The following is a 72,089-nucleotide window of genomic DNA, read 5'->3' as shown; positions in this document are numbered from 1 at the left end:
ACTTGTGTTCTCGCTTTGGCCTATAAGCTTGAGTACTATGGCCAGGTTATCCTAGTCTTACCTTGGGTTCTCGGAACCGTTTTGCCAAGACCCAACTCATAGTACTCTCCCCCTTCCAGTTACGGCCGTAACTTGTCACACTACCTAGCCTTAAGGTGTAGAGTAAAAACAAAAGTAGGGAATTCTTAAGGAATTTCCCAAAAATAAAAGGCAATCTAATTTAAGAAAAGTTTTCTTTGAAGATTGAGGCATAGCCTCAGAGTTGTGTGTGTGTGTGTGTGCATAAAAATACAATCAACAATAAATAATTAATTATCTACGAAAACTGTAAACAAATAATTCGAACACATAAGGCAAACAGATAAGCACGCAATGGGCTCCTAAGCATGTTACTATGGCACCACTAGCGACATATTTTTAACTCTTCGGCTTTGATACCAATCTGTCACACCCCAACCTACGGTGGAAATGTCGAGGCGTAAACTGATTGCTCATATCTCTCAAAGTACTATAATGCAATATTGGAAATCTCAATATCTATTAAATTTAATTCAAATAAAAAAAAGTATCCAATACAATATTCAAAATGACAAATATTTCACCAAACAAACATAAACCATAAAACAAATGTCTTGTTAATTTTCCCTATCTTTATTCTTAAGTGATCTTCCAAAACTTGAACTTACTTCACATCACACGATAACCTGCATTTGTGTTACAAATAAAGTAGATTTGTCAACACAAGGTTGAGTGAGCAACACACCAGTTTTAATGTACATATAATATAAAAATAAGTATTGCAACAAGTCAAATGAGATAAGCAATTTAACCAATGAGCAAAGATAAATGAGATGTCGAAAAGCACGAAGCTATCATGACTGTCGTATGATCATACTATTATGAGATTATGCTGGACCTCTCTGAATGTGGTTCACTTAAAGCAAATAAGCACATAACAAGTAAGGTACAAATCGTTAAGCACAACTGACAATAGTTGCAGTTTGTGTACTAAGTAGTAGGGAAATAAATATTAAACGCATATGTCCCCAAAATAGTATAAAATGAGTTTTAAAAGGTGGAATGTGGTACTCACCTCAATAGACATTTAATTCAGTTTCATGAGAAGAATCAAATTTAACATAATTCAATTGTTGTTCATTAACTTGAGAATAAGTTACAGGCCTCTTAGACTTTCGTCTTAAATAGGCAGCTTGAACGTCATTTGAGTTTACGTTCTTACAAAACGGTTCGGTTGGAACAAACTTGGGCTTAACATAACTTACATTCTCATTGACATGAATCACTTTTCGTGGATTCACATCAAAGAGCATAATGTGAGTTTCATCATCAAACAACGTTGGTCATCTCAAAATCTCATTGACTAATGGAACAGGTTTTAAATGATCCTTAACAAAAGGATGAAGATTCTGAGACTTCTTCTGTCCACGGTTTCTTACCACATGACCTTGTTGTCCACACAGAAAGCAACTTCTCATGTCCACACGTTCATGTTGAGATTTGGTAAAAACTGATGCCACAGAAGGTTGATGACTCACAGTTCTAGTAAAATTCTTGGCCAAATCATGAGACTACACAGATTTCTTTTTCATATAGAAATCGAGATTAGAACAGTTGGAAAAACTTTGAAATGTATCAGTTCCAGTTGATTTCACAAAATGAACCTTTTTAGCAATTTTTAACAGTTGCTTAGCTTTAATCAATGGGTCTGATGTGTTTGATGTTTTGGCACAAGCATACTGGCGTTCAAGATCTTGTATCTTGGAAGTTTCATTGTGAAAGACACTCTTGATCGTTCTCAAAATGGAAAAGAAGCTCTATGTTCTTGATGGATCGGTTCCATTAGAACCTGAAAACAATAGAGTTGCTGCCAGAAAGGTTCTTGAGGAGCATAATGACGAGTCAGCTGAATTCGCTTGTATTATGCTAGCCACCATGTCTTACGAGCTTGTTAAAGGCTTGGAAGATTTTGGTGCCTATGAGATGCTTGAGCAACTCAAGGGCATGTTCTAGAAACAAGCCCTTCAAGAACGCTATGACACCATGAAACAGCTCATCAGCTGTAGAATGGAACATGGATCCTCTGTTAGTGCACATGTCAAGAGGAAAGGGTACATCGAACAGTTGAAGAAACTTGATTATCCCTTGTCGGATGAAATGGCAGCGGACTTCATCTTGAACTCTCTCCCCAACTCTTACGGTTAGTTCGTAATGAATTTCAATATGAATGCATGGGCAAAGACAATGCCAGAGCTTCATGGTATGCTCAAAACGGCCGAGATGAATATTCCAACTAAAACTAATCAAGTTATGATGGTTCAGTCTGCTAGTGTCAAGAAGCCTAAACCCAAGAACCGGGGTTATAATGGTAAGGATAAGAAGAAGGTTACTGTTTCTGCCAAGCATGCCACCAAAACTAACAAGAGTGTTGCATGTCACACCCCAAACTGCGGCCTAGGTGTATGACACATATGTTTGTACCACAATTGTAATTAAATCAGAGTTACGTTTTAATAGCGGAAGTCTTGAAAAACTTGTTGATTTAAATATAAATATTTACATATACAAAAGACGAGATTTAAAAGTTTCTCGTTTGATGTTTAAAGATTACTTGTTTTACTTTACAAAACCATCATTAATATTATATTAAGTTTAAACAAAAAATATTCGAGCCATCGGATATCTTGCACTTCGTCATTCCAAGCGGTAACCTTGATCACCTGCAAAATGTAAGAAAATACGTCAGCAACGAATGCTGGTGAATATGCTGACGCTAAAAATATTTTCTTTACTTAATCACCCCTCGAGACTACGTAGGTCTCATCCCAACGTGGCTTAGGAATAATAAAGTTAAAACAAAACAATTCATAAACTCAAGTCTCTACACTCGGTTCCCCCAGCAAACACCGGAACGTTTGACTAGTTGAGTGCCTATAGGTATACACAAGGTCATACTCCCCGCAGGCGAGCGTAATTGTGACCAGGTGTAATGTGCCCATCACATATGTAAGGATCCAGACAAACGTACACGATAGCCTGAGGCCAGTGTTTATACTCTTGTTTATAAATGTTTTAGAGACACTTAGTCTCATGTAAAGTTTTTCATATAACACGTTGACTCGTTTGAAAAAAAGTTTGTAAAAGTTGGGGCGTATTCACCTTTTCGATTTGGATCGGCTTCAAACACCGTCCGAGGGTCTTTCCCGTTGCTATCTCGCACCTATTGTACGAGTATAACCATTTGTTAGTCGGATATACAATCCGGCTTAAGACCTTTAGTCTTATTTTATAATTTTACCTCGATGAACCTTTAGTTCAAAATTTCTTTTACTTTAAAACATTTAGTTAAAAAGTAATATTATAAACCTTTAGTTTATTTATAAAACCTTACGTTTCTTCTTCTCTAAGAAACGTATTCTTTTCTTTTCTTTATTATTTAAGAATAATTATTATTACTTAAATAATATTTTCATAACAAAGAATATACATATACTTATACACATATATCATATTTATAAGTATTCATAACTTCTTCTTTTATTCTTTGTTATATTTTCTTTTGTTTTATCGAGGTATCGAGTATAACCTCGACTTAAGATTTAAGCCTTAATAATATTTTATTATTATTTTATTCGGGCATTATGCCTACCTTTGCTCGGCTTATAAACCCTAAATACTCGAGCAGCACCTCAACATCGTTTCACCTTCTTGTTCAACTTCCTTTTGTCACTCTTTTCCTCGGCACTCCAATCGATAAACACCAACACTTCACCACTTGTCGGCACACTTTACGAGGGTAGTCGTCATGATGTAGAGAGATAACAAACGCCTTCTTGGTTGATACATCGGTAGAAAGTGGTACGAACAATGAGGAAATGGGCACGGAAATTGAGGTAACGATCGAGGTTTGGCACGAACTTCGAGGTATGATATACAAGTCTAGAGAGATGTTTTAGAGAGAGAGAGAGAGGAGAGCTGATTGTGATGTGAATGGTTCACCCCCTTGGCCGCTATTTATAGGCAAAATCTGGAGGTCCATCGCGATACGCGATGGCCCTCTGGCTGAGCTCATCGCGTATCGCGATGTAGGCTCGGCCAGTCACCATGTAACCTTGCCACGTGGAGACACGTGGCAGGCGTTGAGCCACATGGCGACACGTAGCGGACGTGCTACCACGTGGTGACCCGTGGTAGAGGTTGTGCCACGTGTTGAAACGTGCCTCAGTTTCAGACGCGATGGGTCTATATTCTGATCCATCGCATATCACGATGGATCAGAAAAACAGATTTTTCATTTTAAACCATAAGACCCTAAGGTTTGGATTTTAACATTTTTGGTCCCTAGACTTTGGAATCTTGACATTTTGAACTCGAAATTTTCATGATGTTACATTGCAAAAGTACCACCACCGCCTCCAGAGGAGCGCCAATGCTACAAATGCAACAAGATGGGCCACTAGATGCGTAACTACCCTGAGCATCTAGCCGAGCTAGCAAAGAAGAGGGCCAATGGTGAAGGCTGCTATAAAGGTATTTCCATATACGTTATTGAACTTTTCACTATTTCTAGCAACACATGGGTATTTGATACCGGATGTGGTTACCACATCGTTAATATCTTGCAGGAGCCTGAAAACTAGAAAAACCTGAAACAAGGCAGCATGGAACTCGTCGTTGGTGATGGGAAGAGAGCCCCGGTTCTTGCAACTGGCACATATCGTTTTGCTTGTCCGTCTAGCCTTGTAGTTACTTTGAATAACTATTTGTTTGCACCTGGTTTGACCGGAAACATTATTTAAATTTCTTTACTTTTTGAACAAGGATTTAAGTATGCTTATAATGGTATTGCTATTTCTGTCTACTTGAATGACGTTTTTTTATTTTGAGGCTAAATCTCAAAATGGTATTTATGAGACTGATGTTCAAATTAACAATAAAGTATTTAATCTTTCTAAATGTATTAGATCTGGCATCAATGATACGTTTCTATGGCATTGCCAACTTGGTTACATAAGCAAGGCACGAGTTAAAAGACTCCAATCCGAAGGGATTCTTAGACCCACATGACCAGACTCTTTTGATGCCTGTGAGTCTTGTTTAGCTGGAAAACTCGCCAAGGACTCCTTCACTCATAGAAGTGAATGAGCAAGGGATCTGTTAGGACTTATACATACTGATATATGCGGCCCTTTCAGAACGATGTCTAGAAATCATGAAAGATATTTCGTTTCTTTTATCGACAATTACAGTCGATATGCTTATGTGTATCTTATGAAACACAAACATGAAACTTTTGAAAAGTTCAAAGAGTTTCAAAATGAAGTGGAAAACCAACTCGAAAAAACTATTAAAATGCTTCGATCAGATCAAGGTGGAGAGTATCTTAGCTTAGAGTTCATCAATCATCTAAAAGAGCATGGAATTGTTTCACAGCTCACTCCACTCGGCACACCCCAACATAATGGAATGAGCGAGAGGAGAAATCAAACCTTGCTAAACATGGTCCAATCGATGATGTGTAGAACTAACTTCCCTTGCTCCTTTTGGAGCTTTGCCCTAATGGCCGCCACCCACATTGTTAATTTGGCTCCAACTAAAAAGGTAAACAAACCCCTATATGAGATATGGAGAGGGCGTAAACCCAATTTGTCTTTTCTTAGAGTATGAGGATGGGATGCATATGTCACCAATGATTCTGATGATAAACTCGATCTCCGCGGAGTAAAATTTGTTTTTGTCGGGCACATTAACCAAAACAGATATTATTTCTTTCACCCTGATACAAATTTGATTTCCATCAAAAGGAAGGGCCACTTCCTCGAGAAAGAAATTCTCGATCGAGGAACTGAAAATAATATCGTCGATCTTGAAGAAATTCAAGAACCACAAACAACCACTGAGGAAGTTGGAGAGTCTGATCAACAAGATATTGTTGCTGATACATCATACATAAACACGAGCGTTCACATAAGTAGTAGGACTCGTACACCAAATTCTAAATACATATGGCATCAAGATGGCCCCGAAGTCCTATTAGTTGCCGAGTCAAATGACGAACCTACTAACTACAAATATGCTGTCTTAGATCCGAAATCTGAGAAATGGTAAGAAGCCATGAATGCCGAGATGCAATCTATGCATGACAATCAAGTTTGGAACTTGGTTGAGCTACCCCTCAAAGGTCGGGCATTAGGGAGCAAGTGGATTTTCAAAAGAAATACCAACTTGCATGGAAATATACAAACCTATAAAGCACGACTAGTCGCGAAAGGTTTTACCCAAACTCAAGGTATTGACAATGATGAAACCTTCTCGTGTCACACCCCGACCAAAGGCGGAACATGCCGGGACGTAACGTATTGATTGGACAGTAGCTCGAAAGACACTAATTAAAGTGACAATAGTTATTCAATTCATTAATATCAAAACAAGTACACAAATTCAATAAACAAAACAACAATTACATCATGTTTTGTATTTTGAATAATATCCTAAGGTAAAACTAAATTCTTCGATCTTGAACAATGTAAATTACTTGTACCTGTAGCATGTATAAAAATAGAGTTTGTCAACACGAATGTTGGTGATAATACACAAGTTTTAGTTGAGATACATATATAGATAAAAACCACAATTCATATGTAAATGATGAGTATTACTATTTCTTTGAAAATGTAAACAACTAAATAGATGTGGACCCGTTCTTAGTGACACGAAATCAATGTACTTGGGTAAATGTATGATCATACTAGATAAGGATAGATGAGGATGAGATACCAACCACAAAATATAAAGTAAACAATTAAGCACATAGAGCATTATCATAGAGCATGCAATAGTCTCACATAATCATATATTGAATTGTGTTTTGAATAGATGTGGAAATAAAAATGTGTAATGTAAATAGGGTATACATGACACCCCCAAAACTTAAAAGATGAAAAAAAAGAGATATGTAAACTCACCTTAACGTGTGGATTATTGAAGAAGAGATGGCGATAAGAAGTTAAGAAGAACCCTCGGGATACGTCGACGGAAGTTCCTAATTGTTAACAATGATATAAGTTATTTATAACGAAATAATTATAAGGCTTACGATGAATATGGTTTAAGTAAAATTTTAATTTAAAATATTATTAGTTAATTTAACTATCAACGATTTTGAGAATGCTATAAGTAACTAGAGAGTATAAGTTAATGAAACATGACACAACGGTTATTAACCGGCTAAAAAATGGATTTGTAGTCGCTTAGGGTTTCAATCTATTACTATTATTATTATTATTATTATTAGGTGTTGATAAAATAAATTTTAATTGTTGATAAATAATTAATGATTATTGCATATAATGATTTATCTTGATGGAAAACGTCAAATGGAAATTTTATTGAACATCAAGTAGTTCGATTCGTTAAGCGATTAGTGAAAACATTTCTCCCTTTTTCTTTATTTACAAAAGTATATATATATACATATATATATATATAAAAGGATAATAATATATAAGTAAAAATTAACAAACCGAATCTAGAAGGGTTTGAAGGTTCGGTTTATCAAAAAAAAATTGATTGTCTAATGTTGTATTTACACAATAATAACTAGATTTGATTAAAAAGAATTTTAATAAAAATAAACATAAAACCAGGCCTGGGGGACTCGAACCCGCGCCCCAGGCCAGTTCAGCGTGCTAAGCGGACTTGCACCTGCCACTAGGGCAGGTGTCTAACCTGTGAAAGAGATGAAAACTAAAATTTATAAACATACTTGCACCTGTTCTTCCCCAAATCACAATGAAACCCTAGAATCTAAAATTGGGTTACATGGTTATTTTTGTTTACAATTGATTTGGGGATAATATTTGTTGTTTGAACACGAACTAAGAGCACCAAATAATTACCGAAATAGAGGATGGAAAAGCAGGGAACGTCGAGCTAGGGTTTCGGCTTTAGCTTGACTCCAATTCTTGATCTTACAGCAAAGAATGAAGAAATTAATGTAGGGTTTAGGGTCGGCTGGTTACAGGGATGATGAGGACGAGTTCGATTGCATTAAAGATCGTATATTTATAGTGATTCGTAGTCAAGGGAGCCGCGGTTTGTTCAAACTTTAAAAACGAGTCAATAGCTTTCGAATTTGTTATAATTTACCATGTATAGAATTCCTGTACAACGCGTTTTTGGTTAGCAAGGATTTGGACAGATTAATTTTACCGAAGATTGAGAAACAAGCAATGGGGGTCTTGGATGCCGACGGGAAAGGAGGGTGAGAGGGAAAGGGTTTGGAAAAAGAATATTTGCAATATGGTCCTTGATTTTATGGTTTTGGATGCAAAAGTTAATCAAAGTTGGCTAAGGGTTGGTTTTGTACAATCTTATAATTAAAAACAAACAAATAAATAATAATAAAAAATTTTAAACGAGTCGGTTTCGAGTCCGAAAATTGACGAATGTTACATCTCGCCTGTTGCTATGACTAAGTCAATAAGGATATTACTTGCCATAGCCGCGAACTATGACTACGAGATATGGCAGATGGATGTCAAAACCGTTGTTCTTAATGGACACCTTTTCAGAATATGTCTATATGGTCCAACCTGAAGGTTTTGTCGATCCTAAATATTCTAATAGGGTGGGCAAACTTAATAAGCCCATTTATGGACTCAAAGAAGCATCTCGCAGCTGGAATCTACATTTTGATGAGAAAATCAAAGAGTTTGGTTTTATACTAGATGAAGATGAGCCTTGTGTTTACAGAAAGGCTAGTGGGAGCACTATATCATTCCTCATATTGTATGTGGATGATATACTGATCATTGGAAACAACATTCCTATGCTTAAGGAAGTTAAGCACTGGTTGGGATCTTGTTTCGCAATGAAAGATCTTGGTGAAGCTGCTTATATTCTGGGAATCAAGATATACTGAGATATGTCTAAACGGCTTCTAGGGCTAAGTCAAAAGTACATACATAGACAAAGTTATGGCATGCTTCTCAAAAAAACAACTTTACATACTCGAGGTTGTAGAGGATGAAAAACTACCAACAGAAATGGGTGAAGACAAGGTTCATTAAATCACTTTTTGAGGGCAAAAAAAGGGGGATCAAGGGAGGAGTATTGTTACGTGTATTTTGCTATTATCCTATTTACTATGTGTCTTTTGTAATTCCCGTATTTATGTTATCTTATGTTCCCCAACCATCATGGCCAATATATGGTATGTTATGTGAATTGAATAAAATAAGAGTTTGGGTTATAATTTCCTTCTATCATCTTAAGTTTCTTCTAATTCTGGTTCTTACCCTATCAAATTGGAACATGAAACGTGACTGAATTGGTCCTAGTTACTCTTCGGGATGGAGGTGAAGAAAGGATTTTCGAAAGAATTAAACAAGGAGTCGTATGAGGTGAAAATATCATGTACGGTTCTGTAGAGTGGCATTAAAGGTGACTTATCTGTCAACTTTTCCATAGTCACAAAAAAAAACAAACAAACTCCGCCTTACATAAAATTGCCAGTACGATTCACCTATGGATTTGAAAGCACATCATATACACCCAGTAATGTCCATAATTCATAAGAACATTTTGTAGTCTTAGTAAAAAGGGAGGGTTAAGGATTTACCCGGTGTGAGATATCACATTGTTCAAGGAACGATAGAAGTTTTCGTAGTAAAGGATTGTCAACAAGGAGGTTCTAGTGTGTTGTAGATTCTATTTCAGATGTTAATAATATATCGAATGATCCAAAAGAGCATAACATCTTACCCATGGATACCATGTTTAGAATGCCACATATTATAGTAAATGTTGAAGAAATTTTGTAAATAATTCACTTATATTTAGATAAACTATTGTTACTTTGAAACCATGACCGGAAATAATACTAAACATTTACAGTATATCTTAAATTTTGACCCGAAAACCAACCCGAATCCCTCATGGGGTTTTCGGGTTGGATTAATCAGGTTTCGAGTATCCTAGAAAACAAAACAAAAAACAACAAAATTTTAAATATAAAATGATAAAATTAAAACAACATATTATTCTTTGCTCCTAAGCAAATAATCAAATAATAAACCAACATTACTTGATAAAACAATCCAAAAGAAGAGTAAAACTAACTCAAACCATAACCGTCTTTAATCATGCGTGATTAGGTTTTTCATTACGATTGTTGTTATTAGTAAACGGAAAACATAAATTAACAATAAAAAATCGATCTTTAATAGTTGTAATGACACCAGTCGATTAGGACCTATTATGATTGTAACAACTCGGGTTTCCGAATTTATATTTCTACCCGACTCGGTTCAATGTTCGGGTTATGTTTATAAATGTATTGCGTTTATCAAGTTAAATTTATTAATTTATTAATATTTAATTATTTAGAATTATATCTATTAAGTTTTGGCACATTTTACCCAAAAATAAAGTTATAACTTCTTTTGTATCCACCGTCAAACTCCATGGTCCTAACTGTAAATATTGTAATAACCCATATTGGATAATCTGGATATCCATATCCAAACCCGATACCACATTCAATTTCTTGTACCCGAATTCTTAATCTGTTAACTTGGACCATAATATTTGTTTGTTTGTTGGAATTGATCTTATGTATCTCGTAGTTATAGTAATTTCGGCCTAATAAACATATAAATTATGTTAATTATATCGTATGCGATCTAATATACCTTATAAACCAAACCGACACTTTGATGATCTTGTAGAACACGAAATAGCTCGTAATAATTCAATTAAGTTAGCAAATCAATTCATTAAACCCTAACCAACAATCGCCCTATAGATAATTGTATTAATTTCGTTGTCTTGTTACTCGTTCATACCCTCCATCTCCAGCCACTGTTCTGTCCAATTAACCTATCGTCAGTCATCAAACGAGGTAATTGTTTAGTGTTTATGGATCGCGGTGACGTAATGATCAAAATCCCTAAGGTTAATCTGATTAATAATAACATATTCAATTGGGATTCAATCCAGTTGAATCTGTTAGGGTTCATATCAACCTGGTGTTATCTGCGTCTTTTTATAATTATTTGTTCCTAAGACATGTTGCACTTCGCTGATAGTCCAGCTGGTTAAGTCTCTTGGTTTATAGGGGGGCAGGTCGCGGGTTCCACCCCTGCCACCTCGAAATTTTAGTTATTTTTGTTATTATTTCTTTTAAATCCTTTAATAATAATAATTAAATAAAAGTTATTTAGTTAAAAACCGATGATTGAACTTGTGTTTTTCTTATCTTTCGTCCGTGCATGTACGTATATGTAAACATATATGTATGTATACGTATATATAATATCACGTAAACTAATATTAACAGTTTATTATATATGTATATATACGCAACAAGTAAAACTTTATATATAAATGTGTTTATATGATTTGACAAACTAATAATATTTTTAAAAGATGTATTTTAATTATATAATATTTTTATATAATAAAATATTATAATATTTTTAAAAGGATTTTACGAACTAATAATATAATATTAACTTAATAATTATAATTATCGAGTTTTCTTATTCGATCTAGTTCATTAACTTAGCGTATATCTTCCTTTATAGGCTTTATCGTCAATGCATGATTTCCGCGAATCGTCATTCTTAATATTCTATTTCACCTTTGTTCGTCTATTGAGGTGTGTTGAAACCTACCAAGGATCTAGCTGCGTCGATACATCAATTAAACAATACGAACACACGAGATCTAAACGTTAAATACATAGTTTATTGATAAATATGGAGGAATACATTATGGTGAATAATAATAAGTTATGGAGGGAATTAACTTAGATCTAGATCTCTCTATGTGTACACTCCTTAATTATGAGCATGACAAGCATATATATAGGCCATATTCTCTAGTTCGTTAAGTTAGTCTAACTCGTTATATCTTCATAACAAGTTAGACACCATTCGTTATGATTCCATAACGAATGGTAATAACTTAACGAACTAGCCCTCATTTGGTATACTTCCATAACGAATGGGATCATACCTTAATGAACTAGTCTAGTTAACTAACGAATGGACCTCATTCGCTATACAATCCATAGAGAATGGGCCATTTTACATTAAATAAACAACCTAGACTATCTATAACTTATTCGATCGCTACAGACACCAAAGCCGTGCACTAACAGACACCCCCTTTTTCGTAGCTATCGAATACTTTAATCTTGAATACTTTAACTGCAAATCACCAGTCACAAAACCGTTCACTAACAGACACCCCCTTGACTGATGATTTTCGGGCTTGTGCAAACAGACAATCTTTAAATCTTTTCAGCAAACCAACAACCTGTAGCCTCTCACATCAGATCACCCCCTCAGAGTGAGCAACTCTTGGAGATCATCCTGATCATCCATTGGCCTATGTTATGGTTCAATCTTTCAACAATCAGCAACAAGTCATTAGCTCTCCGTAAGCACCGGTAAAGAAAACATATCTTTACATGTAACCTCGTCACACATCTTCATGAACAACTCGATCATTCAAAATCTTTCACTTCAGTTTTCCCTCTCTTGATAACGTGTATCCCAAATATACTCTTTGAAGCTCTTTCACATCCCATTCGCAAAGATGCACTAATGTTTGGGCATAAGATTCAGAGTTCCAACCTCCATTAATCAATCCAGAACGATCAAATTCTTCAATCTAATGACAAAACTCGTATATTCTTTAATAAGATCAACCCGTTCGAGAATCGTCACCTTCAACAGAAGTAATCCGCCATTTACTCGTAGCCAACATAGACAGGATCAAAGTCCCTCAGAAAGAAGTAAATGAACTAACACTCGTATCCCACATAGTCAGGTTTCAATCTTGAACAAATCAATCAACAATCGAATAACAATTACAGTTTTGAACTCAGTCAAACGTAGCTTTGCAGTCATGAATTACCACCCGAATTGCAGTAATTTTTCAAGAAACCATGCAAATGTAGGAAGACGCAAGCTAAATAGACCCTATGAAAGTTTTATCTCCCACTTTTCTTGACAAATTCAGCAAGGTCTTGAATAATCTTCAAAGTTCACAAAACAAACTCCTCCTTAAATTACTCGCGGGCTCCTTTCGGCCAATTGACAGGCGTAAAAATTCAGCCGGAAAATATATTACCAAAATTTGAAATAAGAGTACCCAATACATTAGGACCATCCCAGAAAAATTTCGATTAAGAAATTTTTTCCCGATTTTCTTGTCAAACAATCACCGAAAATTATCGAAAAATAAATATTTCGCCAAAATTTTCAAGAATGAATGTTGTAACCAAGGATCTGATACCGCTGTTGGGTTCTAGTGGTGATCAGTCAACGGTTCAACAATTAAACCCGGTTTTAATAATTGTTTCATAATTATTAATCATATTGATAAATAAACAAAATGTAGCGGAATAAAAATCGAGTAATCATCACTTTAAGGAACCCTACAGGATCCGGCTACATAAAATACGAGTACGAGACAAATAACCGAAGTAAATAATAATATTCATGACATAATTTAAGTTTACCCCGGTTAATAAATTAACTGTTTGAGACAACGAGGGCTAACGGACGACGCTAGGTGACCGAACCAGATTAACGACCAACGGTGGCGGTGCACGAATGGACCAACAGTAATGATGGCACATGCGGCGGCTGGCTATTGCGGGCTGCAGCTGGCTGCGCTGGCCGGCGATGGCTGGGCGGCGGAAGCGAGGAGGAGCCGAGAGGGAGACATAGAGCAAAGGGTGGCTAGGGTTTCTTGTTTCTTGCTTGCATAATCCCTAATGACATATTAACTGGTTAATATAACCAGTTAATCATGTTGGGCCATCGAGCCTATCTCAAGCCCAATCCTTTTAAAGGTCCATATCTCCTTCGTAAGTCAATACCGGTTAACTAGCATAAGCGGCTTATGTTCATTACCCACAGTGTAACTCTCACGGGTCACAACCCAGTCGGTCACGTTGACTTAAGCGAACCGATCCATATTTCCAACAAAAGCTACCCTAGAAACCAGCCTAAGAATAACATTCTCACTCTAGCAATCGCTGAAATAATGGTGATATCGACAAAGGATACCGGCACTAACATTGTGAAGAAAGTTCAAAGACGAACAAATTTCTTTAAAAGGTACATAGAGAAGTGTTGAGCTGTTTGAGATAACACGAAAATCGGGCTAATAAAGAAAACAACATCAACAGACATCTCCAAAGAATAAAGAAAGAGCCAGGGAGGATGAATTGAAAATATAGCGGGGAACTAATATAAGTCCATTACACTCGTCATAAATAACAAGCACAATGAACTGGGGAGACTTGAAGAGGTTACTTTATAAATGAGTTTTTCGAATGATAAGAGAAATATGCCCAGTAGCAAACACGAGTCAAAATTAAGTATGGCTAAATTAAGGGAGTCCAAAAGAGAGTATTTAAAAGACCTCCTAAAGTAACTAAATGAAATCAAAGGTTCTAGGGGGGTTAAGGACTTACCTAATCGATCTAAACAAGTTGGTAGCATTAGGCCAAAGGAAAAGGTTAAAACAACACATGTGCCTGGCCATGTTGTTGGAATGGATGGGGCCTAAATTAAAGAGAACAATGGTTCCAAAAGAAAACTCCTAGGTCGAGAACCAACATCCAATTGAAGTTTAAGGTTGATCACTCAAGAGGTCACGACAGAAGTAGAATAGAGACTTATTGAGAGTCCATTGTACTCGTCATAAATAAAAAACACAATGGACTGGGTGATGTGGTCTAAATTATATATAAATATTATAACTATTCCTACACTTTTGAGTAGTTATTGAGTTGGTTTTTATTAAATAATACTTCTAAGTGGCTTATAATTTGAATTTTGTTGGTTTCATGAGATAATGAACTAAATTGATGTGTTTTTACTAAACTTGAGACCAATGAGTGAATACTCGAATATATTTTAGAATTGTTAATACTAGTAGTAACTTATTGTTATTAATATTATTACTACTATTAGTAATATAGTGGTAAGTCATGAAATAAATTCAAACGGTGATATTATTAGCTAATTCTTACATGTTAACGTTTGGTTTATTTGGCCAGGGACTTCAAAAAAGAGAATCAACATGAGCCATGGTTATGAAAGTATCATCAAATTGGTTAAAGTCGTTTAATACCCTTAAAATTTGGGCTGGTCAATCTTTGGGCTAGACAAGAATTATGGACCCAGTGAAGCCTCTAGTTTAGAGAATGTTAACTTGTAGCAAAAGTTAACAAGAAAGATATAAGAATTTTTTGGGTGGAGACTTGGAGGAGCAGAATCGAGAAAATAAGAAGGCCACATCGATTTAGAGGTAAAATAATATTCTGTTGAGACTTTTGGTAGCAACAAATAAAAGAGGGAATATTAATTTCTTGGTGGTAGAGATAGAGAGAGTACACAGTAGTCGCAGATCAAAAGAAGAATATATGAACACATATTCTTGAAAGAGTTTTGGCCACTAGGAGGACTTTGACAACAGGAAAAATAATATTTTCTTTTTGATTTGTTCAATGTTCGCCTTTTATTTTAAAACTCAATAATTATTTATTTTTAGTTATTGTTATCATGTGTTTGGCTACTGTACATTTTGACTTGTCTATTATTTTGATTAGCATGAGTAGCTAAACATGTTAGAACTACCTCGGTTTGGTTGATTAACGATGTGTTGACAATTGTTTTGGGTTGATTATATAATTGATTTTTTATTGTCAAGTTCATATTATTATGATTTTATTCTATGATTGCTATTGAGTTGTTCAATATATATTTAATTAAACCATGTGTGATTTTATCTTTACATGAATTAGTTTCGTGTTTGGTTTATGATTGCATGTTAGACTAATTACTTGGTGTTTTTGGTTGTTTGGGGTAGACGTCACCGTAGGGTTTGATTGACTAGAGTTGTTTATCTCAATAGTTCATCTCCTTTTAGTTGGACCAAGACATTAGGAGTTGGTTTATCTTTTTGGTCTAGTCGATTTAGTTAGCCGTTGCGAGACCACGTGAGGTTTCCTAGCCGTTGATTAGGTTATTCTGTAAGCCAATTTATTTAATCTTTAATATTGAATTACCCCTTATTCCCTAGGTTTGTTAGGATTACGAGCCTTAGCGGAATTTGTGATTTTGATACGGACCAAATAATAAATCATTAGGGTACTTAGAAAATCAACCGTGCTTTTATCATTCTTTCTAGGCATTTTTAGGGGTCTTTAGTAAAACTGACCGTGAGGACTTATTTTCCCTTATAATTGTCTAGTTAGATAATCTTTAGGACCCGGTTTTATATGTTTGTTGTCACCCAAGTGTCGTTGATAGTCGTTAAGATACCTCACTTAGGTGGTTCCCCTTCATCATATTTGAGAGCTCCGTTAGTGCCGTTAAGTCTCGTTAAGTTTTCTTATTAGTTTGGTTAAGTTAAGTAAGTTAGTTAAATAAAATAAAAAAAATAATATAATCAATTAGAAATCTTTCAGGGTAGGACTTGGATTAGGGTTATAGTCTGACACGTTCTCACGTGTCTTCGAGTTCGATATCCGGACTTTCCTTTTCTTTGCTATACGCGACCGGTACACTTGCCGTTTGTGTGAACTAGGATAGGCCGTTTGGTTTTTTAAAGCTTAGTTGCGATTTGTGTTTTATTTATATACATATATTTTCGCACATCACTGGGGGACTGGAAGAGCCTACATAAGATACAGGCTCATAGAACAAGCCCAAATAAGAATGGAATGAAGGGTCCAATGTGAAGCCCACAAAACCCAATAGAGATGGAGTAAAGAAGAAAAAGAATCAGTGTGGGATCACATCATGGCTGATGGAGGGCACTGTTATCTGGTCTAGGTGAACGGCCCAAGGAACTTGTCTCCCAGGCTCAATGAAAGACTATGGATATACGGGGGAAAAGGGGTTCAGCGGAAAATGCATGGGACCGGAGGAAAATAGCTCTCCCCTCATAATCTCAATGTTATACCCTATGTAATCCACATCCTCTCTTCTCCTATAAGAAGAGGGATCAATACTTGTAATAACTCAGATTGAGATTCATAATAATATTCATACATTCACTCAATAAACTTGATCAACCATTCTCCAAGTAATCAAGAACTCAAGAATTCATCTAGGGTTCTAGCATTAAGCAAACGAACATGAACACATGTATTGTTTGTTTATTTATGCTAGTTTACATTTGTTCACTTAAATTTGTTTTGTTTGAACATTTATGTTCGTTTGTTTATGTATTCAATAAGTCCATTGCAATTTAGTCTTGTTTTGTGATCCTAAAATGCCAAAAATTGCAATTTAGTCTAGTTTTGTAAATTTTGTAGGCCCAATAATGTTCGTTCATTTATGTTCAATTATATTTATATGAATCGTTTACAATATCAATGAACGAACATAAACGAACATGAGACACTCATTTTCTTAATGAAAGAACATGAACTAGAAAATCTATTCATTTCATTGTTTCTGTTCGATCGTTTGTCCAGTTAACATTAAACGGACAAACACCCCGTTCGTGTTTGTTTGGCTCGTTTACCAGCCTACCCTAATTGTTTGTATCGCAATCTTAACATTCAGCATTGAAGTTGTTACGGAGTAGACAACGCTTTGGTTTGTGTTTTCCACCTAACTTATCTTTAATTTATTATTAATAATGAAATCACTAGGGGTGAGCATGAATCGGATCTTACTGTTACCCGTCGAACCTTCAAGACCTGTCAAGCCTGAAATGATCATACCCGCTTATCTCAACACATGAAAACTCATTTCATGATGTTTGGGTTTATGTGTCTTAACCCATATAACTAACACATGTTTCTAAACAACCTTTTTTCCGTCCACTGTCTTCTATCAAATTCATTATTATTTTTGCATTTGTACATGTTCCACATGCAACAACAAAAACAAACTATATAACAAAATTCAATACTATAATTTACACATAAAACACTTGGCCAACGTTCAAAAGGCTCTCATGAGGAACATTAAATATAACACTATGCTCCCTGCAAATCTTCCTCAGAAAAGCATAAACATAATCTATACTAAACTTCTTATAAAATGGTGAATCCCGTCGCGCTCTAACAACCGTATTCCCCATAATATGCACCACACCAGCATCCCTACAGTTTGTCAAAAACTCCATCTCATCAACCTCTGTATGACTACTCACCTGCCCCGACGACATCCCCGAGTTGACCACGTTGACCGGCGATTTGACCGGCATTATCGAATCACAAGACGACACTGTAAGATCAACAACCGAAGAGAACGTATTATTGTTAATACTGTAGTTATTATTATCGCGTAGCAAGTAGTCTCTAGAACCCCGAGTTTGTTGACCGTATAAACTATAATCATCCGAGTCTGACCCGCCTTCCATCATCGACTCGAGTCTCACAAACGTGAACAAATTATCGAATAGTTTCTTTTCAAATTCATCGTCTTTTTTATGCAAATCTTTGTAGCCGTACCTCGCCACGCATCTAAACATGTGGAAATTCTTCGGCCCGATTCGTTTTACAAGAAACCGTTCGTCCTCGGGAACCGTGTAAACCGGGAGGTACTTAACGCATACGAAAACCACGACCGAGTGGATGGCAGGTAGGTTGGTGATGAAATGGGAGAAGATATGCGGGACCCCGCTAGCGAGCTCGGTGTAAACGAGCCCGATACCCGGGACCCGCACAAGCCCGAGACTTGGGCCGAGACCGAGAATCCACGCCATTGAGATTTTACTATGCATTTCAAACTCGTATCTTTTCACGGTTCCGTAATGCCAGATGTACATGATGAAAAGGAAGACGGCGGCTATGACAAGTGGGACCCACCCACCTTGGTCAACCTTAAATAGGACCGCGGAGAAGTACGTGCATTCGATGATTAATGATAAGGCAGCGAAGATGAAGACGAGAATCCATTGACATCGCCATACTAGTAACATGATTAGAATCATGAGAAACGTTGTTACTAACATGACTATGACGACTGCGGTCCCTGTAAACACATAAAACAAGATGTTACTTGATGTTAAAATGGGTCGGTTAGATACTCGGACGGTAGGCCAAAGTCAAAAATGGGTTGGATCAACCTGAAACGCTTTCGTCAAATTTATAACATTTTTTTTATAAATAATTTGTTTGTATATATAATTTAGAGTTAATTACACAAATGGTCCATGTGGTTTGGCACTAACTTCTGTTAACATCTTAGTTAAATTTTACTAAATGACCTTTTTACCCTTTGATATTTTTAACAGGGACCATTTATGTAAATGAGTATTCATATAAATACAGGGGCTATTTATTTAGGATAGTAAAAGTTAAAACATGGGTTATTTCCGACCCGAATCATTTTCAGTAAAAACTTGTCCAATCTTCTAACTTGTTTTATTTAAAAATCCAGATTAGTAATAAAGTTATGTTAATCATACTTACCATAAGCATTGCCAATTTGACTTTTATTTTTGAATCCAGCAGTGACAATGATGCAGAGAACCATAAGGATCCAATTAATATCTGGAACATATATCTGCCCAAGAAATTTACTTGATGTATGAATGACCTTCACTCTTGGGAAGCAGCCGAGCGCGTTTGCCTGCTTAATGATCGAAAATGTGGCAGAAATAGTAGCTTGACTCGCAACAATAGCCGCTAGTGTTGCAATAACAAACATTGGCCAGTATACACCATCTAAAGCAATATATAACTTATGTTAGAATAAAATGATAAGTCATAAAACTATTTGTATTAATCACATTATTTGTAAACTTATTTTAGTGAGTCAATTGGCTCGTTTATAGGCCGAATTAACCATTTATCTACTTGTGAGCAGACCTCAATATGTCTTAAGTTAAACTAGCAGAGATTGAGTTTTGGCGATTTCAGGTTCGGCTCGGTCAGACTTGTTTACAAATATAAAGTGGTTAATTAATTTGTTTGGAATATAATAATAATAAAAAATAAAAATAGTAAATAACTTAGTAAAAACATGAAAACAAAAATGCTTGTAAACGAACCGAACAAACTATCGAACACGAACATGGTTTTCTTGTTCATGTCTGTTCGTTAAGAAAATAAACGTGTTCGTGTTCGTTTATCTGACCATTAACAATGCAAACGAACGGTCCAAAATCATGCATAACTAAACATAAATGAACAAACTTAAATAAGCTAATTAATTGTAAATGTGAATTCACTTGACGTTCAGTACTTCAGTTCGTTTACAGGATTTAAAATATAAAAATATATATATAAATACTTTTATAAAAATGAATTAAGTTGATAATTAATTAATAAAATTCTAAAAAAAGTTATAAAAGAAAAGAGATAAAGGCAACTACAGAAACAGAAAAGAGTAAAAGAAAGAAATAATAGAAAAGCAAAGAATTATGAAAATTACACATTTTGTCCTTGAGGTGTAAGGGCAAAATAGTCATATTGTAAAAAGTTATTACAGCTTTTAACTGTTAACACCAATTAGTTAAAAGAACTTAACATGTTAAAAATTTTCAAATAAAGGAAGTGTTTACTGTTTAGTAATTAGCATAGCTTAATGGCACAACCTGCAAGCAAATATATACCTGGGATAGAACGGTAAAATGCATCAGACACATGTTCCTTGTTATACATAAGATATGCTGCTTGTCCCGAATAGGCTAAAAGAAGACACGGAAACACAACAACCGTGAACGCCAGTTGGATTGCTGACACGGGAAAATGTGCCAGGTCAGCAAAAAGTGCCTCCGTCCCTGTTATACTGAGCATGATCCCGCCAAGTGATATCCAACCGTTTTTCCCTCTTCTTTTAAAGTAGCGGAATATGTAAACGGGTGAAAAAGCGCGTAATACGCCACTATCGTATTTAAAGATATTAATTATTCCAATTCCCCCAATGAATAAAAACCATAGCAAAACAATTGGTGCAAAGAGCCATCCAACTTTGTCAACACCATAATGTTGTAGGCTAAACAAACCTAGTAGTATGACAACCGCAACAATAATAACAACATCTGCAACAAACAAAAAAGAATAAAAGTAAAACAAAAAGTTTGGCCTTTATATAAAATGTTTACTTGCTTAGGTTCAATGTTTGTTAGGCGTGACAAGAAAACCAAAAAGACTGAACTGAAACCAAATTCATCGACGTAATCGAACCGAAATAACCGAACAATACAACAAAGGTAAGGTTCGGTTTAGTATTTTCTGAAAACCGAGTTTTATGGTTTGGTTTTGCTTTTGTATTTCCTGATAACTGAATTTTACAGTTTGGTTTCGCTTTTGTACTTGCCGAAAACCGAAATAAACAGAACTGAATTACCAAAAAAAAACGTTTATTTTTTTAATACTTTTTATTGAATTTATCAATTATAGATTTAACTAATGAATTTAACTAATTTATAAGAAATTAATAAATCATGTAGCCCAAATATTTAATAATTAAATAATCGTTAACTAACAAAAACTTTTAGGCCCAAATTCATTAATTTTGCCCAACTTTTTCCGGCCCAAAAACTCATGCTTTAATGGCAAACTGAGAAAACCGAAACCGAACCCATCATCAAAACCAAAAACCAGACACCGAAGTCCGAAAAATCATCGAATTTTCAGTTTTTGGTTCAGTTTGAGTCCAAAACCGGCCCATGCAGTGCACACCCTTAGTGTTTGTGACATACCGTTGCTCATCCCTGGGTGGTCTATCTTGATGCCACCAGAAGCTGATAAAACTGAACAAGAAAAAAACTAACTAATCAGATAGTTTATAACGCATACGAAACTTAGATAATTAGTTTCATACTGCTTTCAACAAAATTGACTCTAAAAGGGTAAAATAATTTTATCTAATTAGTGTATATCACATAATCACTTTCAAAAAACACATCCAAACAACCCCTTAGACGAGTAATTAAATTTGTTTTACTCGAGTTTACCTGAAATAGCGGGAGTTAGAATTCCATCTCCAATGGCATTGCAAGTGCCAACTAGGACAAGTAAAAGAAGTGCGTTCTTTTTAAACACGTGTCCTTCCAACCATCTCTTTGTTTTTGCAGCAAACGACTTTTCATGAATTGTGCGGCGACTGTAAGTTGTCAATTCCTCGTCGGTTTTATGTTGATTAGGAATTGTCTTAACTTTTGCGTGTCGACACAACAATGAGTAAAGAGCAAAAGTCCCACCTGCATATAGAACTAACATTAAGGAATCCAGTTATAACTATTAACATCTGTCTAATCATATATAGATTAACGGATATGTACCTTGACCGTTGTCATTTGCACGACAAACAATGAAAACATACTTGATGAGTGGTATAAGCGTAAGGGAGTAAATAATTAAAGAAAGTGCACCAACGACATCTTCTGTGTCATCGATTCCTTTAGGAAAAGTGTTGTAAAATACATACAATGGAGACGTTCCCAAATCTCCATAGACGACTCCAAGACTTTGGAATGCAAGCTGAAGAAGCAATATTGCTGAGAATTTCTGCAAGAATGTTTTTAATTAGTACAGAGGTAAGATTATAAAAGAATTTTTTTTTGGCAAATTGGATTTTAATAATCCAAACTATAAACTACTGATCCATACTAGTAATTCGACCAATGACATTCTGATACATACCCATACCCATGTTTTCCTCATGCATCATGCAACTCACCCACGTCTCATGCATGTTTCATATATTGTTTCCAAATTATTGTATTAGCTTAGTTTCCAACTTTTAGGTAATGGGTCATGTTAGTGGATTAGTGGGTCTAGTTAGTTTCATTGGTTTTTAGCCTATAAAAAGGCCTTTAATGTATGAACGTGAGAGAGAAGAAAAATGAATTAAAGTTAGTTTTGTTGATCACTTCTTGTCTCTAAATCTTGGAGTCTAACCCGCTCAAAGGGTCTCTATCAATTGGGAGATTAGCCATCTCGAATCGGCTTCTATCACATTCCAACTGAGAATTGACTATGTATGTCTCTCTGATGACATGTCAAATATATGCGACATCATCAGGGCAGACGAAAGACGAAGTTACTTCACTGTGAGAGTGGGATTGCAGGACCACAAAAGTGGAAGTTAGGAGTTAATGGTCAAATTATCAGTATGAATTATTATCGGTCAATAGTAATAGTTGTAAAAAAATCCGGTTCGCGTTTGTTTTTTCTCACTTAACAGTATCATCAAATCAGGCAAAGGGTAATCATTCAAATGCCTTGAATTAACTTATCAAAAAATAAGGCATGTCAAACCTTATTTCTTGAACAATTTAGTAAACCATAAAAAAGTCAACAATCATAGAAATTCCACACCAAATAAGATGATCATTTCAGCCAAAGGCTAATCTTAAAAAGTCATGAACTAACTTGATCATAAAGAAGCATGTGCAAGTGCAACCTTATTTGTTGATCAATTTAGTCAACCACAAATCATAATCAGTCAACCATCATTCAAAAGCTTCAAATGACACTGACAATAATCAAATTTCAAATCCACCAACTTAAAAGTTAAAACCCCTCAAACCAACTACTTTTTTTCATATAATTTCAATCAAGAACCAATAAAAACTAGCCAAAAGCAGCTAATAATAACATACCTTTTCTCTATACATATTTTTAAGCCTACCAGCTTCTTCATCCATTGGCTGATCAATCTTCTGCTCCAAAGCCCACATCCCACCTTTTGACTCATCTTCTCCATTTGTACTTTCCACTTCCATAACTCAACTTCAAACCAAACTCAAAAACCCATCAAAATTCACTTCATTCCAATCATCAATCAATCAAACCAAACAAAACCCACCAACAAAAACACAATCTTTAACACTTTCTCAACTGGGTTCAATCAAAATAAGAAAGAATTCATTTTCTCATGGGTTTTGGAATATGGGTTGATAGATAGATATCAGCCACAGGACCTAATTGGACACAAACCATGCATAAGTCCAATAAAAAAACAGGCATGTATGATGGGTATGTGACAAAGAGGTTTTCAAGAAACTTGTTTGTAAGTGAAATATGTGGGGAGTGTTTTTTGTTTTGATGTTATTGGAGATAACACTTAAGTGAATAAAAGGAAAATATGTAACAGAAACCTCAAAGTCTTCCGCATGATTAAGAGAGAGAATTTGGTTCAAGTTGCTTTCATGAGTCATAGAGGTTTAAAAAATAAGGATTGTGACGATTTTTAATTAAAGAAATTTATTTATGAAAGGATATGGTGAAGAGTTTATTTGTCATGTTTATGTTTATTTATTTATTTAAGATTAGGCATGAAGTGATGTAACTAAAGTATTAGTAGTTTTGATTTGAGTTGAGCGCATGTATGAATTCACATGGAGGAGTTATTTTTGGAATCAAATCGGTTTTGATTCTGGTTTAAAACTGATCTGACCTGATCAAATTTGGTCTTTCTTTAGAAACTGGTTTTTTTTAACCGACATGGTTTTGACCAAACCAGTTTTAACTTTGTTTGACTCGATCTGATATGTTTTTCAAATTGATGGGTTTGGCCAAAACCTGTTTTTTACGCATTCCTGGAGAGGGAATTAAAAAGAAAATGAAAATTTGCAAAGGAGTTTAGAATTTGAAGGAAGAACGTCAAAGACAATTACAACTCAGAATATATCAATATAACAATCAAGAAATTCGTTTTGAACTAAAATGGAGCTAAAACTACACTTGAGTTATCTTAAGATTTGAATACAAGATGGACTAAATATTAGCCTGACTGTCTTAATGATTCGTCAATTTAGTTCATTCGGTTTAGTTCAGACCGTCTAATTATACGCTTATAGGATAATATAGGATAAGTAAGCATACAAGGAACCTAGTAATTGACAATTTTAGGCATGGGGACTATTGTATTATTGAAAACGAGATAATTAAACCTTTGACAAAGATGAATTATTTATAAACAAAATAGTTGAAACAAATTGATATATGACATTAAATTTAATGTTTAATACCATGCGTATAGAAATTTAAAACTAATGTAGAAAATGTTTATTATAGCTTGATGTGTACTATATACTATATAAAATTATTCATAATGATAAAGAAAAGACAAAATAATATTGTCTTCCTTATTCAATTTCGTACATATTTGAACATTAAAACTAGGCAAGATTCCTAAACGTCCATTAAGTTGAAGATTTTGTCCGAAATCGTCATTAATTCTTTAAATACGGCTCCTGTTTTAAACTTTATCAAACTCATTTATTTCAAAGCAATAGCTACTTGCAAGTTGTCACGAATGATTTCTATCGTCCGAAGACGTTATATTCCGGCAGAAGACATTGTGTTTTTTTTGTACGTTTTTTAACGAGAAAACACGAGAAATATTTTAGTTTTTTATTTTATTTTATTTTTTTTTCATTTTTTAATTAAATTTTAAGTTATGAGTTTTTTTATTACTTTTATTGGACTTTTTATAGGAGTTTTTTAGGCCGCAAATTCTTTTCACACTTCTTTCATTTGTCTCCCGTTTTATTTTAACCTTGCCCTTGCCTAAAACCATTAAACCAACATGCCAAGGCATGCAAGTGTAATATGAAGTTACTCAATGAATATCATATAAATTTACAAGGATAGAGTAGGAGCTAAAAGAATGGAGGGGGAATAGAATGGACGAGGGAATGAAATGGACATGAGAATGAAATGGATCATTATCATTTATCTGTTTTGTTATGCTAACATATGATAATTGCACGAATTATTACTTTATTTTGTTTGGTAGAAAAAAAAACCCCATAGGAATAAAACACAAATGACAAAGATACATACATCAAAATAAACAAAATTAACAAAAATAAATGGCAATTGTGACGATGGTGGTACTACCGGTTAAAAAAAACCCGGTTTTTTTTTTCAACAAAAAAACCGATTTGGTTAAAAACCGAAACCGGTTTAAAAAAACTGATTTGTACACCTCTAGGTGGTAGCAATGGTGGTCAAGTGGCGGTAACTATGGTGGAGATGACGATGGTGGTGGTGGTGGCACGATGTTGATGGTGTCGACGGTGCCGACGATAAGACGACAGTTAGGTGGTAGTGGTGTCTGGAGATGACGATGGTGGTGGTTGCGGTAGTGGGTGGTCAAGCAGTGAAGATGCTAGCGGCGGCGGTGGCAGTTGTTGTGGTGTCGGGTGTTCATGTGGTGGTGGTCGCATCAGCAATGGTCAGGTGGTGGCGGTGTTAGTTTTCAGGTGGTGTGGTCTAGAAAGTAGCGTGAATGAGCGATGAAATGGAAAAAAAGAAGAGTTAGAAAGAATGGTTTTGAAGGAATGAGATTTTTTGTGTAATGGTTGATGCCTTTCTTTTGACCAACCAAACACTAATTCTTTTGTTCTGTCACATTAATTCATTCAATTTTCTCTCACATTCTTGCATACCAAATGTTATCTAAGGGCTTTTTAGCTTTTTACAAAAAGCTAAAAAAGTCAATAAGTTAAAAAATATATTTGGCAATCACAAAAGTTCTTTTCTATTTAGGTTTTTTTAAAAATGTTAAAAAACTGTTTTATAAAAGTCACAAATCCGGATTTTTTAAAATGACTTTTTGAAAAAGTCATAAGTCAATAACTTATTTTCAAACTAAATCCCAAACATGCCTTAACATCACAACTTCAAATGATCGTTCGCAGAGCAACAATTACTCAATGAATAGCATAGAATATTTATAAAACTAGATAACAAAACCCGTTGCGTTGCGACATCACGACTCGAATTTGGTCGGTCTTGTTTAGGTTTGTATCGATAACGAAAATAAACCCAAAAAATAAACACCCAAAATAGTATTCGCACATGTGTATAGTCATGGTTATAAAAAAACATATTTAAAACGATGTGTAGTTGGTTGGTAACACATGCGCGGTGCGGCTGGGAATCAACGTGCATTCGACCAGTATCGGGTTACATCACCAAAACTAAACCAAAAAATAATTTTGTCAACCCCCAAACTACAACAAATTAACACAGTTAAAAAAAAGAGACAACTCTATAGAATAATAACCAAGTTTCAAGTTTGTTCCAATTAAGTCACCCATATTTTTTTTGTCACAATTAGGTCACTTAACTTTCTATTTTGTCTCAATTAGGTCACTCAACTTTCAGTGTATCTCAATTAGGTCACTCAACTTTCAATTTTAGCTCAATTAAGTCACTTAACTTTCAATAAATGTTCTAATAATATCTTATTTACATTCATATTATGTGTTCATAAATAACTAAAACGTCATTAAAACCAACATTTTTTATATATTTTATTAGTAAATACATCACTTACGACAATATAGTAGCTGTGCCTATCGTTTTAGAACACAAATTGAAAGTTAAGTGACCTAATTGACACAAACTGAAATTTAGGTGACCTAATTGAGACAAAATAAAATATGAGTGTGTAACATCCTACTTTTGATAATAATAAATATAAAAATTTCGTTTACTTAATAGTGTGTTATTATTTAGTTGAGTAAAAAAATAAAGAGTGTTGGCTTGGACAATAAAAGATGGATTAAGGAATGGTGATGGGCCTTAAGTCCATGGACTTAGGGGTACGTAAAAACTCTTAAACATCCCTAAAACCCTAAAACCCTCATTCCTTTCATCCAACCTCCTCCACATACCCAAAAACAAACAAACACACTCCCTACATTTCGGACCAGATTCGAAGTGAAGAAAGGGGTAGACTTCGGCATGAAGTGTTGAATCCGAGCCTAAGCAAAACCGAACCAAAAAGTTATGTTTTAGGTTTAAGGTTAAGCTTATGAGGTCGGTTTGCCGTAGGAATATGATACTAAGGCAAATCGGGCCTTATTATGTAAGAAAAATGTAACTTGAATGTAAACAAGATGTTTGGAATGAAACGAGACAAATGGGTGATGTTTGGATCGTGTTAGAGTGATCAAATGAAGTTATTATGGCCCGAAACTCGTTTTCTCAGTAAAACGGGCTTGACGTGATGTGAGGAAGTGATTAGAATGGAAATACACGAATCGAATCGAATTGGAAGAAGAATCGAATCGAATCGAATTGGAAATGAATCGAATCGAATTGAAATTCGATTGATTTGAAAACTCGATTCGATTGGTTTGAAACTCGATTCGATTGGTTTGAAACTCAACTCGACCCCAACCAGGGGCTCTGCCCCTTTGACCCTTCTGGGGGCTGCCACCCCTAGACCCCGCTGCCAGGGTCGCTGCTCCCAGAACCTAGATAGCTAGGGGTTTCCCTAACCTAGAAGTATGATATAGTTAGAAGTAGTTAATTGTTACGTATAGTTATTACACAGTTAGTCGTGCACAACTAAGGAAAGGTATTACCGTTAACTCGGAAAAGAGTAGGACACATGTGAGTGTCTAGCCCAATTTCCTTGTTATTTTTTGGCGCTGTGTGCATACTCGATGTGATTAGTTGATACACTTACCTTAAGTGGTAAGTGTATGATATGTGAATGTTTGATGAATGATATAGAAAATGTTAAGAGTATGTATGAAAGTATATAAATATAAAAGTAATGAAATGAATGTATAATAGTATGTTGTATGGAAAGAAGATCACTAGACCCTAATAATATTCGAGGATGAAGGGCACCGGACCCTAATAATATCTGAGGATGACGGGAACCAGACCCTAATAATATCCGAGGTATGTAAGGTGAAATGCTCTTTATAACGTAAGGATAGTTATGCATGTACTACGCACGCTAAAGCAAGAAAGTATGAAAGAATGAATGTATGTATGCATGGAAAAATGATAAACAAGTTAAGTACGTAATATGTACCTTCAGGTATGTATATATATATATATATGTGAATGTAAAGTATGTTGTCTAATTAACTTGAACTCACTAGCGTAGCTTACTTTTAGTAGGCACGCGGGTGAATAGGTTAAGGCAGCTAGCTTAAATGAAGACATATGGCATTGCACTGAAGAGGCTGGCATATTGAGGAAAATGTTATGATGTTTTAATATGACTTTTATATTATGTTTAAAGACAAGAGTTTGATTGTTATGAAAAGATTTGAATGATTATGTATTATATGGTTGAAGTTTAATGTTTCTGCGAGTATATTTAAAACTATGTTTATGAGTAAATCCAACGATAATGTAGGGCATTAAGACTGGGGCCTTACAGAGTGACTTAATTGGAACAAACTTAAAATTTGGTTACTATTTTATAGTGTTTTCCCTTATAAAAACACAAAATAAAATAAAATGTTATGGTGGCAAACCGATGCGAATTTGGTCAGTATTGGGTTACATTGCCAGAACCGAATAAAAAACAAAACTTGCCATTGTGGGCGCAAACTGACGTGAATTCGGTCAGTATCAATAATACTAGCACTAAATCGTAGTCATAAATTGGTAAGCTAAAAAAAAGATTTATAAACATCGCACAAACTATACATATTAATAGTATGGTGGTAGAGGTGCAAAAATTGGTTTTAACCTAAACTAGTTCGGGTTGAAGTCAACCGGTTCATAGTAAACTAGGTCAAACCGGTTCATTAGTGGAACCAATTTAGGTTGAAACAAGTTTACAAAGGCTAAAAACTGAAAATGCTGGAATTGATTAGGGTTAGTTCGGGACCTATTTTATGTGAAAAGAATATTTTTACTCAAAATTCTACGAAGTACGTCATCGAACAACATAATATTCATATGTTTTAATTTGCAATTTTGGAAGTACACCATTAAAAACTACATAATTTTATAAATTATTATAGAAAATACAATTTTATATTTATTCTTTGCCTCCGGTGATCGGCGTTTTCGTCTTCTTTAGTCTTAGTGCAATAGTGTTTGATGTTCGGCGTCGCCCAAGCGTATCAAAAAATCGTACAAGAGTTCTTCATTGGAAATTGGAGTCCCTCGTCTGGCCATCTCCACATTGTGTATTTCTTCCTCCATTTGTATTTCGTTTCAAGAGTTGCAAAATTTTGGATATATCTCGTCGCGTCCAAGTGACCCTTCAAGAAAATGCATATTGTCACCACTGCGGAGTCAACCTTGTTCTTCTAATTGATAAAACCATCCCACTAGTAGAAAAAAAACGGACTTTGAAGCAAATGCACATTTTGGATATCTCTGGCTTTTGGGATCCCGATTTTGACCTTTTCTAGGATCCTGAGTACTAACGGTTTGTTTCGATCTTGGTTTTGACTTATTCTAGCAGGTGATCATTGGTAACTTAATTAACCTTAAAGACTCGCCAAGTAACTAAAGAAAATGTGTAGATTGGGTCCATAACAGCTAGGAGTAATGACCAAGTTAAAGACATATAAAATAGGCAGGATCCTCGAAAGCAGTTGCCATTATTTATATTCTTTTGATTAATTATCCTTGTAGGTAACTCATTTGTATAATAATGCAACGGCTATAAGAACAAGTCTTGCAGTAAAAACGAAGTATTAGTAAATTGCACGTGAAGAATGATCTATAATGACTATATAAGTGCTGCCTAAGTTGAATACCTAGTAAAGAAGCATAATTTCCGTGATACCAATTGTTTTATGTTATTATATTATGAATTTGATGCATGGCATAGTAACACATATGCTCACATACCCTTGCTCACACTTTCTGTAACTTAGACGCCATGGAAACTAGTTCTTGAGCTTTATTCAACGTTTTATCTTAATAATATTTTTAAGGCAGGCGGATATTTATCTCCTCCCGAGGTATTGTGCCGGAGATCCTGACATGGATCAAAAGTTTTCCTTGTATATCTCATGTCACATGTTACTTTATTTAACTCGTTATCACTCAATTTGGAAAACACTCTATGTCACATTCTAAGTTTGATTACGATATTGCTTTGGTAATTTTTGTTCAAAACAACTTCTTCAATTTTCAACCTCACTTATTATCATGTTATATTATTTTATCATCGGATTCATCTTGGTATGCATGCTTTATATATTGTTCAACATGTATTGTTTATGTTGTGTAAAAGGAAATTGTTTAATTAATATTACTATTATATAAATCATATATTTTTTACCACAAAACTACATAGCTATTAAACCTTAGTTTTCTTAACTCTACATCTCTACCTCTGTGACACTAATAAAAAATAAAAAATCGGCAAACTGGTTTTGGATATGAACGATTCAACTTGTTTAATATTTTTTTAGTTACAATCCTATAGAAAAAGTTTTATACAATCTCAATTTACATTTGTTAATATTTTTTTTCTTTGACGCTGAATCAATGGTCGATATCCAAGATAATGAAATAATTAAATATCTAAAGATAATTTTTGATTCACAAAATTGGTTTCAAGCTTATCGAATGGTATGAGATTGTTTTAAAGAAGATCCACAATTAGATTAACAGTTGTTCATCATTGGAATAAGACAACATGGTTCTAGGACATACAACACATGTTGTCTACAAGAAAATTTTCGAAAGTTTATAAGGAAGAAGATTAATGATATGTAAATATAATGTTTTCACATTAAATCATATACAATTTTGTATGTGATATGTTTTATAAATTTTCGTATTGCGGAATCAATGGATGTTCAAACTTTATATATTGAAGGTGTATTCTTTTGTAACTTATTATTTTTCTAATTTTCTTTGTTTTAGAATTTATCATCTTGTATATGTATTTCTATTCCAATGTTCGTAAAAGAAACAAGACTTTTCAGATGCTGCATAGTTTTTGAGGCTTATAGCATACGCTTCATTACCTAAAGATTTCCTAACAGATGATGAAGGTTTTTTATTAGTATGTTTTTATTTTGTTTAATGCTTTATATGTTGTTTTGTTTTAATAAAAACAAAAGTTTTAGAGCGGTAATTTTAATTTCAATCATGCAATTACCCATTTATTAATATTCATTATCTAATGCCTTATAATTTATAAAATTATAATACTAATTATGTAATTTATATATGTATATTTGACGTTTTCTATATTATTCAACCGTGTGTTACACTTGACACTAACCTAGTATTTAATATTTTCCTAGTCATCAACTACAAACGGGACAAGAGCATGATCCTTCACACCAAAATTATTATTATTATTATTATTATTATTATTATTTTTTTTTTTGAACATACAAGCTTTCCTCCTACTATTTACATTATACCGCCAATGCCAGGAATCGAACCCTGGACCTCTCACCAAAAGGCCAAAGCCTTTACCACCCCACCAAAGTGGTGATGGCTTCACACCAAAATTATTATAAGTCATTTTTAATATTTCTCTCTTTCTTAAAGTACTTTTAAACAATGTAAAAGTTGAAATCAACCTAGCCGGTATTGTTGTGGGTCAAAATCTTTATTAGGATCTTGAAAGATATTTTGCCGCCTAGGATCCTTAAAAGGTTCGATATCGTGAAACCCTATTTACTTTTAGTAACTGTTATGCTTGTAGGTTACGCTTGTAGATTAATAGCAAAATGGCTAGTAGACTTAGTCATGCTTAGAAGTCGGAGAACCGACCATATGCATTTGAATAATAGTTGAGTGAGTCTACCACGATCATATGATGTAACATCCCAAAATTTCCATAAATAATATTAAATGTTAATTACGCCAGAAGAATTAGTTTGAGTTAGTAGAAAAATAATAATAAATAATAATAAAGATATAAGGATGGTAGGCCGATATAGATGGAATTAGATCATGGACATAGAATAAAAATGGGCCTAAGGTCCATAGGCTTAGGGAGTATAGATACCCCTTAAACCCTAAATGCTTTCCATCTCTATCATTCTACACCTTAGCCTACACCATAAAAAACACACACTTAGGCCAAACACTCTCTACACTATTCTATTCAACGATCCAAGACCAACCGAAGGTAAGAAATCATTTATCTCAGCTGACCCAACAATTTAGAACCTGACACCACAGCCCCGGAATGTCGAATGAGCCGTTTGAATCTAGATCTAGCTTTATTTCGGGTGTTTAATCAACCAAAAACGAGCTTAAGGGCCACCTTAGCTTGGATCTGGACACCCCGAAGCTACCTGGGTTATAAACGATCAAAATCTGGCCAACCATGGTGGTTAACGGCGGCTAATGGTGCCTGAATCGAGGAAAAACCCTAAAAACGCGAAGAAGGTCTGCACTGAACATATGCGCCGTATATGTTATACGGGCGCATATGTTTTGGCGCATACGTATGCACATATATGTTACGTAGCGCATAAGTTATACGAACATATAACTTATACGACGTATAAGTTATACGGGTGTATAAATTATACGTGGTGTAACTTATACGCTAGATGTTGATTAAGAGTGGCATATACGGGCGCATAACTTATGCGGGCATAAGTTATGCGCCCGGGGGGGGGGGGGACTTATACGCCCCTGAAACTTATATGGGCCTAAGTGATTTTCCAAATAAATGAAAGATATACGACGTATACGTATGTCAACGATATACATGGACTTATATGATGGTTAAGATAAGAATAAGTAAATAATTAATAATGAAAGGTAACGTTTAAAATGAAGATTCGATTTGATTAAATAACTGAACTTCAGTTTTTCTGATAAGGTCTTTGGTAAAGGCTTATTATGGAAAATAAAATTTTTCCAAACTGACATGGCAGCTTAACCCCAGCCAGGGGCTCTGCCCCTTGGACCCTTCTAGGGGCTGCCGCCCCTAGAACCTTGCTGCCTGGGGCGTTGCCCCCGGACCCCCCCCAGTAGCTAGGGGTTACAGTACCCTAGAAATATGATATTTATAGGGCTAGTTAATTGATACATGTTATTGTTATACAGTTATCCGCGCCCTAGTTAAGGAAATGAGTTACCATTAACTCTAAAAGGAATCAGACCAATGTGAGTTTCTAGCCCCATTTCTTTGTTAAGTTTCTGGTCTGTGTGCATACTCGATGTGATTAATTAATACACTTACCTTAAGTGGTAAGTGTGTGATGTGTGATTGTTTTATAAATGATATATGTGTTTTGGATAAAAATCAGCTAAGGATAATGTATCTAAATCCGTAAAGGTGAGGTATAGTGCTATGCTAATTTTAACGATTATATGAATGAAAATGAAGTGAACACCGAGATTTGTTGCGAGGAAAAACCCTTTGATCTTGTTCAGATCAAAAGAAAAAAACCCCGGGTGATGACAACTCGTCGATCACCAATTTATTAATAACAAAAAAGTGTTACGATGGTTGTGGAGATTAGATCGATGTTACAATAATTGCTAACGTGTAGAGAGAATTGTGATTTCTGCACTAAGTGTGTGAGAGTACAAGTGACGATATCTAATCGATCATATATCGATGTATATAAAGAAAATACATGTAACTAACATTCCTAACTATCTGCCACTATTCCACTACCATTACAACGTTCATTGACCACTTGCTGATAGCTTCCAGTAGCGATATTTAAGGTGGACCAAGTCATATAGCCGTTAATTCTGTTGAACAATAACCTACACATGTGAAAAAATTGTTAATTATATTAACCTCTGAGGATCCTTGATCTTCGACATGGTTCTGGAACTCTTCGGGAGGATAACTTATCCAGTCACATCTTCTAGGATAACATATCCTCAGCAGAGAAAATATCAGCCCTAACAATTGCCTCCAAAATGGCGGGTGATAGTGGAACACAGCTGTCATTTTGAATTTCAAACTTCTGCAAAAACTGGATGATGGAACGGTTTGTCAGAATTAATTACCATTTGGCCCTTGAGTTAATAATAACCGCCTATATATGCCGCCCTATATCTTTATAATCACACATCCAATCGACGTATCAGGTATCCATCTTTTTCTTCTTTCATTTTCTTTGATAATAATGTCTATCACTTCATCTTCTTTGCCTCCTTCTTAACCTTCCGAGCAATATTTCGATGACTCTGAGTTATCGGAGATGGAGCCACAATGCCTCATAGCCAACCCTTATATCGAGATTTGCAAACTCACGGATCCCGAGGTTGACGAGTTCCGTTCGTTGTTTCCACCAAAAACCATATTTCAATCGTACGAATCCAGCGTCCGCTGTGATGTATACTCCAAAATCTGGGTTTGTTTTCCGGCTTGTCCGTTCCTGATCGGCTATAGTTATCCGTTTCCCCCCTTTACTCAAAGCTTCTTCGGTTCCACCGGCATATCCTATATACAGGCTATGCTTATGGTTTGGAGGGTTCTTAGCACCATAGAAATGATTATCGAAGATGAGAAAATCGACTTCGGCCTTCAAGAACTGTCCCATATTTACACACTTACTACCCACGGTCCTGCCCAATTCATTTTAAAATCCAAGCCTCGACAACCCCACCCTATCTCGAAAGTCACTATAAACGATTCCTTCTGGAGGAATAAGTTTTTCTTTGTAAAACGTGACTCCATACCTGGAGGGAATGACCTTCCTTCAAAGTGGGTTAGAAAGGGTAGGATCTTGGATCCTTAAAAATAGAAGGATCCTTGATGCTTCAAATTTAACTTCGAGTCTTTTCTTTGTTTGCAGTTGAGAACTTTGCTTCTTTGGCGAAATTACTTGGAATAGAGGAAAGAACAAAACGGTTCCTAGCACTGGATACCGAAGTTAGAACATTTCAAGCCCGATTCATCGAAGCTTTCTGCGAGATCTCCTCGGATTCGAATATGTCAAGTAAGTTTATTGAAAATTTTTAAATAAATAACACTGTATAGAGTACTTATCTGTTAACCGGGTTTATGCAGGTGCTAAGAAGTCCCAAAAGTCCGCTAGCAAGTTCTCTCTAGAAGACATCGACAGCATGCTCACACCTCAAGATGTTAAGAAAGAAATCCTCAATACGGCCACCAGTTCCGAACCCAAGACTGCAACGACTAGAGCTAAGTCTGCGGCTTCCAAAAGAAAGAGGTCCTCTGATCCCGAAACCCAGTATGACACAGTCCTCTCTGTAAGTATCTTGTATCCTGAAATCTTGAATTTAAGGATCCAATATCCTGCTGATCCTGATTATATGGTTGATCAGAGGCTATGACTGCCTTTAAAGAGCATTATGAAAAGATTGTAGGCCAGATGTGTGACAAGCTATCTGTGTTAGAGAATGCGATGGTCAACAAGGACAAGGCTTTAGCCCAGCTCAAGAAGCAGCTCGAGGATCAGATATCCACAGCAGAAACCCAGCGCCAAGAGGAAGTCAAGAAAGCGACGGAAGATGCCAAGATGTGGGCTGCCAGGTCAGTGCTTCAAGCGAGGATTAAGATGGCGACGGAGGCCGGTGATCCCGCTTTTGATAAGGAAACCTGGAACGTGCAGAAGTGGAATGCTAGCTTGGCGGCTCTTGGTGGTGATGAGGATACTGAGATGGCTGAGGAGGATGTTGCTGGAACGAGCGTGGTTAAAGATGTGATTGAAGGTGGTGAAGGAGCAGGTGCTGCTGAGGGTGAAGATGCAGCATAAGTGGGCAACGAAGGATATAAAAGACAAGGCCCGAGCCCACTTTTTTTTTGTGTTTCGTGTTGATGTTTTTAAGGATAACTTGGTTTGTAATAAACAATAGTAAGTAGGTCTAAGGATCACTGATCCTCAAGACAATTTCCAAGGGTACCGAAGGTGGATGGATTCTCTGTTTGTGGGGATGAAGCCTTTGGTGCCTCTGATGTTTATTTTCCTGCACTTAAGAACAATTAGTAACACCTGTTTAACCCGGGTGGATGGTCCATCTTTTTGTATGGTGAAATCCGGGTTAAAGATTTTGGTAAGTCCAGATGACTTATGCTTAATAATATGGAACTTTCAACTATCAGCTTGTTATTTATTTTAAAAGTTTGTTTGATATAACTTTAGCTTTATTGAAAGTTTTGAGAAATAATCTTGAGTAAAAGATTTTAGGATAAAAGATACTTATGAAAAATATTTAGGATAGAATATTCTTAAAAAAACAAACTATAGGATAAAGTAACCTTAAAAATTAACAAAAGTTTTTATAATAGAATATCCTTAAAGGGATAACCTTTTAAATTAAAACGTTTAAAATTATTGCAACTAAGACAATATAAATTCATTAATAGAGACCATACCAGAAGGTCTAGTTAGACCTAAGTTACCATAAGTATTGAACCTTCAATGATCCTTGAAGAAATAACCTTAGGATTTTGGATCCATAGAACTATGTCTTCGTGATGAACTTAGAAAGTGTGTTGCAAACAACTTATATTGTTAACTGGGACTAAACCCAAATAATAAACTGGGGACAAGCCCATGCAACTGGGGACAAGCCCGTGAAACTGGGGACAAGCCTAAATACGGATGTTAACTGGGGACTCGCCCAAACCGGGATTTAGCCCAAACGTAAGATAACGTGAAAACGTTATAAACCGGTGGTATGGTACGTCTACCATAAATCGTAGGATCCTCCATATAGCCGAAGACAACGAAATTGTCAGCCACTAAGCGTATACTGGTCCCACTGCCCCGGACTATACGTTGGATAGCGTGCGCTCCAGGCGAGGGTGTAGAAAATCTATTTACAAGAAAGGTGAAAACCTTTAAACCTTAGGGGATATGACCATCGGGGATCATCTCCAATTGTGGGCTAGGCCAAGGGAAATAGTATAGTACCTTGAATGTAAAGGAGAGGTGGCCAACCTGTTGGTTATTACACATCTTATTAATATCATGCATTGATACTTAAAACTTGGAAGAAACAAATCGTTAAGAATATATTATCCATAAATTGAAAATTAGGAAACTGAAAAGGATAAATGATAGGATAGATTTTACCAAATTTGGGGATCCTTGATCCTTTTAGGATAATATATCCTCACAGGATATTAGATCCTGATCAGAAAAAGTACTTCTTGAGGTGGATAGCATTCCATGCTCTTGGTAACCTGTTGCCTTCCTTCGTGAGTAAATGATATGCCCCCTTTTCTGCTTCTGTCTCGATCTGATAAGGACCTTCCTATTTGGGTGCTAACTTCCCATCAGCCGGATTGGTTGTATTTTGGAAGGCTTTCCTCAAAACTAAATCTCCTTCTTGAAATCTTCTGATCCTTATATTTTTGTTGTATGCCCCAGCTACCCTTTGTTGATAAGCTGCCATTCTGATCTTGGCCAGGTCTCTGAGTTCTTCAACAATATCCAAGTTTTCAAGAAGGATTTCTTCATTGGCTTCAGGATCACGGATGCTCGTTCTTGCTATAGGTACCACCATCTCTGTGGGAATTACTGTTAGGCCATGAATTTTATACTGAGGATCCTTTATCCGTGACTATCTTATGGATAGTTTATCCTTGAAATATGTATTAGGATATAAAGGATCAACGATCCTCGGTTTTACTTGTTTACTAATGATTGCGTTTAGTATGGTGATGTGTTAGACAGGTGTGGCAACTTTAAGACGTACTTGCATCAATTATCCTCACAGAGTATTCTCTAGCTGGAGCATGGATCCAAGATCCTAATTCAACATAGCTGTTAATGGACGAATTCATATGAAGGTTGATATTTAAATATCAACAACGGCTTTGAGACTTGTTCTTCCACTTATCTCGCTACTGGACTTATGGAGCACGTGGTCAAAGATCATGGAGCAGCTAGTGGAAGACTTCCGGATTAGTAGGGAATATAGTATTTGTATTTTCTTATATAACCAAGCTATGATCGAGTAGGAGAACACATGTATTAACACACACTAGAGTAGAATCATACATTCTCTCTACTCACTAGTTACCTTATACTCTCGATCATTTACTCCACAACACTTGTAAACACCTTTTATTATCCACTTATCTCGCTACTGGACTTATGGAGCACGTGGTCAAAGATCATGGAGCAGCTAGTGGAAGACTTCCGGATTAGTAGGGAATATAGTTATTTGTATTTTCTTATATAACCAAGCTATGATCGAGTAGGAGAACACATGTATTAACACACACTAGAGTAGAATCATACATTCTCTCTACTCACTAGTTACCTTATACTCTCGATCATTTACTCCACAACACTTGTAAACACCTTTTATTATTAATATACTTGACTGTGATAGTTTTCACCGTCTGGGGGTTTTTTATGCCGGGGATTACGATAATCACATAATAACCGACCAAAGGTTACCTTGTTGATCCTTGACCGAAGAGATTCGACCAACGATTACCTTGTTAATCCTTGACCGAAGCGATTTGTTCAAAGATTACCTTGTTAAGTTTTGACCGTAGTAAGATTATCGTGATTAAGGGTTTTTTCCCTCGTGATCAACCTTTGCGTTCACCAATATTACGATTACACACTTGTTATCATTGCGTTAGCACTATACCTCACTTAACAGATTTGGATACATTATCCTTAGCAGAAAATTGTTCAAAAAAATTAGTGCTATAATCGATATTATTCCTATCATATTCAACCCTTTTCATACCCATATTACTATCAATGGCCTCTCAATCAACCTCTGCTTCATCAACCATGCCGTCATCAGTCCCTATCTCATCAAGGACTTTTCCACCGATGCCTCCGCCAATCATGGCAGCACAACGAACTGCTGCTGCTGGAAGAAAGACGCAACTACCAGTTTTCCAGAGCTCAAAAACCGCTGCTGCTGCCCCGATGGTTAATACTAACAATGATGTTTCATCTATGTTTTCGCAGGTTAAAGCATATATGGAGCAGCAGAACAAGACCAACCAAAGGATCCTTCGTGAGATAGAAGATCTCAAGAAGAATAAGAGGTCAGCAGAGGATCACACTCCTCTGATGCCCAGGATGCTGGATTTCACTAGTCCAGGATCCATGGCTCAGCTTTCACAAGGATCATCCATCCTTCAACCAGGGTCCATGGGTCAACAGGCTCAAGGATCCTCATTGTTTCAGTCAGGATCATCCATCCTTCAACAAGAGTCCGTGGGTCAACAGGCTCAAGGATTCTCATTGTTTCAACCAGGATCATCCAACCTTCAACTAGGGTCCATGGGTCAACAGGCTCAAGGATCCTCACTGTTTCAACCAGGATCATCCATCCTTCAACCAGGGTCCATGGGTCAACAGGCTCAAGGATCCTCACTGTTTCAGCCAGGATCATCCATCCTTCAACAAGGATCCATGGGTCAGCATGCTCAAGGATCCTCATTATTTCAGTCAGGATCATCCATCCTTCAACAAGAGTCCATGGGTCAACAGGCTCAAGGATCCTCGCTATTCCAGCAGGGATCTTCCGTCATTACACCAGGATCCTCTGGGTTATATATTCAAGGGTCCTATAATTCTCAACCTCAAGGATCCTTCTTTCAGAATCAAGGATCCTCAGGAATCCAACATCTACGATCTTCTGAAGTCCATGATGGGGACATAATCCCCATGCAGACCATAGCTTCTGGAGGACCCACTCCGATTGCTGACTCCTCTTATCCCAGATACTCGTCCAGAATACCAAGCTTCACCCAACATAGAGGTAATTGGTATGATCCTATATCCTTAGACACTAACCATGGTTCCATGCAGGATGCAGGTATCAACCAGGCGATGGCCGAGTGTTCCCGGGGTTGCAAAAACTCAAGGACATGATATCCAGTGTTCCCAGGGTGATACGTCCGAATCCTGAGATACCAGAGGGAAGTCACAAGTTATCCAGATTCGCTCCACCTATCTGTGATGCTGAAATCCCGAAGTGGTTCCAGACTCCGAATATGAAGACCTATTACGGGACCACTGATCCTGAAGAACATGTGGCGCAATATAGGGAAAGGATGGAAATCAATCCAATTCCGGAGAGACTCAAAGAAGCTTGCATATGCAAAGGATTTGGGTCCACACTGACGGTAGCTGCGCTAAAATGGCTGCTAAGTCTCCCTCCCTTTTCAATTACTTCTTTCTCTCACTTGGTTAACTTATTTAACAATCAATTTTCCTGTAGTCGGAAATTTGAAAGGTTAACCAGTGATTTATATCGTGTTATCGAGCCAAGTGATGAATCCCTTAGGAACTTCGTTACCAGGTTCGGTAAGGAAGCTCTGAAAATCCCAAATCTTGACATGACTACTGCTGTTGAAGCATTCAAGATGGGAATTCAGAAGAGCTCCCCCTTTTATGATGATTTGGTGATGACTCCGTGCAGGACATTAGACGAAGTCAGGAGCAGGGCATTGAGATACATCCGATTGGAAGAAGATAGAAGGATCCAGGATCTTCTTGGGGGACAAACAAAACAAGAAACCCCCGAAAAGAATAAAGGATCATGGAATAGGAACAACAATTCGAAGCCGTACGCCAAGTTCAACAATCAGAACGTACGGGCAGTTGAATAAGAAGATGACGATGAAGACTATCCCTGCATCTCCGATTATTGTTTCTCTGTGGATACTCATGGACTGATCTGTGCCATGAAGGATCTGGGAGAAAAGGGAAGGTGGCCCCGAAAGAATGAGAAGACTGTCGGCTACAAGGATAAGTCTAAGTGGTGCGCCTTCCACGAAGATTTTGGCCACGCAACAGACGAGTGCATCGGCTTAACGAGGGAAATTGGTTACCTCCTGAGCAAGGGTCACTTAAAGAACTCTTGGGAAGAAAAAAATCCAAGATTCAGGATCCTGAGGACCTTCCACAGAAAGCAACACCACCACCGCCAGATGAACATGTGATCAACTTTGTCTCCAGAGATTACGAATTATTTCAAGACTCTTGTGCTATAAAAGAAAGTCCCGTAGTAGAATTCGAACTAGACGATGAGAGAAGACTGCTCATTCCCACTACTCGAGTGACTGATCAAAGAATCTTTTTCAATTCAAGGATCCAGGATCCTCAGTTGGACAATTTGGATGTGCAAACAGTCAATTTCATCTCCGGAGGTTCAGACACATGTGGAACTTCCTTCTCTTCAGCAAAAAGACTGGCCAAAGAGATCAAGATGGATAATGGAGACCGACCAATAGTATCGACCACCTTAACAACAGAGAAGAGAATCTTCTTCGATGAGGAAGACAAGATGAACATTCAGGATCTTCACCACGACGGTTTGATTATTACTTTATTTATCTCTAACCACTATGTACGCAGGATCCTAGTGGACGGTGGCAGCTCGGTCATCATTATCCAACATGATGTTCTCAAGAAGATGAACATCCCGGATTCAGAGATCATTCCTAGAACATCAGTGCTAGTCTGTTTCAGTGGTGAAACCAAAAAGACATTAGGGGACATCAACCTACCAATCTATATCGAAGGGTTAAATTCATATAAAAAATTTTGTGTTATAGATAACCTTTCCTGTTGCAATGTTATTTTAGGTAGGCCCTGGCTCCATGGAATAAAGGCAGTAGCCTCAACTTATCACCAATGCATCAAGCTACCTACTCCTTGGGGAGTTGTGAAGATAGTGGGTGACCAAGCGGAGGCCAAGAACTTTTATTCATCGTCAATGAAGCCAACAGCCAAGCCAACCATGGCATAGCAATTACAGCAACATCCTAGGGACGTGCTGGAAGCCCGGGAGAAAGACCTTAAAGAAGTATCATTGGACCCCGAGGATCCAGAAATAAAGGTGTTCTTATGATACAGTATCCCTAATAAGATTGAGGAGGATATAATATCCTTCTTAGGACAAAGAAGATCTATGTTTGCCTTCAAGCACTCGGACATGACAGGTATTTCAAAAGAGGTAATCACTCATAAACTCGGCCTTGATTTATCTGTTAAACCCGTCCATCAGAAGCGAAGGAAATTCGCTCCTGAGAGGAACAAGATCATACAAGAAGAAGCTGAAAAACTTCTTAAGGCCGGTATGATCAGAGAGGTTCAGTATCCTCGATGGCTAGCTAATGTGGTCATTGTTTCAAAAAAGAATGGAAAGTGGAGGGTGTGTGTCTATTTTACTGATTTAAACAAGGCATGCCCCAAGGATCCTTTCACATTACCACATATAGATTCCATGGTGGATGCTACGGCAGGACATGAAATTCTTACCTTTATGGATGCTTCCTTTGGATTTCAACAAATTCAAATGGAACCATCTGATCAAGAGGATACAACATTCATGATTCCTACCGGCATATACTATTATACTGCTATGCCGTTTGGACTAAGAAATGCAGGGGCAACATACCAAAGACTTGTCAACATGATGTTCAAGGATCAGTTGGGTAAGACTATGGAGGTCTACATAGATGATATGGTAGTGAAGTCAAAGAAAGCCGAGGATCACCTTAGAGACCTCGAGGAAGCATTCAATATCCTCGACCAATATAACATGAAATTAAATCCGTCAAAATGCCAATTTGGTGTTAAGGCTGGAAAACTTCTGGGATATATGGTGACTAAAAGAGGAATTGAAGCAAGCCCCGAGCAGATTGAAGCTATCCTCAATTTGAAGTCTCCTGCAAACACAAAGGATGTACAAAGGCTCACGGGAAGAATAGTTGCTCTCAATAGGTTCATCTCGAGGTCCTCCGAGAAGTGCAAGGACTTCTATGACATCCTTAGGAAGAATAAGAAGTTTGAATGGACGGAAAAGCATGAGGCCGCGCTTACAGCCTTGAAGGATTACTTATCCTCAGCTCCAGCTCTGATGAAGCCTATGGATGGAGAATCCTTATATCTGTACTTAGATGTCTCAGGAAATGCAGTAAGTGCCGTTTTGGTAAAGGATCATGAAGGTGAACAACATCCAGTTTACTATGTAAGTAAAAGTCTTCTAGATGCGGAAGCCATGTATTCTCATTTAGAAAAATTAATTCTTGCACTCATTATGGCTTCTACTAAGTTAAGACATTATTTTGAAACCCATCCTATTATTTTGAGAACTAATTATCATGTGAAGAATGTTCTTAGAAAACCAGAATTATCAGGTAGAATGGCCAAATGGGCTGTGAAATTAAGTGCATTTGATATCCAATACGAGCCAAGAACATCGATCAAGTCACAAGCACTCGCAGACTTTGTGGCTGATTTCACTAGTGATCTACAAAATGAAGCCGACTTGGAGGTCCAACAACTAAAGAAGACTAAGGATCCTTGGATACTCTTCACCGATGGCGCTTCTAATGTAAGAGGAACAGGATTATGGATCCTACTGAAATCTCCACGGGGGGACATATTACCCCAGTCTATAGCCTATGAGTTTCAAACAACGAACAATGAAGCAGAATATGAGGCTTTGATCGCAGGTTTGCAATTAGCTAAGTGCATGAGGATCAGGTATCTTCAAGTATATATAGATTCATTATTGATTGCTAACCACTTTAATGGCTCATATGCTGTTAAAGGAGAAAAACTAATCAAATACCTAGATGTTGTGAAGGAATTAGCAAAATCCTTCGAGTTATTTAGCATTGTACAGGTACCAAGAGAAGAAAATGATGGGGCAGACGCTTTGGCAAATTTAGCCTCATTCTTGAAAATTCCAAAAGATACGAAGATCCCGATCATTCATATTCTCTCACCAGCAATAGGAGAACAAGAAGTTGGAGAAATAACAAACGACAAAGAGATTGTACTCTGGGATCCATTATCCTCAAATAACCGAGAATCATGGATCCTTCCAATCAAGAGGCACATCCAAACAGGAGAGATCCCAACGATAGAGAATTCCAAATCCTTCAAACTCAAGGTATCACAATATATTTTATTAGATGATATGCTATACAGGAAATCTCTTACAGGTCCATACTTGAGGTGCATCGAGGATCCTGAAATTCAAGAGGTGCTCAAGATTTTCATGAAGGTTGTGGTAATCACACCGGAGGTAGAGCCCTATTTTCCAGGATTTTGATAACAGGATACTTCTGGACAACAATGAAAAGAGATGCAACGGAATATTCAAAGAAATGTGATGCTTGTCAAATACATGCAAACATCCTCCACCAGCCAGCAGAGCCTATGTATCCTATTTCCTCTTCGTGGCCCTTCATGAAATGGGGTATGGATATTGTAGGCAAACTACCTAAGGCACCAGGAGGAAGAGTATTCATGCTTGCAATGACAGACTACTTTTCAAAATGGATAGAAGCAGAAGCTTTTGTTCAAGTACGCGAAAAAGAGGTGATATCCTTCATTAAAAGAAATATTATTACTAGATTTGGTATTCCATCGTAAATTATTTGTGACAATGGTTCTCAGTTTATCGGGAAAAGAACCACTAACTTTTGTGATAGTTGGGGTATTAAGATGATAACTTCTACTCCAGTACATCCTCAAGCTAACGGTCAGGCGGAGTCTAGCAACAAAATTATCATCAATAATCTGAAGAAGAAACTAGGATCCAAGAAGGGAAAATGGGCTGAAGAACTTCCTTATGTTCTTTGGGCAGACAGAACAACTCCAAAGAATGCAACAGGCCAAACACCTTTCTCATTGGTGTTTGGATCAGAAGCAGTAATTCCCACAGAAATGGTGGTTCCTACGGCAAGAACAAGCATCCGTGATCCTGAAGCCAATGAAGAAATCCTTCTTGAAGACTTGGATACTGTAGAAGAACTCAGAGACCTTGCCAAGATTAGAATGACAGCTTATCAACAAAGGGTAGCTGGGGTATACAACAAGAATATAAGAATCAGAAGATTTCAAGAAGGAGATCTAGTATTAAGGAAAGCCTTCCAAAACACAACAAATCCGACTGATGGGAAGCTAGCGCCCAAATGGGAAGGACATTATCAAATTGAGTCAGAAGCAGGAAAGGGGGCATATCATTTGCTCACAATGGAAGGCAATAGGTTACTAAGAGCATGGAATGCCATCCACCTCAAGAAATATTTTTTCTGATCAGGATCCACTATCCTTGGAAGAAATATTATCCTTAAAGGATAAAGGATCCCAAAATCGGTAACATCTATCTAATCAATTATTCCTTTTGAATTATTATTATTAATTTAAGGATAATATATTCTTAACATTTTATTTTTTCCAAGTTTTGAGTAACCATGCTGGATTATAATAATTTACTTGATGATCAAGAGGTTGGCTACCTCTCCTTTACATTTGAGGTATTATCTTGTTCTCTTGGCCTAGCCCACGTTTGGATATGACCCCCGATGGTAATATCCTCAAAGGTTTAAAGGTTTTCACCTTTCTTACGATCGCCAGTAGCGCACGCTATCCGATGTATAGTCCGGGGCAGCGGGACCAGTACACGCTTAGTGGCTGACAATTTCGTTGTTTCCGGCTATATGGAGGATCCTACGATTTATGGTAGACGTACCATACCAACGGTTTATAACGTTTTCATGTTATCTCACGTTTGGGCTAAATCCCGGTTTGGGCGAGTCCCAGTTAACATCCGTATTTGGGCTTGTCCTCAGTTTCGGGCTTGTCCCCAGTTTCGGGCTTGTCCCCAGATTACACGGGCTTGTCCCCAGATTGCACGGGCTTGTCCCCAGATTACACGGGTTTGTCCCCAGATTACACGGGCTTGTCCCCAGGTTACACGGGCTTGTCCCCAGATTACACGGGCTTGTCCCCTGATTACACGGGCTTGTCCCCAGATTACACGGGCTTGTCCCCAGTTGCACGGGCTTGTCCCCAGTATATTATTTGGGCTTGTCCCCAGCTTAATGGGTTTGATCCCAGTTAACATTATGAATTATTTGCACTAGATTTACTAAGTTTTTTGTGAAGATCAAAAATCTAAGGATCCCGGATCCTAAAGCTATTCCTTGAAGGATCATTGAGAATTCAACACTTATGGTAACTTAGGTCTATCTAGACCTTCTGGTATGATCTCTATTAATTAACTTATGTATCGTACTTGTTGTAATGATTTTAAATATTTCAGTTTAGAAGGTTATTCCCTTAAAGTTGTTTTATTACTAAAAATTTCACCTATTTTAAGGATACTCTATCCTAAAAATTTTTATCAACTTTTAAGGATATTATTTCCTACTGTTTATTCTTTAAGGATATTCTATCCTGAGCAATCTTAATAAGGATCTTTTATCCTAAAAATCTTTTACTTAAAAGTATTTTTCAAACTATCAACAATGCTAAAGTTATATCTAACAAATTTTTGAAAATAAACAACAAGTAAATAGTCAAAAGATTTATATATTAATTAAAATAAGCCGCAAGGACTTATCCAAAATTTTTAACCCAGAATTCACCATGCAAAAGATGGACCATCCATCTGGGTTAAGTGAAAGTTACTAACAGTTCATAAGTGCAGGAAAATTAGAAACAGGGGCAACAAAGGCTTCATCCCCACAAACAGAGGATCCCTCCACCTTTGTCACCCCCGCAGATTATCTTAAGGATCATGGATCCTTTATCCTAGTTACTATTGTTTATTCCAGACCATAGAAATTGTTCATAAAAATACCAACACAAAATAAAAAGTGGGCTCGGGCCTTGTCTTTGATATCCTTCATTGCCCACTTAAGCTGCATCCTCAACCGCAGCATCACCTTCTCCTTCCCATCTTCAACCGCCTCCTTAACGCCACTGGTCCCAGCCTCAGTGTTCTCAACCATTTCCTTGTCATCCTCACCACCAAGATCCTCAAGAGCAACCTTCCATTTCTCCACATCCTAGGCCGACTTGTCAAAAGCAGGATCACCGGCCTCCTTCGCCATCTTGATCCGCGCCTGGAATATCGACCTGACAACCCATACTTTGGCTTCATCAGTAGTCTGCTCCACTGCCTCTTGACGTTGGGCTTCGGCTAAGGATAGCTGATTCTCCAACTGTTTCTTCTCCTTGGAGAGCTGGATCATGGCTTTGTCCTTAACAACCACAGCTTTACCTAACCCGGACATTTTCTCGCTCATCTGATGGATAATCTTTTCATAGTGATCCCTCATAGCGGTCACATCCTATCAATAGATTTCATATCAGAATTGGGACAATATTGGATCCTAAAATACGAAATGGCAAAATACAGTATACTTACAGAGTTGACAATGTCATAATGGGTCTCAGGATCAGAGGATCTTTTCCTCTTGGAACCTGCGGACTTGGCCCTGGTCGTTGCAGTCTTGGGCTCAGTGCTAGTGCCTGCCTTTGAAGCCTCCTTCTTGACGGCAGGAGAAGTAACCATACAGTCGATGTCATCTAGAGAGAACTTGAGGGCAGACTTTCCTGATTTCTTGGTGCCTGTAGAAGAAAACTTGACAGATAAGTGTTCTGTTTTATTTTATTTACCTTAAAATTATTAACTTACTTGACATGATTGAACTTGAGGAGATATCACAAAAACCTTCAACAAATTGAGCTTGAAAGGTCCTAACTTCGGTATCCAGTGCTAGGAACCGTTTTGCTTTTTCTTCTGTTCCAGGTAGTCTACTCAATGAAGCAAAATTCTCAACTGCGGACAACAAGAAAGAATAAGGATTAAAATAGAAGCATAAAGGATCCTGCTATTCCTTAAGGATCCATGATCCTACCCTTCGTGACCCACGTTGAAGGAAGATCAGCCCCCCCTGGTATCGAGTCGCGTTTTACGAAGAAAAACTGATTCCTCCACACGGAATCATTTAGCGTGGCTTTTAAGATCGGATGGGGCTGTCGGGGCTTGGATTTGAAGATGAAACGAGCAGGACCATGGGTAGTAAGGGTGTATAAGTATGATAACTCGGGAAGGCCGAAATCGATTTTCTTCTCTTCTATGATTTTCTCGATAGTGCTGAGAACCCTCCAAACCATTGGCATAGCCTGTATGTAGGATATGCCAGTAGAGTCGAAAAAACTTTGGGTAAAAGATGGAAAAGGGTACTTGTAGCCGATCAAAAATGGAGTCGCCGGAAAACAGTTCCAAACCTTGGAGTATACGTCGCAGTGAACACTGGATTCGTAGTCGGAATATGGTTTTTGGAGGGAACAACGAGTGGAAGCCATCAACCTCTGGATCCATGAGTTTACAAATTTCGGCAGACGGGTTGGCTAGAAAGCATTGAGGTTCCATTTCCGAAAACTCGCAGTCATTGGAAATTTGTTCGGAGGGCTTAGAACAGACGGAGAAGAAGAAGACGAAGCAACAGACATGATTAAAGAAAATAAGAGAGAAAGGTAGGAAGAATACCTTTTGCATCGGCTGGAGGTGTGATTATAATCAAAGATATAGGGCGGCATATATAGACGGTTACTATTATCTTGGGGGCTAAATGGTAAATATTCTGGCAAAAACGTCCCATCTATCAGTTTTCGTAGTAAATTTGAAATTCAAAATGACAGCTGTAGTCCACTGTCACCCGCCATTTTGGGGGCAATTGTTAGGCTATGAATTTTATACTGAGGATCCTTATCCTTGACTATCTTATGGTTAGTTTATCCTTGAAATATGTATTAGGATATAAAGGATCGACGATCCTCGGTATTACTTGTTTACTAATGATTGTGTTTAGTATGGTGATGTGTTAGACAGGTGTGGCAACTTTAAGACATACTTGCATCAATTATCCTCACAGAGTATTCTCTAGCTGGAGCATGGATCCAAGATCCTAATTCAACGTAGCTGTTAATGGACGAATTCATATGAAGGTTGATATTTAAATATCAACAACGGCTTTGAGACTTGCTCTTCCACTTATCTCGCTACTGGACTTATGGAGCACGTGGTCAAAGATCATGGAGCAGCTAGTGGAAGACTTCCGGATTAGTAGGGAATATAGTTATTCGTATTTTCTTATATAACCGAGCTATGATCGAGTAGGAGAACACATGTATTAACACACACTAGAGTAGAAGCATACATTCTCTCTACTCAGTAGTTACCTTATACTCTTGATCATTAACTCCACACCACTTGTAAACACCTTTTTTATTAATATACTTGACGGTGATAGTTTTCACCGTCCGGGGGTTTTTTATGCCGGGGATTACGATAATCACATAATAACCGACCAAAGGTTACCTTGTTGATCCTTGAACGAAGAGATTCGACCAACGATTACCTCGTTAATCCTTGACCGAAGCGATTTGTTCAAAGATTACCTTGTTAAGTTTTGACCGTAGTAAGATTATCGTGATTAAGGATTTTTTTTCCATCGTGATCAACCTTTGCGTTCACCAATATTACAATTACACACTTGTTATCATTGCGTTAGCACTATACCTCACTTAATAGATTTGGATACATTATCCTTAGCAGAAAATTGTCCAAAACAATTACTGCTTCTGAACCAAACACCAATGAGAAGGGTGTCTGGCCTATTGCATACTTGGGTGTTGTCCTGTCGGCCCAAATAATATAAGGTAGCTCTTCGGCCCATTTTCCCTTCTTGGATCCTAGCTTCTTCTTTAGATTGTTGATGATGATTTTGTTGCTACACTCCGCTTGACCATTAGCTTGAGGATGCACTGGAGTAGAGGTTATCATCTTGATGCCCCAGCTGTCACAAAAGTTAGTGGTTTTTTCCCGATAAACAGGGAACCATTGTCACAAATAATTTCCGAGGGATACCAAATCTAGTAATAATATTTCTTTTAATGAAAGATATCACCTCTTTTTCGCATACTTAAACAAAAGCTTCTGCTTCTATCCACTTTGAAAATTAATCCGTCATTGCAAGCATGAATACTTTTCCTCCTGGTGCCTTAGGTAATTTTCCTATTAGGTCACGATTTATATACTGAGGATCCTTTATCCTTGAATGTCTTATGGATAGTTTATCCTTGAAATATATATCAGGATATAAAGGATCGACGATCCTCGGTATTGTTTGTTTACTAATGATTGCGTTTAGTATGGTGATGTGTTAGACAGGTATATCAACTTTAAGACGAACTTGAATCAATTATCCTCATAGGACATCCTATAGCTGGAACATGGATCTAGGATCCTAATTCAACATAGCTGATTATGGACGAACTCTCTAGAAGATTGACGTTTAAATAACAACAACGGTATCTAGACCTGGTCTACCGCTTTATTCGCTAGTGAGTGTCTATCAGCACGTGGTTAAAGAGCACGTTGGTGAAGAATGGAAGACTAGCGGATTAATAGGATGAAGTTGTTGACTTTGTTAATTACTTTTTCCTTATATATTTGAGTATGATCGGGTAGGAAAACACATGTACTTACACACACACTAGAGCAGAAATTAATACTCTCTACACACTAGCTTACTTTGTAACCTCGATCGTATACTCCACAAACACTTGTAATCACTTTTTGTTAATCAATAAACTCGACGGTGATAGTTTGCACCGTCCGGGGTTTTTTGTGCCGGAGACCACGATAATCATATACTCATCGACCAAAGGTTACCTCATTGATCATTGACTAAATTAATCCGACCAAAGATTATCTTATTAATCATTGACCGGAGTTATTTTACCAAAGATTACCTTGATAAGTTTTGACCGAAGTAAGACTATCTTGGTTAAGGGCTTTTTCCCTCGTAATCAAACCTTTGTGTTCACCAATATTACGCATATACATTTGTCATTATCGAGCTAGCACCTCACCTCACATAACAGATTTAGATACTTGATCCTTAACAGATTTTTGTCCAAAACAATTTGGCACCCACCGTGGGGGCAATTGGTGCTATAATCCAGATTATTTCCTATCAATTTTCAACTTTTCATACCCATATCACCATCAATGGCCTCTCAATCAACCTCTGCTTCATTAACCATGCCGCCTACGGTTCCTCTCTCATCAAGGAATTTGCCATCGATGCCTCCGCCAATCACGGGAACGCAACGGCCTGCTGCTGCTGGAAGCAAGACGCAACTACCAGTCTTCCAGAGCTCAAAAAATGTTGCTGCCTCGGTGGTTAATACTAACAGTGATGTTTCATCTATGTTTTCGCAGGTTAAAGCATACATGGAGCAGCAGAATAAGACTAATGAGAGGATCCTACGTGAGATAGAGGATCTCAAGAAGAACAAGAGGATAGCATAGGATCTCACCCCCCTGATGCCAAGGATGCTGGATTTCACCAGTCCAGAATCCATGGCTCAGTTCTCTCAAGGATCATCTATCCTTCAACAGGGGTCCATGGGTCAACAGACTCAAGGATCCTCGCTATTTCAGCCAGGATCATCTATCCTTCAACAGGGGTCCATGGGTCAACAGACTCAAGGATTCTCGCTATTTCAGCCAGGATCATCTATCCTTCAACAGGGATCCATGGGTCAGCAGAATCAAGGATCATCATATTATCGGCAAGGATCGGTCATCCTTCCACAAGGATCCTATAGTACCCAACCTCAAGGATCCTTCACCCCGAATCAAGGATCCTTCTTTCCGAATCAAGGATCCTTCTTTCCGAATTAAGGATCCTCGGGCGTCCAACATCAACGATCCTCCGAAGTCCATGAAGGTGATATAATCCCCATGCAGACCATAGCTTCTGGAGGACCTACTCCGATTGTTGACTCCTCTTATCCCAGATACTCGTCTGGAATACCAAACTCCACCCAGCAGAGAGGTAACTGGAACGATCCTATATCTTTAGATACTAACCATGTTCCCATGCAGGATTCAGGTATCAACCAGGCCATGGCCAGAGAATTACAGAAGCTAAAGGATATGATATCCAGTGTCCCGGGAGTGATAAGTCCAATCCCTGAAATACCGGAGGGGAGTCACAAATTATCCAGATTCGCTCCGCCCATATGTGATGCTAAAATCCCGAAGCGGTTTCAAACTCCCAATATGAAGACGTATGATGGGAGCACCGATCCTGAGGAACATGTAGCCCAATATCGGGAGAGAATGGAAATTAACACTGTTCCTGAGAGACTCAATGAGGCTTGCCTTTGTAAAGGATTTGGAGCCACACTAACGGGAGCTGCACTAAAATGGCTGCTAAGTCTCCCCCCTTTCTCGGTTACATCTTTCTCTCATTTAGTTAATTTGTTTAACACTCAATTTTCCTGTAGTCGGAAATTTGAGAGGTTAACCAGTGATTTATATCGTGTTATCCAGCCTAGTAATGAATCCCTTAGGAATTTCGTTACCAGGTTCGAAAGGAAGCTCTAGAAATCCCAAACCTTGATATGACTACTGCTGTTGAAGCATTCAAGATGGGAATTCAAAAGAGCTCCCCTTTTTATGATGATTTAGTGATGACTCCATGCAGGACATTAGATGAATTCAGAAGCAGGGCATTAAGATACATCCGCTTAGAAGAAGATAAAAAGATCCATGATCGTCTCGGGGGACAAACGAAGCAAGAAACTCCTGAAAAGAATAAAGGATCCTGGAATAGGAACAACAATTCAAAGCCGTACGACAAGCCCAATAATCACAACGTACCGGCAGTTGAAGAAGGAGATGACGATGAAGACTATCCTTGCATCTCCGATTATTGTTTCTCTGTGGATACTCATGGCTTGATCTGTGCCATGAAGGACTTGGGAGAAAAAGCGAGGTGGCCACGAAAGAATGAAAAGGTTGTCAGCTTCAAAGACAAGTCTAAGTGGTGCGCTTTTCACGAAAATTTTGGCCACGTTATAGACGAGTGCATCGCCTTAAGGAAAGAAATTGGATACCTCCTGAGCAAGGGTCACTTTAAAGAACTCTTGGGAAGGAAGAAATCAAAGATCTAGAATCCTGAAGATCCTTCACAAAAGGCAACACCGCCACCGCCGGATGCTCATGTGATCAACTTTGTCTCCAGAGACCACGAATTGTTTAGAGATTCTTGTGCCGTAGCAGAGAGTCCCGCAGAAGAATTCGAGTTGGATAATGAGAGAAGACCACTCATTCCCACTACTCGAGTGACTGATCAGAGAATCTTTTTTAATTCAAAGATCCAGGATCCTCGACAGGACAAGCCAGATGTGCGAGCAGTTATCTTCATCTCGGGAGGTTCATACATATGTGGAACTTCCTTCTCTGCCGCAAAAAGATTCGCCAAGGAGATCAAGATGGATAACGGAGATCGTCCAATAGTGTTAACCTCATTAACAACAAACAAGAGAATCTTCTTCGATGAAGAAGACAAGCTGAACATTCAGGATCCTTATCATGACGGTTTGATTATTACTTTATTTATCTCTAACCATTATGTACGCAGGATCCTAGTAGACGGCGGCAGCTCGATCAACATTATCCAACATGATGTCCTTAAAAAAATGAATATCCCGGATTCAGAAATCATCCCCTGAACATCGGTGCTAGTTCGCTTCAGTGGCGAAACCAAGAAGACACTGGGGGACATCAAACTCCCAATTTATATCGAAGGGTTAAATTCATACCAAAAATTTTGTGTTATAGATAACCTTTTCTGTTGCAATGTTATTTTAGGTAGGCCTTAGCTCTATGGAATGAAGGCTGTAGCCTCAACTTATCACCAGTGTATCAAGCTACCTACTCCTTGGGTAGTTGTAAAGATAGTAGATGACCAAGCGGAGGCCAAGAACTATTATTCATCATCGATGAAGCCAACAACCAAGCCAACCATAGCATAGCAACTACAGCAGCATCCTAGGGACGTGATGGAAGCTCAGGAGAAAGACCTTAAAGAAGTATCATTGGAACCTGAGGATCCTGAAATAAAAGTGTTCCTAGGATCCAGTATCCTAAGTAAGATTGAGGAGGATATAATATCCTTCTTGGGGCGAAGAATATCTACCTTTGCCTTCAAGCACTCGGACATGACAGGTATTTCAAAAGAGGTAATCACTCATAAACTCGGCCTTGATTTATCTGTTAAACCCGTCCATCAGAAGCGAAGGAAATTCTCTCCTGAGAGGAACAAGATCATACAAGAAGAAGTTGAAAAACTTCTTAAGGCCGGTATGATCAGAGAGGTTCAATATCCTCGATGGCTAACTAATGTGGTTATTGTTTCAAAAAAGAATGGAAAGTGGAGGGTGTGTGTCGATTTTACTAATATAAACAAGGCATGCCCCAAGGATCCTTTCCCATTACCACATATAGATTCCATGGAGGATGCAACGGCAGGACATGAAATGCTTACCTTTATGGATGCTTCCTCTGGATTTCAACAAATTCAGATGGAACCATCTGATCAAGAGGATACAACATTCAATATCCTCGACCAATATAACATGAAATTGAATCCATCAAAATGCCACTTTGGTGTTAAGGCTGGAAAATTTCTGGGATATATGGTGACTAAGAGAGGAATTGAAGCAAGCCTCGAACAAATTGAGGCCATCCTCAATTTGAAATCTCCTGCAAACACAAAGGATGTCCAAAGGCTTACAGGAAGAATAGTTGCTCTCAACCGATTCATCTCAAGATCCTCCGAGAAATGCAAAGACTTATACGATATTCTTAGAAAGAATAAGAAGTTTGAATGGACAGCAAAGCATGAGACAGCACTCAAGTCGTTGAAGGATTACTTATCCTCAGCACCATCCTTAATGAAGCCTGTAGATGGAGAATCCTTATATTTATACCTAGCAGTTTCAGGTAATGCAGTAAGTGCTGTTCTTGTTAAGGATCATGAGGGTGAACAACACCCCGTATATTATGTAAGTAAGAGTCTGTTAGATGAAGAAGCCAGGTACTCTCATCTTGAAAAATTAATTCTTGCTTTAATTATGGCTTATACTAAATTGAGACATTATTTTGAAACTCACCCTATTATTCTAAGAACTAATTATCCTGTGAAGAATGTTCTTAGGAAACCAGAATTATCAGGTCGAATGGCCAAGTGGGCTGTGAAATTAAGTGCATTTGATATCCAATATGAGCCAAGAATAGCAATTAAATCTCAAGCATTAGCAGACTTTGTGGCTGATTTCACTAGTGATCTACAAAAAGAAGCTGACTTGGAGGTCCAACAACTGGAAAAGACCAAGGATCCTCGGATACTCTTCACAGATGGAGCATCCAATGTAAGAGGAACAAGATTAGGGATCCTACTGAAATCGCCACAAGGGGACATAATACCCCAATCCATATCTTGTGAGTTCCAGGCAACAAACAATGAAGCAGAGTATGAGGCTCTGATCGCAGGTTTGCAATTAGCCAAAAGCATGGAGATCAGGTATCTTCAAGTTTATTTAGATTCTTTATTGATAACTAACCACTTTAATGGCTCGTATGCTGTTAAAGATGAGAAACTAATGAAATATTTAGATGTTGTGAGGGAGTTATCGAAATCCTTCGAAATATTTAATATTACACAGGTACCGAGGGAAGAAAACGCTGGGGCAGACGCCTTGGCAAAACTTAGCCTCATCTCTGAAGATTCCTGAGGATTTGAAAATCCCAACAATCCACATACTCTCGCCAGCAATAGGAGAGCAAGAAGTTGGGGAAATAACAAATGATAAGCAGATTGTGCTATGGGATTCATTATCCTCGGACAATCAAGGATCCTGGATCCTCCCGATCAAAAAGTACATACAAACAGGAGAAATTCCAACAACAGAGAATCCCAGATCCTTCAAACTCAAGGTATCACAGTACATTTTATTAAATGATATACTATATAGAAAATCTCTTGCAGGTCCATATTTGAGATGCATTGAGGATCCTGAGATCAAAGAAGTACTCAAGGATTTTCATGAAGGAGATTGCGGTAATCACACAGGTGGAAGAGCATTATTTTCTAGAATACTTAGAACCGGATACTTCTGGCCAACAATGAAGAAGGATGCAGTGGAGTATTCAAGGAAATGTGATGCTTGTCAAAGACATGCAAACATCCTTTATCATCCAGCGGAGCCTTTATATCCTATATCCTCCTCATGGCCTTTCATGAAATGGGGTATAGATATTGTAGGCAAGTTACCAAAAGCACCCGGTGGAAAAGTCTTTATGCTTGCCATGACTGACTACTTCTCCAAATGGATTGAGGCAGAAGCATTTGTACAAGTCTGAGAAAGGGAAGTAATATCTTTTATTAAACGAAATATAATAACTATATTTGGTATTCCTGCTGAAATTATTTGTGATAATGGTTCCCAGTTTATCGGGAATAGAACCACTAACTTTTGTGACAGCTGGGGCATCAAAATGATTACTTCCACTCCGGTTCATCCTCAAGCCAATGGTTAAGCAGAGTCTAGCAACAAGATCATCATCAACAATCTAAAGAAGAAGCAAGGATTCAAGAAGGGAAAATGGGCTGAAGAACTTCCTTACGTTCTTTGGGCAGACATGACAACTCCAAAGAATGCAACAGGTGAAACACCCTTTTCACTGGTGTTTGGATCCGAAGCAGTAATTCCCACAGAAATGGTGGTTCCTACTGCGAGAACGAGCATCCGTGATCCTCAAGCCAATGAGGATATCCTTCTTGAAGACTTGGAAGCAGGAAAGGGGCATATCATTTGCTTACAATGGAAGGCAATAAACTACCAAGAGCATGGAATGCCATCCACCTAAAGAAATAGTTTTTCTAATTAGGATCCAATATCCTGAGAGGATATATTATCCTTAAAGGATCAAGGATCCTAAAATTGGTAATATCTCTCTGATTACTTATTCATTTTGTATTCTTGTTATTCTAAGGATAATATATTTTTAACGTTTATCTCTTCCAAGTTTTTAAGTAACCATGCAAATTCTAGTGAGAAGTTCAATGTCTTTGGCCACCTCTCCTTTACATATAAGGTCAATGTCCCTTGGCCTTGCCCACGATTTGGTATGACCCCCGATGGTCATATCCCCTACTGTTTAAAGGTTTTCACCTTTCTCACGATCGCCAGTTGCGCACGCTATCCGATGTATAGTTCGGGGCAGAGGGACCAGTACACGCTTAGTGGCTGACAATTTCGTTGTTTCCGGCTATATAGAGGATCCTACGAATTATGGTAGACGTACTATTTCCTAAGGTTTAAGGGGTTTTCACCTCTTCTCCAGGGCCATGTCGCCAGTTTAATCCTAAGGTTTAAGGGGTTTTCACCTCTTCTCAAGGGCCATGTCGTCAGTTAACACCAGTTTATTGGGCTTGTCCCCAGAATATTTGTTGGGCTTGTCCCCAGAATATTTGTTGGGCTTGTCACCAGTTTATTAGGCTTGTTCCCAGTTTATTGGGCTTGTCCCCATAATATTTGTTGGGCTTGTCCCCAGTTTATTTTATGGGCTTGTCCCCAGTTGCACGGGCGTGTCCCCAAAATATTTGTTTGGCTTGTTCCCAGTTTATTTTATGGCCTTGTCCCCAGCTTAACGGATTTGATCCCAATTAATAATATGAATTATTTGCAGCGAATTTTCTAAGTTATTACTGAAGATCGAGAAACTAAGGATCCCGGATCCTAAAACCACTCTTGTAAGGAACATTAAGAGTTCAATACTTCTGGTAACTTAGGTCTATCTGGACCTTCTGGTATGATCTTTATCGTTAAACCTAGACTTGTTATTCATTGCAATAAATTTGGATATTCCGATTGGAAAGACTATTTTCTTAAAGTTATTTGAATACTAAAAATTTGTCTATCTTAAGGATACTTTATCCTAAAGTTTATGATTTAAGGATATTCTTTTCTAAATATTTTCTTCCTTAAGGATATTTTATTCTAAACAACTTTTAAGGATCTTTTATCCTAAAAACCTTTTACTTAAGAGTATTTGTCAAACTATTAATAATGCTAAAAGTTATATCTAACAAATTTTTGAAGATAAATAACATATAAATAGTCAAAAGATTTATATATTAATTAAGATAAGCCCCGAGGACTTATCCAAAATTACCTAACCCGGACTTCACCATACGAAAAGATGGACCATCCATCCGGGTTAAGTGAAAGTTACTAATTGTTCATAAAGTGCAGGAAATTAAAAACAGGGGCAACAAAGGCTTCATCCCCACAAACAGAGGATCCCTCCACCTTTGTCACCCCCGCAGATTGTCTTAAGGATCATGGATCCTTTATCCTAGTTACTATTGTTTATTACAGACCATAGAAATTATTCATAAAAACACCAACACAAAATAAAAAGTGGGCTCGGGCCTTGTCTTTAATATCCTTCATCGCCCACTTAAGCTGCATCTTCTACCGCAGCATCACCTTCCCCCTTGCCAGCTTCAACCACCTCTTTAACGCCACTGGTCCCAGCCTCAGTGTACTCAACCATCTCCTCGTCATCCTCACCATCAAGGTCGTCAAGAGCAGCCTTCCATTTCTCCACATCCCAGGCCGACTTGTCAAGAGCGGGATCACCAGCCTCCATCGCCATCTTGATCCACGCTTGGAAGATCGACCTGGCAGCCCACACCTTAGCTTCGTCTGTCGCTTGCTCCGCTGCCTCTTGACGTTGGGCTTCAGCTGAGGATATCTGATCCTCCAATTGTTTCTTGAGTTGGATCATGGCTTTATCCTTAGCAACCGCAGCTTTCCCTAACCCTAACATCTTCTCGCTCATCTGAAGGATAGTCTTCTCATAATAATCCCTCATCGCAATCACAGCCTATCAACAATTTTCATATCAAGATTGGGACAATACTGGATCTTAAATTATTAAAGGTGAAAATACAATATACTTACAGAGAAGACAATGTCGCAATGAGTCTCGGGATCAGAGGATCTTTTCCTCTTGGAAGTTGGGGATTTGGCCCTGGTTGTGGCGGTCTTTGGCTCAGAGCTGGTTCTAGCCTATGAAGCTTCCTTCTTGGCAGTGAGAGAAGTCACCATACAGTCGATATCGTCTAAGGAGAACTTGAGGGCAGACTTTCCAGATTTCTTGGTGCCTGTGGAAGGAAAATCGACAGATAAGTGTTCTATTTTATTCTAATTACTTTAAAATTATTAACTTACTTGACATGCTTGAACTTGAGGGGATGTCACAAAAGCCTTCAATAAATCGGTCTTGAAAAGTTCTAACTGCGGTATCCAGCTCTAGGAACCGTTTTGCTTTTTCTTCTACTCCAGGTAATTTGCTCAGTGAAGCGAAGTTCTCAACTACAGACAACAAAAACAGTGTAAGAATAAAGATTGAAGAATAAAGGATCCTACTACTCCTTAAGGATCAGGGATCCTACCCTTCGTAACCCACGTTGAAGGAAGATCAGTTCCCCCTGGTATTGAGTCGTGTTTTACGAAGAAAAACTGATTCCTCCACATGGAATCATTCAGCGTGGCTTTTGAGATCGGGTGTAGCTGTCGAGGTTTGGATTTGAAGATGAAACGAGCAGAACCGAAGGTAGTAAGGGTGTACAAATATGACAACTCCGGAAGGCCGAAATCGATTTTTTCCTCCTTGATGATTCTTTCGATAGTGCTAAGAACCCTCCAAATCATCGGCATGGCTTGTATGTAAGATATGCTGGTAGAATCGAAAAAACTTTGGGTAAAAGGCGGAAAGGGGTATTTGTAGCCGATAAGAAAGGGAGTTGCCGAAAAGCAGATCCAAACCTTGGAGTAAATGTCGCATTTAATGCTGGATTCGTAGGGTCGGAACAGGGTTCTCGAAGAAATAATGTATGAAAACTGTCAACCACGGGATCTATGAGCTTACAAATTTCAGAAGATGGGTTAGAAAGCAGACCTTGGGGTTCCATTTCGACTAGTTCGGAACCACCGGATGACTGTTCAGAAGGTTTAGAAGGGGCCGGAGAAGAAGAAGAAGCGGCAGACATGATTAAAGAAAATAAGATACAGAGGTTAGAAGAATACCTGATGCGTCGGATGAAGCTGTATATAATCCAAGATATAGGGCGACATATATAGACGGTTATAATTAACCTTGGGGGCTAAATGGTAAATATTCTAGCAAAACCGTCCCATCATTTAGTTTTCACGGGATTTTGAATTTCAAAATGACAGCTGTGCTCCAATGTCACCGGCCATTTTGGGGGCAATTGTTAGGTCACGATTTTTATACTGAGGATCCTTTATCCTTGAATGTCTTATGGATAATTTATCCTTGAAATATACATCAGGATATAAAGGATCGACGATCCTGGGTATTGTTTGTTTACTAATGATTGCGTTTAGTATGGTGATGTGTTAGACAGGTATATCAACTTTAAGACGAACTTGCATCAATTATCCTCATGGGACATCCTATAGCTGGAACATGGATCTAGGATCCTAATTCAACATAGCTGATTATGGACGAACTCTCTAGAAGATTGACGTTTAAATAACAACAACGGTATCTAGACCTGGTCTACCGCTTTATTCGCTAGTGAGTGTCAATCAGCACGTGGTTAAAGAGCACGTTGGTGAAGAATGGAAGACTAGCGGATTAATAGGATGAAGTTGTTGACTTTGTTAGTTACTTTTTCCTTATATATTTGATTATGGTCGGGTAGGAAAACACATGTACTTACACACACACTAGAGCAGAAATTAATACTCTCTACATACTAGCTTACTTTGTAACCTCGATCGTATACTCCACAAACACTTGTAATCACTTTTTGTTAATCAATAAACTCGACGGTGATAGTTTGCACCGTCCGGGGGTTTTTTGTGCCGGAGACCACGATAATCATATACTCATCGACCAAAGGTTACCTCGTTGATCATTGACTAAAGTAATCCGACCAAAGATTATCTTATTAATCATTGACCGGAGTTATTTTACCAAAGATTACCTTGATAAGTTTTGACCGAAGTAAGACTATCTTAGTTAAGGGCTTTTTCCCTCGTAATCAAACCTTTGTGTTCACCAATATTACGCATATACATTTGTCATTATCGAGCTAGCACCTCACCTCACATAATAGATTTGGATACTTGATCCTTAACAGATTTTTGTCCAAAACAAATATCCATACCCCATTTCATATAAGGCCACGAAGAGGATATAGGATACATAGGTTCTGCTGGCTGGTGAAGGATGTTTGCATGTCTTTGACAAGCATCACATTTCTTTGAATATTCCATTGCATCTCTTTTCATTGTTGGCCAGAAGTATCCTGTTTTTGAATCCTAGAAAACAGGGCTCTACCTCCGGTGTGATTACCACAATCACCTTCGTGAAAATCTTTGAGCACCTCTTGGATTTCAGGATCCTCGATGCACCTCAAGTATGGACCTGCAAGAGATTTCCTGTATAGCATATCATTTAATAAAATGTATTGTGATACCTTGAGTTTGAAGGATTTGGGATTCTCATTGGTTGGAATTTTTCCAGTTTGAATGTACTTCTTAATCGGGAGGATCCATGATTCTTGATTATTTGAGGATAATGGATCCCAAAGTACAATTTCTTTGTCATTCGTTATCTCCCCCACTTATTGTTCTCCTATTGCTGGTGAGAGAACATGAATGATTGGGATCTTCATGTCTTCTGGAATTTTAGGCTAAATTTTCCAGAGCATCTGCCCCGGCATTTTCTTCCCTTGGTACCTGTACAATACTAAACAATTCGAAGGATTTTGCTAATTCCTTCACAACATCTAGATATTTTGATTAGTTTTTCTCCTTTAACAGCATATGAGCTATTAAGGTGGTTAGCAATCAATAATGAATCTATATATACTTGAAGATACCTGATCCTCATGCACTTGGCTAATTGCAAACCTGCGATCAAAGCCTCATACTCTACCTCGTTGTTCGTTGCTTGAAACTCACAGGCTATAGACTGGGGTAATATGTCCCCCTGTGGCGATTTCAGTAGGATCCCTAATCTTGTTCCTCTTACATTGAAAGAGCCATCAATGAAGAGTATCCATGGATCCTTAGTCTCTTCTAGTTGTTGGACCTCCAAGTCAGCTTTTTTTTGCAAGTCGCTACTGAAATCAGCCACAAAGTCCGCGAGTTCATGTGACTTGATAGCTGTTCTTGGTTCGTATTGAATATCTTATGCACTTAGTTTCACAGTCCACTTGGCCATTCTACCTGACAACTCTGGTTTTCTAATAACATTCTTGACAAGATAATTAGTTCTCAAAATAATAGTATGAGTCTCAAAGTAATGTCTCAATTTAGTAGAAACCATAATAAGCGCAAGAATTAATTTTTCTAAATGAGAATACCTGGCTTCCGCATCTAGAAGACTTTTACTTACATAATAAACGGGATGTTGTTCACCTTCATGATCCTTCATAAGGACGACACTTATAGCATTTCCTGAAACAGCTAGGTATAGATATAAGGATTCTCCATCCATAGGCCTCATTAGCGCTGGAGCTGAGGATAAGTAATCCTTCAAGGCTTTGAGAGCAGCCTCATGCTTTTTCATCCATTAAAACTTCTTATTCTTTCTAAGAATGTCGTAGAAATCTTTGCACTTCTTGGAGGATCTTGAGATGAACCTGTTGAGAGCGGCTATTCTTCCCGTGATCCTTTGTTTGAACACGATAAACCATTTAATCAATACACAGATCTCAGATCTGATACTTGTTTGAATACGATTAATCTAAATACGGATCTAGTTCATTTTTTACGTTTGATTGTATGTTATATGTATATATTATCAGTTGTATGTATGTATAATATTAGTATGAAGCTTGAGAGTGAATCTGGCCAGAGGTTCGATAATTAAACTCTAAAACTTATAATTAACAGTGAACAGTGTTCACTATATATAGAAGATGGATCTAGTTCGTTAACATTCCCTAACGAACTAGAGTCCACTTCGTTACATACATTTAAATGAAATAAACTTAGCCACCCCCTGATTCGTTAAACATCCTTAAGAGGGTTAATAACTTAGATCTAGTTCGCTAAACATCCTTAGCGAACTAGACTATACTTTAACGAACTAACTTAATATCTTAATAATTTATTACATAAATAAATGACAAATACATAAACGATAAAACAGAGACTCTAGACGCAAAACCGTGCACTAACAGACACCTCCTCGTCTTGAGCTCTTTGTCTTTACTTTACTTGAAGCGCTTGTACTGCCAATCTCTGCAACTATGAATCCCGTTCTCATAACATACACGCACAACGCGTTGGAATTGCATAGACAGGTCATAGTCTTCATTGCGCTCAAACAAAATCTTGTTCTTGTGCAGCACGTCATTGTCAGTCTCGGTTAGGTTCACCAGCCACATCAACTCAGTCTTCAACCCTTTGCCTAGAACAATGACGGCCTCGATGGTTCGGTAATCATAATACCAGCGGTTGAAAGATCGGTGCATATGTTGATTCAAAGTATTTATCGGCACCCATTTCAAGGTCTTTGGCGGCTTAAACTTGAGAATCAACTTTCTCCAACCCGTCCTTGGATCAATTTCATCTATACGTTTTCAGGTTGGAACTTGGGGCTTGAGAAACTTGAAGCCAGAATTGACCTTGAATAGCAATTGTTGATGAAACCAATCTGCTATCCGGTCACCTCCTCGATTAATAAATGGACGACACGCGAGGGTACGAACATCCTATCGCGGTAAAGTGAGAACATCCATTATCCTTTCATAATACTGAACTCCCTTTTCCCATTTCACAATACAAACTTTAGGATCAGAATCAAATAACCAAGAAATGATATCACCTTGTACCTTTGACACATTCTTGAATGATGTTACTTGGTTGGCTTTAGCAAGAGCAACATCTTCAACCTTCTCCTCTTGATCTACATATCTGTAAGCCTCGATAATCTTATGAGCTTTCTTGCTCCTATACCCGAACCATCTTTCAGTGTCAGCATCGGTCGGGTTTTCAGTCGGATTGTATCTCGTATCAACCACACTTTTACCCTTGGATACCTTTTCCAGATTATCCTCAGCCGCTTTAAACGTTTTCTCATTAAATACTTGAGCACCTTGACCAATGTTTGTGTGTTGAAACAAGTCAGGATACTCCTCTGCTGTCACATCTTCAACCTCAACTTCTTCGTCTTCATAAATAAAATCCGTATTCATATGAATAGACAGGATCATTCAAAATCTCCTCCTCATTCTCTACTTCAACGTCCGGCTTTGCCTCTAACACGGTCAACTGTTCGTCATTCAAACCAAGCAGTAGTGAAATCTGCTCTCGTGTTAGAGAACGTTGCACAAACTGTCCAACTTCAATCTCATTCCGGTTCACCACACTCCTGACCACCCCCGATCCATCAACAAAAATTACAGTGGCAGCTTCTATCATCTCAATAGGTTTAGCAGCTGTGTAATCTTGATAAACAATAATCTGCTTATCCGAGTCACCACCACCACTAGTACCTGCACCTGAAGATGAGCCGTGCGTTTGTTTAGGCTCACTTCCTGCACCAGACTCATCAGGATCTTCGTCATCATTCTTGAGTTTCTTAAGTGCATCATCTTTGCATGTTAATTTCAAGATGAGATCCTCCTATTCTTTGAGCTTCACCCCCTGAGACTCAACAATCGCACGAAGCTCCTTTGTTTCTTTTCTGACAAAATGAGACATAACTCATCAGTCTTCTTTGGTTTTCCATGTGGCGTTCTTGATTAAGGCGGTCAGTAGACATTTGATTTTCATACAAATGAAGAAGATTCAAAAGCAAGTCTGTTTGACGATTCGGTGGCATATTATATAGAGATGGATGAACTGGCTGGATTGGTCCCTGAGGCCGTGTAATTCTCATAAATGAGACATCACTAGGTGGAGGGGTCCTCATGGACGATGTTGGAGGAACAGTAGAGGGAATAGCAGAAGGCATTGGTATTTCAGATAAAGCCATTTGAGGGATCATACCAAGCCTATCGTGAGGAACCATCGTCGTCGTCAAAGTAAGCGCCGGAGTGCTAGTAGTAAGCGGCACGGCCTCAGGGACCAATCCAGCCCGTTCATCCATCTCTGTATAATATGAGACATCACTAGGTGGAGGGGTCCTCATGGACGATGTTGGAGGAACAGTAGAGGGAATAGCAGAAGGCATTGGTATTTCAGATAAAGCCATTTGAGGGATCATACCAAGCCTATCGTGAGGAACCATCGTCATCGTCAAAGTAAGCGCCGGAGTGCTAGTAGTAAGCGGCACTGCCGGGCATTGAGGAGTAGTAGGACGAGATGGTTGAACTCCAAAAGAGACTCCAGCCCCAGCTAACATACGTCTCTTTGCTGATCCTTCAGTTGCTAGCTCTTTACCCTTTCTTTTTTGTTGAGCTGCAATTGTAGCAGCTAACGCGGCTTCAACTGCAACTTGTTGTTCTCGAAGAGCTGCATCACCATCACCACCATTTCCACCATCATCACCTCCATCGTTCCCACCTTCTCCTCCCTCACGCTTGGAATCCGAGTAATCATGGATCCAGCGATCCTCGGGAGGACATACATAATCAGGATTAATAATATGACCAATCAGGCATTTGGTCTTCGGTTTTTCTTTCCGATAGATCGTAATTCTTCGCACAGTCTCAGCCTTCATATGTTCTAAAGAAAGAGCATCATCCACCAAGGATTGATCGATAACCAAGTTGGGAATCAAGTTTTGAATAATTAACTGTAGAAATCTTGGATACATTAAAACTTCTTCTTTTGGGCCGTTTGTTGACATTTCTCCTTCAGATGATAGAAGATTATTTCTGAGAAGTTAAATGGTTTGTTGAGAACAAGTGCCACAAAAGCCGATAGCAACATGATTCGGCATTCATCAAAACCACCTCGACGACCACCCAAACAATGAATCAATACATGTAGTAGTTACTTGTAGGGTGGGCACAGTGCATTCTTGTTAAACATAGAGTCTTCAATGTCACCACCATAAAATACACGACGAAACAAACCCTTGATTAATTCCTTGTCGAACTCACATGGATTATCATCATTGTCTCCAAAATAAAGCACACGTCTAATCACTTCAGTATCCACTGTGATAGGAGTTCGGTTGATTGTGGCTCGAATGTGGTTCTCTACTTCAACGTACCCAGCTGTATTCCAGAATTGTCTAATAATGCTCAAATAAACTTTGGGCTGAGTAGTTATAGCAAAGTGTATCACTGAACGACGTAAAAATGCTAGCATATCCCCAAATAACGCTTCGTCAACAACATTTGGATCAACATAAGCACAAATGTTGTGTTTCTTGTCATATGGCAGCAGGGGCACTTCTGGTTCTTGTTGTTGTTGCTGTTCTTGTTGAGCAACAGGTGTTTCTCTTATCCATTTGATAAGCCATAATACTGAATAGATAATGACAAATATCAGTAATATGAAAATTTATAAACACAAGTTTTATACCATTTGAACACTTATATATCTATCAATTAACTATGTATTTAATTAAAATTTAGATTTCATGTGTATAATAGATGTATCAACGTGATTAGATCCTAGGAATGTTTTATTAATTCTACAATATTTAAATAATTTTAAAATATGTAATGTCATTCGTTAATAAAACAGTCTGATTCGTTACAATAATGTAACGAATCAACTGATTCGCTATCAAGTAAATTATTGACGAATCAGAAGTAGCGAATTACTATTGAAAGATGACAAATTAAAACTAATTCGTTATAATTTTAACAACTAATTCATTATAATTTAACGAATCCATATTTGATTCGTTATGAAAATGATTCGCTATTCTGGTTCGTGGGAAATACTTAACGAACTGGACACGAATGAGTTCCAATTCGCTAAGTTTATCGAATAGTCAATAATGACTTAATTAAGAACACAATAAGTCAACAAGACAAATCAGGTATCGCTTACCCCATAATTATCGATGGATAACCGAATCAATGATCATAAAGATCTCGGAGACACATTGCGACTCAAATGATATAGATTTGAGAGTCCAAAACATGATATAAGTCAAGTAGGTTAGGGTTTAAACAAAGCATAAAATAAACCCGATAGTCAAAGATCACAATTAACCCAGCAATCAACAATCAAAATATGATTAAAGATCACCATGGATCTCGGAAAACCATTCCGATTGCAATGATATCAAAATAAGTTTATTTAACACGGTATTAATTAGATAAATAAAGGTTTTCACAAACCTTAAAAACCCGATAGCAAAATCTCATAATAAACCTATCAAATTTGTGCCATTTTTGACGAAAATCACAAAGATGTAATCATCTATACCTTATAAACACACTGGTATAATCAAAACACCGAAAATCAAAGATTAAATAATCTGAAAATTTTGAGCAGAGTAACAGTGTAAAGTGAAGATGAAGAGTGAATAGTATAGCACGGTTCGTATGCACGCCGTCCTATATACACTGACTTTTGCACGATTCCCAAGGTAACGAATCAGCTGATTCGTTTGAAATTTGAATTAACGAATCAGATGATTTGTTAAAATTAATTTAAAACATGTCATGACAAATTAGATTCAATTCGTGTCTAATACGTTAGTTTATGCTTAACGAATTGAAGCCATTCGTTACAGAGTGCGGACGCGAATTAGGATAACGGACTAGAATGTAGTTCGTTAAAATGACCTAATTCGTTAACCATAACGTAACGAATTACAATTTAAATTGTATTTTAAATTAATGAATTAAATAAATGAAGAATTAAATAATTAAATAATTAAATAAATATCCAATTAACTTAAAGGAATTACCGAGGAACTTTATCTGGATCATCAAATAGCTTAAAACCGTTTCACGTTTTTGAAACGTAACTTAAAAAAAATATTAATTAAATAATATGTAAAAAAAAGAAAAATATTTTTGGTATTTTTTACTATTTAATGAATGTATTTACATGAAAAATATCCAAAACAAGAAATAGACAATCCTTTTGTGTTTTATATGATTTTCAAAAGTAGTACATATTTTTTTAGTTTTGCTAAGTTTGAGCAGAGAATCATATTGACCAAAATGCCCTTCCATCACAGTTTTATATTTCAGCGATATTATGACTGGCATTAAGTTGGTCATTGATATTGTTGTCCACTTAAATCTTATAACAAGCCTTCAAGCATTTTTGTGATATGATTAATGGTTCAATTTGTGCACAGAATATCAGAAACCATCAGCCCCTAATCTCGGTTCAAGCTTAATTTGATTTTTGCCAAATCACCCCAACTTGACTTAAACCATTATAGTGTTGATCAAAATTTTGAAGATTTTAGAATATTTGAACAATGCACCAAGTTTCCTTTACTGTGAGTGAGTATGCACGAGTCCATCTGTCGGCTTACATACATTGTATCCCCTGGGGTCCGTTTCTTATTGGTATTGAGACGCACACAAGGGAGGAACAATTGTATGACTAACAGCAGATTTTGATCAGGTCAGTAATTTGGATTGTACGAAGTACAACAGTGATCAAGTTTAATGACTTTGGGTTTGCTCTAAAAGCGAATGAAATATTCATGTTTATGAATACCCAGATGATTAAGCCGCATAAAGACTCACAGTGTCCAGAATCCTAATGCTTGTTATTTTCTTTATTATATTTTTGGGTGATCAACAACTATAAGGCTTATGTATGACTGGTTATTATATTTCTGCCATCCTTACCAAGACTTTTGCTAGAGACTAAAACCTCTTCCAATTTGGCTTTTCTTTATGTTCATATCACTTACTTTACTTTAACAAGTTGTTAAGACCTATCAATGCACCAATGATTAAGCACTCAGTTCTTTTAAGCTTATTCTTTCTGGATTTGGGGTCAAATAATCAATGTACTGTCATTTTCTCTTTTTGTTTCAAAAACTCAAAATTTTGAGGAGCATAAACAAAAATAAAATTTAATCGCCCTAGTTACTTTAAGTTTATAAATTAATGGCTATCCTGTCCATCTACAAGTAGATAACAGGACCAAAACATGCAAGCATGCTCCACAAACTTATATAACTGACATAATTTTTCAGCGAGAAAATAAAGTAGAAAAATTAACGAACCCCCAAATGCTTTCCATTGTCAGGTACATGGCTATCCCAAGTATTTACAATAAATTCTCAAGACCAAACATATACAAGTATGTGTCCTCCAAATAGAAGTAATTGACATAATTTTCAGCGAACGTAAGAAAAAATCTTTTTGATTTTTCTCTTTATATACTTAAAACACAATCTTTTTGTCTTTTCGGATTTTTCTTTACAAACGAGAAATTCACAATCTTTTTGATTTTTCAAAATTTTAAGATGTTTTTGGATTTTTCAAATTTTGAAAATTTAATTGACATGAACACTAAAGACATGAAAACACACTATTTTCGAAGTTTTTAAATTTTTAATGTTTTTGGATTTTATCTATACAAACGAAAACACATTATTTTTGTATTTTCACCCCCCAAAACCCAGAACCAAAATAAAAGTTAAACAAAAATACACTTAAAATAAAGATAGTTATCATAGTTTTAGGATATCAGCAAGGGTCTTTAGGCCATTTAAACCAAGAAAAAATTTAAAACGTGTTTTATCAAATGCCTTGGTAAATAAGTCAGCCTTTTGAAAATCTGTATGTACTTTCTTAAGGTCAATTAATTTCTTTTCATAACAATCCCGTATAAAATGATATCGAATTTCGATGTGTTTCGTTTTAGAGTGTTGTACGAGATTTTTGGTGATGCTAATTGCAGCAGAATTATCAATTAAGATGGGAGTAGTAAGAAACTTCAAACCGTTGTCGCGAAGATGTTGTTGTATCCATAAAACCTGGGACCATCAACTCGAGGCTGCAACATACTCAGCTTCGGCGGTTGAAGTGGAGACCGTTGTCTGCTTCTTACGCTGCCAGGAAACAAGCCGGCTTCCTAAGAATTGACATCCCGCTGTGGTAGACTTGAAATTAATCTTGCATCATCCATAGTCTGAGTCAGAATAAGCGGTAAGATCAAAAGTATCATCTTTGGGGTACCATAACTCGGTGTCAGGATTGCCCATAAGATATTGAAGAATACGTTTGAACGCTGCCAGGTGAGTCACTCGGGGACTAGCTTGGTACCTAGCACATAAACAAACAACAAACATTATGTCGGTTTGAGAAGCAGTAAGATACATCAAAGAACCAATCATAGCTCGATAGAGGGTAGGATCGACAATATCCTCCAATTCATCTGGTGATAAATTGTGACCCACAGGGAAAGGAGTAGAAGGGATTTTTCTGACAGTATTCTTGAAACGGCTCAAGCCGTCGTTCACATATTTTGTCTGGTGAATGAAGATTCCTGTCGCAGACTGATGAACCTGAAACACTAAAAAGAAATTCATCTCTCCCATCGAACTCATCTCAAACTTGATTTGCATTGATTTCTCGAACTCCTTACACAACGTGTTGTTTGTTGACCCAAAGATTATGTCATCTACATAAATCTGGACGAGGAGAAGATCATCACCAATATTTTTATAAACAAAGTGCAGTCAACAGTCCCACGTTTGAAACCATTATTCGTCAGATGGTCGGCGAGCGTGCCATACCAAGCTCTCGGGGCTTGATGTAGACCATACAATGCCTTGTTTAAACCACTACGTGAATATTGACCTTCGGCCACACGAAAAAAGTGTGGCCGTAGGCCTTTAGCCACACACATTTGGTTCAGGTCATATGTGGTCAAAGGTCGCGACACCGTGGGTATGATATGGCCACACACAGTTTTTAGTGGCCTTATGTGGTAATAAGTGTGGCTAAAGGGTACATGCATTAGTTGCTGGCCATCAAGAAGCCTCTCCAATAAGTGTGGCTAAACGGTATAAAATGGCCACATGACTATTTATTATGAGTGACCATTGAACGTATAGAGCCACATGAATTAATGTTTCAGCCACATGAATTTTATAATAATGTGGCCAATAGGGTTGTGTTAAGCGTGCATTGTGACCTATGCCGTGTGGATATAGCAAAACAATGGCCACTTAAATTTAATAATAGTGTGGCTAATTATATTATATAGACACTAGATATTACATTAAAAGTGGCTAAATATGTTTACTTGCCACTCAAACACTCATTTGTAGTTTATAGTGTGGCTATTGTCTTACCGTTTGTCACACATAATATTTTTCGTAATTTAAAGTGTGGCTATTGTCAAACTTTTTGTCACACATAGTGAGGTATTATGTGGCTAATCATATCATATAGACACTGGAGGTTATTGTCAATGTGGCTAAAAATGTGAACTTGCCAGTCAAACACTCTTTTGTAGTTTGTGGTGTGGCCATTGTCTTACCATTTGTCACACATAATGCTTTTGTAATATAAAGTGTGGCTATTATCATACTTATACTTTTGGTCACACATAGATAAATGTGACTATTTCATAAGTTTAACAAACACAATAACATAGATTCAAAACAAGTTTACATTAACAAACTTCACTAATAAGTTATGAATTCAAAACATTTGAAACTACTACTAATTACTACCGACCTCAAACTTTCTCATAAACTCATCAAATTGTTTTTGCCTTCTTTCTGCATTTTCCTCAAGTTCTTTTTCCATTTATTCCATTCGGTGCACTCATTCTTCCAACTCGTTTCTTGACTTCTTTTCATCTTTTTCCATTTC

General features: G+C 37.4%; 1 protein-coding gene across 1 annotated transcript; it reads right to left on the bottom strand.

Moving 5' to 3' along the window:
* Nucleotides 1-17,882: 17,882 nt before the first annotated feature.
* On the bottom strand, nucleotides 17,883-23,871 carry LOC143568857 (potassium transporter 11-like). Its single transcript, XM_077054903.1, has 7 exons — nucleotides 23,623-23,871; nucleotides 22,300-22,525; nucleotides 21,973-22,218; nucleotides 21,718-21,768; nucleotides 20,626-21,054; nucleotides 19,481-19,735; nucleotides 17,883-19,040 (listed from the first exon to the last, which is right to left on the bottom strand). The coding sequence occupies exons 1-7, from the start codon at nucleotides 23,743-23,745 to the stop codon at nucleotides 17,980-17,982; spliced, it is 2,391 nt and encodes a 796-aa protein (XP_076911018.1). The 5' UTR covers nucleotides 23,746-23,871; the 3' UTR covers nucleotides 17,883-17,979.
* Between the last annotated feature and the right edge of the window lie 48,218 nt (nucleotides 23,872-72,089).

The sequence above is a fragment of the Bidens hawaiensis genome, unplaced genomic scaffold (genome assembly GCF_021521415.1).
Source record: "Bidens hawaiensis isolate Kalapana, Puna unplaced genomic scaffold, B.hawaiensis_p1.1 tig00024238_1, whole genome shotgun sequence".
Taxonomy (NCBI): Eukaryota; Viridiplantae; Streptophyta; class Magnoliopsida; order Asterales; family Asteraceae; genus Bidens; species Bidens hawaiensis.
This window is presented reverse-complemented; position numbering and strand designations above follow the sequence as displayed.

What these genes read in the sequence shown, in the direction of transcription:
- LOC143568857 (XM_077054903.1), bottom strand. Translation starts at nt 23,745, where the DNA reads ATGGAAGTGGAAAGTACAAATGGAGAAGATGAGTCAAAAGGTGGGATG. An exon ending in CCACCCAGGGATGAGCAACG is followed by an intron (nt 21,055 to 21,717) that starts GTATGTCACAAA and finishes TGTTTGTTGCAG; the next exon opens with ATGTTGTTATTATTGTTGCG. An exon ending in ATTTTACCGTTCTATCCCAG is followed by an intron (nt 19,736 to 20,625) that starts GTATATATTTGC and finishes ATATTGCTTTAG; the next exon opens with ATGGTGTATACTGGCCAATG.